At 38.8% G+C, this 71,119-nt stretch overlaps 6 protein-coding genes across 14 annotated transcripts in view; 4 read left to right on the forward strand and 2 right to left on the reverse strand.

The window, feature by feature from the left end:
* Positions 1–2,939: 2,939 nt before the first annotated feature.
* commd10 (COMM domain containing 10) lies at positions 2,940–28,787 on the reverse strand. The gene is made up of 7 exons (XM_030782422.1): positions 28,696–28,787; positions 28,236–28,326; positions 27,090–27,200; positions 26,019–26,174; positions 24,749–24,862; positions 3,588–3,647; positions 2,940–3,486 (listed from the first exon to the last, which is right to left on the reverse strand). Exons 1-7 carry the CDS (start codon positions 28,722–28,724, stop codon positions 3,448–3,450), a joined length of 600 nt encoding a protein of 199 aa, XP_030638282.1. The 5' UTR covers positions 28,725–28,787; the 3' UTR covers positions 2,940–3,447.
* A 1,448-nt stretch (positions 28,788–30,235) lies between these two features.
* On the reverse strand, positions 30,236–42,619 carry ap3s1 (adaptor related protein complex 3 subunit sigma 1). Of its 7 annotated transcripts, none has more exons than XM_030780531.1 (6): positions 42,505–42,619; positions 37,824–37,915; positions 37,357–37,468; positions 37,117–37,188; positions 36,634–36,741; positions 30,236–30,442 (listed from the first exon to the last, which is right to left on the reverse strand). In XM_030780531.1, exons 1-6 carry the CDS (start codon positions 42,571–42,573, stop codon positions 30,314–30,316), a joined length of 582 nt encoding a protein of 193 aa, XP_030636391.1. In that variant the 5' UTR covers positions 42,574–42,619; the 3' UTR covers positions 30,236–30,313. The 7 variants fall into 7 exon arrangements, with proteins under 7 accessions (XP_030636391.1, XP_030636398.1, XP_030636414.1 ...); XM_030780546.1 differs by lacking the exon at positions 30,236–30,442 and adding an exon at positions 34,357–34,392; XM_030780538.1 differs by lacking the exon at positions 37,117–37,188.
* Positions 42,620–45,310: 2,691 nt separating this feature from the next.
* On the forward strand, positions 45,311–50,724 carry cdo1 (cysteine dioxygenase, type I). Of its 2 annotated transcripts, none has more exons than XM_030790433.1 (5): positions 45,311–45,501; positions 46,758–46,835; positions 47,485–47,642; positions 48,217–48,386; positions 49,768–50,724. In XM_030790433.1, the coding sequence occupies exons 1-5, from the start codon at positions 45,332–45,334 to the stop codon at positions 49,795–49,797; spliced, it is 606 nt and encodes a 201-aa protein (XP_030646293.1). In that variant the 5' UTR covers positions 45,311–45,331; the 3' UTR covers positions 49,798–50,724. The 2 variants fall into 2 exon arrangements, with proteins under 2 accessions (XP_030646293.1, XP_030620463.1); XM_030764603.1 differs by having other exon boundaries at positions 47,488–47,642.
* A 5,019-nt stretch (positions 50,725–55,743) lies between these two features.
* On the forward strand, positions 55,744–59,148 carry tmed7 (transmembrane p24 trafficking protein 7). Of its 2 annotated transcripts, none has more exons than XM_030776077.1 (4): positions 55,744–55,778; positions 56,155–56,364; positions 56,534–56,779; positions 57,049–59,148. In XM_030776077.1, exons 2-4 carry the CDS (start codon positions 56,203–56,205, stop codon positions 57,283–57,285), a joined length of 645 nt encoding a protein of 214 aa, XP_030631937.1. In that variant the 5' UTR covers positions 55,744–55,778; positions 56,155–56,202; the 3' UTR covers positions 57,286–59,148. The 2 variants fall into 2 exon arrangements, with proteins under 2 accessions (XP_030631937.1, XP_030631938.1); XM_030776078.1 differs by lacking the exon at positions 55,744–55,778 and adding an exon at positions 55,804–55,881.
* A 1,230-nt stretch (positions 59,149–60,378) lies between these two features.
* fem1c (fem-1 homolog c) lies at positions 60,379–65,041 on the forward strand. Its single transcript, XM_030777049.1, has 2 exons — positions 60,379–62,048; positions 62,548–65,041. The coding sequence occupies exons 1-2, from the start codon at positions 61,505–61,507 to the stop codon at positions 63,855–63,857; spliced, it is 1,854 nt and encodes a 617-aa protein (XP_030632909.1). The 5' UTR covers positions 60,379–61,504; the 3' UTR covers positions 63,858–65,041.
* A 147-nt stretch (positions 65,042–65,188) lies between these two features.
* ccdc112 (coiled-coil domain containing 112) overlaps positions 65,189–71,119 on the forward strand; it is a 9,791-nt gene continuing 3,860 nt past the window's right edge. The window contains 3 exon segments of the mRNA XM_030765060.1: positions 65,189–65,203; positions 70,839–70,954; positions 71,046–71,119. The exon segment at positions 71,046–71,119 is cut by the window's right edge and continues 48 nt beyond it. Of these exon segments, the coding sequence (XP_030620920.1) occupies positions 65,189–65,203; positions 70,839–70,954; positions 71,046–71,119 (205 nt within the window).

Raw genomic sequence — 71,119 nt, forward strand, 5'->3', positions numbered from 1 at the left:
TAGGTATAGTCATTCATGGAAAACATAAGGGTTCACTACGGACAAGGTCATTTCATGTGTAATTTGGAGAAACAATCTTAATCAGTGTCACTGTTCATTTTATATGCAAAGCTCTGAACTTAGTTTTCTGGTGAGGGCTAGTGTTCGCATTCACTGATGTATCCGTGCTTCATATAAAGGATAAATACTGAGTAGCTTCAGGCAGAATGGAGGGACATGATAGGTCGCGTCTTGTTCCAAAGCTGCTCTGCAGTCCTTATGTGGTCCTCCATATGTGTCTCGATCTATCCACACAACCCAAACGAAACAAAACCAGTCTGGTACCATCTTGAGGTCACAAACCCACTAAAAACAACAGAGAAAACACAGATAACGCCCTGGAGCTTGGAGAGAATTTATTTCTTGAACGCTGTCCCAGAACAGACTTGTCTCGCAGGCAACAGCACAGAAGAAAAGAATAAGGAGAAAGGATAAAAAAAAAGAACGAAAGAAAGAAAGAAGAGCCAAGAGAAAGAAAAGAAAAGCTACTCTGTCTTGTCGAGAATAGCGTAATACACCATCATGGTTCCAAGAAACCGGTGACGTCCTCCGTCAGACACTGCCTCGACTTAAGGGTCCTTTTTCGAGATGAGTGGGACATCACAGCCTTGGCGACAAAGGCCGTTATTTTTCACAGACTCTCTGGCTAGTTTGAAATATTCTACAGATTTCAAGCATGAGACTATTTGATAACCCAGGGCACTGTGATATGACAAGGCATTGTTGATATGACTTGGCCAGGCCGGGGGGTTGGGGGGGGGAGGGGGTGGTACAGAGTGTAAATAGGCTGATGCATCTGCTTCTAGTGATGGTTGGAGAAAGAGAAAGAGAGAGAGGCGGGGGGGGGGGGGGGGGGGGGACAGAGTTTGCCTTGCCTTAGGGCCAGAGTTCCTCTTGTCACAGCTGGTTGTACATAGACTCTCTTTCACTGTCCTGCCATCTTTTTCAAAGTTGCATCGCTCCAGTCATCACCACCGAGGCCACAGTGGTGACTCTTTGTGTTAACACAGGCTTCCGTGTTAAGGCAGCCTAAACGGAGGCAGGGAGTGTTTAGTGGGACAATTAAAATGTGGTTAGCTGATATTGATTTGTGTTTCGCATTGTATTGGGGACTTGGAATAGAGCCAGGAATTCACACAAATTTGTAATGCTTAGGATATTGGTTCAAGAGGAAGATGAACTACTCTCAAAATGAGGAGAAACTTTTTCATATTAAAAAAGAAAACATTATTTTTGCAGTAATAGGGCAGGAACACTTCATAGTGCTTGAGTGACTGGTTAGTGCTGGTACTTCAGACGCTCCTTCCCTGTGTCTCCTTTCCTTAATCACAACCAATCTGACAGAACTAAACTGTAAGGTAAACTAGTGGCAAATTCTCCTAAGTGGCTACATTAGGTCTTTATTACAATACCCTGATCACTCCAATCCACAAAGATCTGTAAAAAGTATATAGTTCCGTAAAAATCACCAAATATTACAATATTCATTACTATGGAACAAAACTACACTAAACTATGTGAATAACAAAGCGCTGCGAGGTGCATTTTATATCTTCCTCGAGACTGTTTTATGACCTCTCTGAAAAGTCATCCAATATTTATCCAGAGTTAATTATCTACAGCAAAATGTATTTTACAACTGGTGTCCGCAGAGCACTGTAGTCTCTTTTTGATCATGTGTCATGTTAACTCTCAGTTAACTCTCACCTCTGTTTATCAGAAAACTCATACCGGTCCATGTATTACATGAAGATGGCCTGCTTCATATTCATATTCCTTCATACTGGTTCATGTATTACATCAAGATGGCCTGCTGCTTGCTGTTTGACCGCCGACTGGACTTGAGCCATTTTGTTCCTCTGAGCCTCTCCAGTTTATCCAAAAAAATGTATACCTTTTTTTTTTTTTTTTTTTATGGAGGGAAAGAGCAGGTATATAACCCGCGCCGAAACCCGAACGCTACCTATCAGTGTTTACAGACAGAGCGGCTTTCAGACCGGCCACATTTATAGAACTCTCTGTTCTGTGTTTTCACTCCACTCTCAGCTGGATCCCTTCAGCACAGACCATTTCCCCAGTCACAAGCTCCAAACTGCCATCTGTTCAGCATGCTGGCTAAGACGCATTTCCCTGAGGCATGGACTTTGGTGATTTTTTTCAGCATTGTGGACATGGGGGAGAGGGCGGACTGTAAATTGGTGAGAGCAGCAGCTTTTACTGAGAACTTGAATAGTAGGTGCTCAAGCCTTTTTGACTTCTAAAATTGGAGGTTTGAGTGTGTGTTCGAAAAGGGCTGTGCTTTCAGGATTTGACCGGTACAGGGGAAGAGAGAAGGAGGGGGAAGAGAGAGTGTGTGTGTGTGGTTGGGGTTCCCTTAAGACTCTACCTTTAAGATTCATTCAGTTCAGAAAATCTGACATTACTAATCTGCAACACGGTGGCTAAGGAGCACAGTCTGGAATCTTGTAAAAGTAAGTGGTCCATTTTCAAGCATTTGTCAAAAACCCCACGGCGTGCTTGGTACAAAGTGCATGTTCTGGGTTTACATCAGTAAACAACTGTAAATACACTCACCAGCTCCATTAACGAATCAAAAGACCACTTCTTTGACAAAAAGAAGTCATTTTTCCAAATTCATTTATTAATTTTTCTCTTTTTCTTTTTTTTTGCTTTGAGAGTGACAAAGCGCTCAGTTGGCACCCTGCTGCCTTTTTCCGGCGCTTTTAAAAATGAAATCGAAAAGAGAGGAATCAGAGAGACAAACAGCGTTTTGAAGATGAGAAAATTCCTGCTCGTTTTATAATCTGGCCGAGCTTTGGAAAAACTGTTGGGATCCTGAATCTGAAAAGATAGCTTACAAGGGCAGTGCACTACACAATGACAGAGATTAAGATGTCATACATTGTATAAACAAAGCCAATTTATTGTGATAAATTGAGGAATGGTGTGGACAAGGGTCTTGATCGGTAAGAGACGGCTTATGAATGTTGTGATATTGTGATGTGTCGTCACAAAGGAAAATCAATGATGAAAAACAATGACAAAAAAACATGTTGGCACAAACATGACCTGTCTAGTACAACATTTACTGTACTATGGGATCAAAACTCTGTACTTTTCAGCAATTTGCTAGCAGTGGCTCATAATCAGGGGCCTGGCACTGTTGAAGACTAAACCTGTTCTAGGCCTCCAATGTATACAAAAGTGGTGCCTAAGACATGTTTACTCATGTAAAATATAGGTTAATCAACACTTAAACACTTGAAAAGGCGGGAAGAAAGTCAGAAACTAATGAAGTCCGTGATTTTCCATTTAATCTTCAAGGTTGAGCAGAAACTGGACACACAGGTAACAAAACTCTGAGGGTTTACACCAGCAAAAGAAGACCGGGATGGAATTACTGCTGCCTCAAGTGAGAGAGTCCAACTGTGCTTGAATCATCTCTAGCTGTAAGAGAAGGAATGTTTGACAAGTTGAAGAGAAAGCATTATGTCTCACAGTGTTACTGAGGGGCAGTCATGTGGAAAAGCAAAAGAATCACTTCTGACCTTATTGTAAAACTCAAGCAACTCCTGGTGGTTAAACCCCACGAAAACATGCTGCAGACTCTAGAAGAAGGAAGAAAGAAAGAAAGAAAGAAAGAAAGAGAGAGAGAGAGAGAGAGAGAGAGAGAGAGAGAGAGAGAGAGAAAGGACAACCAAGTGAGCATCACAACCAAGCTCTGTCCGCTTTCCATAAAAGCCTTTCATAAATTATTTGTGCACATCTGTCCAGTAAAAGTCATTTTCCATCAGTGAGGAACAAAGGATGTAGGATGGCTGTCTGGTTTTGAAGAAAAAATTGCTTCACAGAAATATATGAAGTGTCTTGAAAGTAACTGTTGCACAACAACACGTGTCATGTGCGAAAATCAGAACAGGAACTGTTCCTACAGAGTTCATAACAGAAAGTGAGATGCATTTATTTCTCATGCTGTGCATACAAAATTTCCTGAAAAAAAAAGACAAACCCCCCCCCCCCCCCCCCCCCAAACAAACAAACAAAAAAAAAAACACAACACATTTTTTAATCAAAGCATCACACAATACATTTTCGTTGCTCGTCTCTCATGGGTGACAGTTAGTAGCAGAAATGATGTTGAGAAAACAAGTAGCCAAGGCTGTGGGGTTGAAATCTCTCCGGGGGAAGAGAATGTCAGTGCGCATTAACAGCAAGGACACTAATTAGACACAGCATTATCAACCATGATTAAGAGTAAAAGGGGAAATGTTATCTTTAGCAAAACTCACTTCGAGATGTGGGAAAGAAATGTAGGCCACGCTTGGACTCGACTCAAACAGAGAAACAAACATGACGCATTACAGAAATAATGTTTTATTAAGGATGTTTTCTCACTCCGAAAAACACTATTATATAAGCGCCGATAATTAGAATACTCTGCCCGGGAAGACAACAACTCGTTTTACAAGAAGCAAACACCACGACTGCAGTTATTACAGATTAAAATGGACATGAGCAGAAATAAGAGGGTGGGCTCTATTAAAGAAAATAACATTCCTTGAATGTGGTGTATGCGCATCTTTCAAGGCAAGATCGTGATTTACAGTTTGGGACGGTTAGCAGAAAGCCTGGTGTCGCACAGTTCATTTCATCGCGCGGCACACGCCGCACACAACCTGAACGCGGGAGGGGGAAAACGTTAGGCGACGGCCGAACCGGAATTACGTTTCTATCATTCGGTCTGACACAACTCCGGTCCCGGCGGCTGTAAGACAGAGAGAGGGTGTTGTAATCTGGGAGGTTCGGGGTTGAGAAGCGAACGCCGCACCGCGCCGCGATGCGCCTCTGACACGCCGCAGATGAAAGCGAATGTGTGTCAAGAAGCAAGGGTTAAACCCTCCCCACTGTTTAAACACAAAAGACCGTGCGCGACTTGACAGATCTAGGCTAGCGCTAATGGGCCCTTTCTCCCCGCTATGCCCAAAACAACGCGGAGGTAAAATGCAAAGACTCAGGAGAGATGTCCTCGTTGAGTACTGTTCTCTAGACACGTGATGGATAAGAATAACAAACCAAAAAAAAATAAATAAACAAACGCACACGCAACAAAAACACTTGATGTAATCTTTGGCACTGATTGTAGCTTTGCGCGACTGTGCATCTGTCATCAGGACTTTTTAAGACTCAATTTATGAGTATTAAATGAAACATTTCACATTAGGGTTGAGTTATAAGGTGAAGCGGATTTATTCAAGCTTTTCTCACAGCAGCGAGAAAAGGTTTACATAGAAATGCACTTCTCATGCATTTCTGCATTTTATTTCTCATGCAAACTGCATTTGATTTCTTTTTCACAGGTAAAAAAAAAAAAAAAAAATCAAGACCCATCAGTGGAGTATACCACACGTTATTTTGGGGCTACATCCCTTTTCATTAATTAAAGAATAGGATCAAGCCATCCGAAAAATCCCCTTTTTACCCCGTAATGAAAGGAAGAACTGTGACATCAAAAACTCCGGAGTGCTCCAATATACAAGGATGCTAAGAACAAGCCAACCTCTTTCCATTTATTTTTAGCTCTGGATCCTTCTGAAAGGCCTCATCAAGAAGTGATGTAACATATGGTGAATGAGGATGCCAGATGCAAAGACAGGTTGAAAGCCAAATGTGCGGTAAAGAAACAGAAGCCCCCGTTTAAGAAAGTTGTGGCTTTTTTTTTTTTTTTTTTTTTTAAGAAATTTGAAAAGAGAAGAAAAAAAAAAGGAGGGGGGGGGGGTGCGGGTTGATTCATGATTTACCATGTTCTGATGTCTCTTTTTGAGGTAGCCAAGAGCACATCATGAATAAATGGAGTTTGAGAAGTTGAATAAGGCTATTATGTAATGTAACACCTTCCATATTCCCCAAAACCGATATCAAATTGAATGTGAAAGCTGTTGCCTTTAAATCTTTTTTGCTTCAAACAGCAACTGGGTCCACTGTCCTTAAATTAATGTGCCGGAGATACGACAGTTAGCTTTTCATTTGTATGTTGATTTGAGCATTTATCAAAAAACACTTCTGGAATATGAAACTTTTTTTTTTTTTTTTTTAACAATATGGCTTGACTCTTTGAAAGAATCAAGCCGGACCACCTCTGGTATCTAAAGGTTAGAAACATAGGTTAGATCTCAAGAAACAGTCCAATGGAAGAAGGCTGAAGACCACTTCCTCATCCAATTCTTCAGTAATGTTCCTGCCTTGAAAGTTAACCTCGCGAGCATCTGACCATAACAACTTAAACCCTGCACAAAGCTATAACTGCCTCTACCCAGACTGCGCTCATGTAAAAAGGCTACGAACGCGCCATACGAACCCGTGACGGGAATCTTGACAGAAACGTGCGGCGGGGGCTGCTGAGTTTTGGCAGCCCACCCTCGGCTCCCCAAACATTCTTAATTATGAATAAAAATCCCCAATTCCTGGGATAAGCGGTTGCCATGGACACGGAGCTCTTTGAAAACCTTTCCTGCTGTATCAGACTGTCGGTCTCCGCACACAAAAAAATGGCAGGCGCCCCTTTGTGTAATTGCACTGTTGCTCTCAGGGATACATTGTAAAGTTGTTTCCACGTCAATCATTTTTCGAGAAGCTCTCTCAGGGATAATGGCTAAAGTAGGACATTATGCGGTTGAGTGCAACCTGTTTATCATCTATACTTAAGCACAATTTACCAATAGGTAGAACACAGCTTTTTCCTCTGTGAATGGCATATTTTGCCGTAAGTCTTCTTTTTTTTCAACTTTCTTTCTTTTTTTTTTTTTTTTGTTGAAATGGAAATGAGAGACAGAACGTTTGACCAAATTAACTGGGTGGTGCACTTGTCAGTCTTCTCGGGTCAGCTAATGAAATGTGTCAGACATGTCCAATACGTAAAATTGACTCTGGAGAAACATTGGTATTGACGAAAGCAGATGTTTTTTTCACAGCCTGACGGAAAAAAAAAAAAAAAAAAAGACGCCAAAAAAAAAAAAATCACGGATGAATTAACATGCACGCACAGGCGACGCATGTAACAAAAACGCTTTAAATTTAAATAAGGCTATAAGAACACGGACGCTAAAAAAAAAAAAAAAAAAAAAGAACGAACAAAAAATATCAGTCTAACTCGGGGAATCGTACGTTGACTCAGAACCAAAACGCGATAACGAGATGCTAAAACAAACTGTGCCACCATTCATCCTCTGGAGAGAGAGAGAGAGAGAGTGACGACAGTGTGGGGGAGAGATGACATGCCTGACTCTGTCAGTGGTTTAGAGGGAGGGGTGAAGACAATGCTGACAGATTCCCAGACCATCCACAAGGCGCTCAACGAGAGCCAGAGGTGACTGACGGGACAGGGAGGAATGTTTTAATAGACGGTGGGGCTCGTCAAAAACGCCCGAACCCGAGTCTCGGTACGTGCCGTGCTTCAACGAGGATGAAAAGAGTCTGGTTGAAGGTTACCCCTCGCCAGTGCGTAATGACAATCTACAGCAACTGTCTAATTTTACACTGATTAAGCCTGACGACGCAACTCTAGTCGCACGGCGGGAAACAATCGGGTTACCTGATTCAAGTGCTGAAAAAACAAAACACACACGAAAAAAAACTGTTTAAGGGAAAACACGATTTTCCGTATCATATGCTAAATTACTGACAGGTAAAAAAAAACAACAAAAAAATTCTTGCCTCCAGAAAACAAGTCTCAAGTCTCCCAGTCTGCCAAAGTCAGAGTATACAGAGCCCAGATGTGCTATCAAAATATCCAATAAATCCAATGTAGCAGAAGGGGTGTCATCCTCAGTGTTCACACCTTTTGTTTCTGCTCTACTGAGGTCCCATTGGAGGCTCTAAATGTGTTTCTTTTTGCCCCTCAGAAGTAGGGGGTAGAAGCGTAGGGGTAAATATGGATTGACTATCAGGAAACCATCCATCTGTGCCCCTCACCACTGGAGTTAACAGTTACCGAGAGCAGGATGGAGTCAATCCACAACATGAATAACATGATCCAATTAAGAGAGAAGAGAAGAACATGCACACGCTCTCTGTCAAAAACTGCCAAAACATCCCGACAAAAAAAGCAATACACTTAAAAAAAAAAAAAAAAGGAGCACAAGCAGGGCAAAAAAAGTAACGTGAAGTAATTTAAAAGTTTAAATGCATTAAAGGAATCACTCTATCATTATCTAATGAAGATAGGTAAACAGACACATAGTTAACCTGGGTCTTCTTATGCTAAGTGCCCCTGGAGGTTTCGCAGTGATAATTTGTGTTCTTATCATGTTTGTTCGGCAGCTACTACAATATAGATGTTGACTTAGTCTATATTTAACTGCTGGAAATGAAAAACTAAACATCATCTCAGGTGGTCTACTGACAGTAGAAAGGCTGTAAGACTGCATTTGTTTAATAAAGATGAGGTCACCTATGACAGACGAGGACTCCCCGTCGCCCGCCATTATAATAAACCACATCCCCTGTAGTGGTTTGAGAACAAAAAAAAAGAGAGAGAGAGACAAAGAAAAAAAACAGGAAAGAAAACTGGCGCTAGGCTCCAACAAAAACCATGTCTCTCTCACATCCGACTCCTGACCCCGTCGATCTGCATGGCTCAACAACAACAACAGCAACAGCAACAACAACAACAACAAAACAGTGAAAACATCTCAGAAAGCTTTCATAATGGTTCCAAACTGAAGCCTTCAGGCTGTTTGTCTGGACATTTTTGTCCTCAGCAATTGGTTGGGGGGTGGGGGGGGGGGGGGGTATGAGAGAGAGAGAGAGAGAGAGAGAGAGAGAGAGAAAAGATGGTTTATTGTTTCATTGAGGCCTGGTGTCCCCACATGCTTGCCTGAATTCAACGAGGCCTGAGAGGATTTTCACACGCTTTTCACACACCCCATTCAGTACAGTACACAGTCCACTGCAATAACGCCCGGCACAAAGAATGGGATTGTCGACGTGCCCCCCCCCCCCCCCACTCCGGCAGCTCTGCGGGCTCAAAGGGCGTAATGATGGGGTCTCGGCTCCAGAGGTCTCATTCTGTGACTGACTGACTGACTGACTGACTCATCAGTGGGCAGGCTCCACCATACATCCAGGTTTACCCCCACCCCTCCACCCCCCCCCCCACCCCCACCCCCACCCAAGAGGGAGAAAATGACTTCCAGCATTTGGGCCCTGTGGACCCCGAACAGTGGGGGGTGGGGGGTGGGGGGAAGAGACTCTGTCCACATAAAATGCCCAGACAAGAATGGAAAGACAGCAAGTCATCAGGCAAGGATGTGATATGACGCAATTCTGCCACAATACCTCGCATATGTGGACAAAGTTTTCATTATATCTTGGTTATTTTGTGGATTTATTTGAGCAATAATCACTTGTCAGTTGTGAACAAGAAGTAAAGACTAAATGAATAAGTTTTCTGTATTTTAGAGCATGTGCTGATATTTTCTAGGGCCTAAATCCTTCAAAAAAAGAAATGTATTGATCAGAGCTGAGGAACTGATGTTGAGACAGTATCTTTGCTAAACAACAACAGACATGTGAACTTGTTGTTATGGAAACGGTCATTTTATTGTTCACTGTTGCTTTGAAGCAGACTGCCCTGTTTGAGTCAGAGATGTGAGGATTTTTGCTGCAAACTGTTCTCACTTAAGATCTGATCAACTCTTTTGTGGCTATGTTGCACCCCTCATCACATAGAGATGAAAAACTATCTTTCATTTCATTTCAACACAACAGTCTTAGCAGAACTTTTTTGTTGTTGTTTTTTTTTTACGGTTCCTTAATCATCCTGCAAAAAGGCAAAGATTTGCCGAACCCCCGATTTTAATGAAGAACACGAAGAACACGCCCAATCGACCATTCAACATTTTGCTGCGTCTGATGACTCTTGACTTTCCTGAACTTTTATCCTCCCTCATGGGATGGCGCGACCGAACGCGAGTCGACTTATTCGCCAGAGCGTTTACTCACGAGGGAAGTCAGGACTTTACCACATCAGAATGGAGCGAGCCCCTTTGGTGACAGCCTGTGACTGTTTTTCATTTGTCTGTAGAGAGTCAACTGCGGTCGGCCCACGTAACGACCCCTTTGACGGCCCTTCTAGAGGATCCGGAGCTGTGCCACGTTTGAAGGGACGTGGCAGATGCCAAACCAGAGAGCGTGCTAGAGGCCTTCTCTCAATTTACTCGGTAAAGACACACAGAGACGACACAAGCCGTAATTAAATGTGACACGTTGGTTTTAATTTGAGGCGAGGGAATTGGCCTCATATTTCTGCGTTTCTCATGTGGCTGGAGACGGCATAGATGAGTTCAAATGTAGTGGGGCTTTGGATGGGGGGGGGGGGGGGGGGGGGGCGGGGGTCTGATTCAAACTTATTCCAGCTTCATCTGAAGACAGTTTCCCATGCAGAGACTTTTTTTTTTGTTACTCATTTTGTTACTCATATATTATCCACCGCAAACATTTGCGAGCCCGTTCAAATGCGAGAGGTCAATAAACTTCAAACTTAAATCATTTAGTTCTTCTGGATTTGATGATGACTTTTTAAGACAGTATTCACTATTTTTGTTTCTCTGTTTATCAGCTTTCAAAAAATTCCAGAGTGCTTTCATATGACAACATCCAGAAATGAAAACAAGTGCTCCACAATGCTCTATATTCCTCTGAGCAACTCTAAGATATACGATTTTGTCCTACAAATACGCTTCAGTGACTAAATTCATATTTTATGTAACATGACCAAAGTGACTGTTTCTGTACTTACATCACAAATATCCCTAAGTAATAGTACAGTCTTAACTCTGTCTGCCTCTTAGCTCCACCTAAATCATCACAAGTGCTCGGACAGTGATTGGTGATTGACTGAAGTTTTCTGACGGTCCCTAAAAGGTTATCCTACATATTAAAACACTGTTTAAAGTCCAGTCAAATTCAATCTGAAGGCTTCAAATATCGATCAGATTTATTGACTTCACTCAAATGTTTGGTGAATTGTTTTGAAAAACTTACAAAAATGCTAAGACATCCTATGTTCTGATGAGTTCTGATGTTTGTTTTATCCACAGTGGTCTATTACCACAGCGTACTGTTTTCAGTCTTCAGTCCTCACGGAGAGGTTTTCCATGCTAATTCGTCTTTCTTTGTTTAGTTTCTCCCTGCAGTCTCAAAGGACATCAGTCTTGGTTGGAAAAGGCTTCTGAATGGGCAAAAGCATACATTTCCCTCTACCCCACGATGCAACTTATTTCCATAATACTGCGTTCGCTAAGAGCAAGTCGTCCTCATTAAGACACTCGCTAAGGAGGCGATCAGTAGTGCATTAGCATATGGGGGGGGGGGGGGGGGGGTTGTCTTAAAGTAATTATTCAGCATTTCACAGCGTAAAATCAGAATCAATAAAGGGACACAATAGAAAAATGAGATATGAAGACGGCATAAACCTGACCTGATATTTTTACTTAACAGACAGCCGGGGAGCTGTTAACAACATGCTTGCGAAGCCTCATGCGGTCATTAGATTTAGGTTTATATGGGGTCTGCCACAGGGGAAAGAGAGACCAAAATATCTCGAATAAGCAGAAAGTAAAAAGAGAGCTTACACACAAAGAGACAGAGAAAGCCTGTAGAGAAAATTAATTTGGGGTTTTACTTAATGAGTTTGTAATAGAATTGAATGTGCGCCTGACATTACTGACATAGTGAGGATCCATTCTCAGACCTGTTTGAGCCTAAGGAGGAGACACCGTTAAGTCAATGAATTTAGTTACCTGAAGACGACAACTAAGGTTTAACCTGTAAGTGTCTTTTTTAATGTATCTAATTCAAATGGGCTCATACAGGATGTTTATTAGAAATGAACACATATCTGAGAAGCTTTGCCCCAAACTCCTGCCCATCTTAATGTTAATATTCATTATTTCTGTTGCTTTTATATGTGACTGTATAAGCTGGACCACATAGTGACTGTGGTGATAGTATAGACATCTAGCTTTCTGATAGGTCCTCTCCAAAAATCAAAGCCTGACGTGAATTTAAATATTTAGTGTTCTGGTTTACCACTCACTGGCACAAAGCCTCTTTCTTCGAAAGTAGGACACAAGATGCCATCACTTCTACACGAAAACCCCTATAGTTCGGTATGAAGACGATCTAAATTATTTACCAACTGTCGCATGACACACTTTCGACATGTATGAAGTCAGGTGTAAGATATTCAGCTGTTGAATGACTGCACACACATCATTCTTCCATGAATTATACAGTTTACCTCTGGTCCAGTAATTTCACCGTCAACTAATTCAGGGCAGCAAACAGAATGGAATTTATACTTTGCCAGTCTGTTTGGTTACAGAAGGAACTTCTGACGATCATCCGCCCTTCTGTATCAAACAGAATTTCAACTCAATGCTTTGAGAAGAAGTAAACAACCTGAAGAAAGTCAGGTTAAAATTCCCTCCTCTTAAAGAGCTTTTCCAAGCAAAAGTGTGACGAAAAGGATCCAAGGGTGTTATTCATGAACTGGGGGAGAAAAAAAACCCCTCCTGGCTGGGGTTTATTACTGCAAGGAGAGCCCCCCCCCCCAAGTAAATCTCTCTTCTCCTTCTTATCTCTTTACTCTGCTTGACACCAACATGCATTCTTACGGGTTTTAAAGCTTGGCATCTTATCGAGAATTCCCAGGTCTCCGCTATGCCAATTTGACAACCGCCGTCAATACTGTCCCTTCTCTTCCCTGCAATAACACAATGATGGATGCCAACTGCTCACCCGGGTATCATTATTAACACTCAGACTGCTCTGGAGTCAGAACTTAAAAAGAAGTTGACTGCGCCTTAGAAGTCACAAAATCTTTCCAAGATCTGATCGACAAATGAAGTTTTCAACCATTTACTGTTTACAAAGAAATGTTAATGTGATGCAAAAATTGCTAAAAACCTAGGGGACAACATTGACCGGACAGCAGTAGTAACAAATCCATTGCACTTTAGATGGAAATGTATTCCTGCGTTGGTTCCTATTTGTAAGCTTTCAACCACTTTTAAGTTCAAATATTAATATGTAAACATTCATTAAAAAAAAAACAAAAAAAACATTTAGTTGCCAAATCTTAGGTGACAACATTGACTGGGTAGCAGTAATGTCTGTGACTAAACAGCCAGATTCATTGCACATAAGATGGAAATGTGTTCCTGTATTGGTTTATATTTGCAAAACCACAGTCAAATTCATTGTCAGGACTACAGGCTTGGGCAGGAATGGGAGGATACAGGAGATATGGAATAACCTAAACGGCCATACAAATAAATCCGACATAAAATGTGTAGACTTTTTGCTAGGCATTACATTCTTGTTAAACGGACATGTACCCAGAAAATACTCCTTCCAGCATACATTACAATACTGATAACTCAACTGATTTCATGGAATTTATGTTAAGTTTGATTGACTCAATTGAAATATTGGCTTTTTAATGTCATTATGTAATACGTCATATTCATGTCTGCAGGGTATTGGAATGACAAAGTATATTAGTGTGAGGATTTAATTCAACAAACCTGTCACAAAACTACTGCTGTGATAATGTATTTGAGACTTTGCCACTGCACAAAAAACTCTTTGGCGGCATCTTACTGCTATCAGACAAAAGTATCTTAATGAGAGTTTGGAAAGTATATAAGATGTAAAGAGCAGAATGTAACCTGCTATTAACAAGGTGAAAATGTGATGAGTCCTTTAAAAATGAGGCCTAGTTTTAAACAAGTAGAGATGTGATAGAATTACTCTACAGAGTGCAGAGAAAAAGCAAAGTGCCGTATGAATTAGGTTATATAACACAAAAACCTCTCGACTACACAAACAGGTAAACAGCTGTGATGAAAATTTAAAAAAATCAAGTTAAATAATTAAGAAGAATACCACAGGGCACTTTGATGACGATAAGCACATCTGTACTGAAATCATAAAAATTGGATGTGAAATGTGGAGAAACTTTTTAAAAATATCTCTTTAGAACAGCGCTATTGTTCCACTTAGCATTTATGCCCTCACTGATCCTCACCTCACGGTAGTCCCCTGACGTTTGTTACTGACAATAAAGTAGATACTCCATAAATATGCCAAACAGATGTCTTCATTTTTACTTCAGGCAGCATCAGGCTTTACCATCGAACTTACAGGTCAAAAAGTTGAAAAATTCTTTCCAGAATTTCAGCCTTGCAGTGAACTGTTGTTTTACTTTCCTAGATTTCACAACCTTAATTGGTTTTAATTGCATCTATTGCCCCAGAGACAACCGCTTGATCAAGAAATAAAAAAAGGTCACGTTCTAGAGAAGAATACATTTAAAGAATTCTCATTTAAAGCTTTCAGAGACTTGCCAATATGTTTTTTTATATGTTTTTTTTTCAGGATGGCAACACATAGATGAAAAATCTATACATAATTAAAGCTCCATTCAATAAGAATGCTATGCCTGGGAGTCTCGTTTACTGCAAACAAGAGAAGTCCCTCTCTGAATGACCTACAAAATGTTCTCCTTTTTTTTTTCAGGTAAAAATCATCAAAAGCTAACCTGTTTCATCTCGACACAAGTAGGATATAATATTAAAAATCAGCGTGAAGCTTATTAAAATTCTGACCTGTCCCAATGAATGCCCAGGAGAAAACAGTTGACACAGGACCAAAGCTTGATTCTCTCATTTGGTCTACTGAACCCTGCAGCGGCAATCAGCACAATTAATGAACCTCAGCCATTTTGCAGTAAACAACTCTATGTATAATCATTGTAAGGTTACTTAACTGCTATTTTGTCAATAAGAATATTTGGAATTTGTTTTCTGTTTTTAACGTTATTTGCTGGGGTCAGTCTAGGAGCAGAAAACAGTCACTGAAGCGAATAAGAAGTAATTTTAAGGGGCATATCTGGCATATTTTGGATCAGTACTCCTCGTGAACACCCATGCAGTTTTGACCGTGGGTTCTGTTTGTCTTACAAGCGATGCGGGCCATGAGCTTTGTTTACACTGTGCTTTCCAGAACATGCGGGAGTCTTTCATGGCGTTTGTCAGGCCTTATCTTATCTTATCATATCAAACGGTTAGCCTGTCTTTCTATGAAAAATTCACATTAAAAACAGGTACGAGTGACTGACTTAAACACGGAATAAGCTTTATGTGTTTTACATAGGCAATAACTAAGCCACGTAACTGTATGTATATAACGCAAGGACAGAGAAATGTAGAGGCGTAGGATGTACGGCCAAAAGATAAGATGTGGCACAAAAGTGAAATGCTTAGTGGGTCGTTTCTTAATGATTCATTTTTCATAGCCAACGTAAAGTGCTGCGCAAAAAGAAAAAAAAAAATCAGTTAATGCTTTTAGCCTGACCATGCTAAGGTAAGCATCAATACCATTACTGTGCTTTGATTACGGTGAAGTCGATAGAGAGAATCCAAGGGCGAGCGGACTGAGGAGCACACCTCAGTGAATGTCATCATAAAGACAGAACGTCTCAGAGCCAGCTATAGGTAAAATAAATACATAACTAAAGACACAGTCTGTTTTTCAGCATCAGAACACTTGCCGAACAAAGGACTGATTTTTTGCCATCTCATGAATATTTGGAAAGTTAGTTGTTAAGCTGACTCACTAAAGAAAAAAAAGAACTTCATGGGGGGGGGGGGGTCCCTAATCTTTGAGCATAGACATTTGACATATTTGTATACTGGACATTTTCCATTGTTTTCCTTCACAAAATCTCAGGGTTTGGGTGAAAATGATAGTGGATTATTGCTGTATCTTAAAGCATTCATGAACGTCATTTGAGCCAAAAGAGCACAAACTGTCTCTCTCTCTCTCTCTCTCTCTCTCTCTCTCTCTGAAATACTAAATGAAGATGCGCAGTCTGAAGCACATGGAGTCTGGGATTCATTATAGGGGAAAGTTGTTTTCTTGTTTTCCAATTTCACAAGGAAATGGTTATTGTGCAATGAGTTAAAATAAAAACAAAACTATTCTATCAGTCATTCATGTGAATATATACCCACATGGCTGGTTTTACGCTAAACTTCCCTTACTATCCAAACAATGTCAGCCAGCGATGAGGAAACTGTTCTGCCCCAAAAAAAAATCCAAACATTGTGAAATTCTTATTTAGACACATGTACTTTTGTTGCTTGACTAGGATCATCATTTTTGTGAAGCAGAGCCAAAAAAAAAAAAAAAAAAGAACCAAACATAGTCTGAAACACAGTCTTGCACAAGGTGCGCTAAGGGCATCACCGCAGGGCACTCCAGACAACTGTGTCACTCTCTGATTTATTTCCCATGATGCAGTCTTATATGAAAGGCCAAAACATAACAGTGACACACCGATGATGTTTTCTCTATAATTCGTCTTGCAGCAATAAACAAAAGGTCTCAGCTCAGGGTTTGATCAGACACATAAGAAAGAGCCTTCCAGAAAAAAAAAAGAAAGAAAGAAAAAAAAACACCCAGCAGATTCTGTCACTATTCAGGGCTTACACTGTTTGAGGTTTTTTTTTTTTTACCAAAGCAAGACTATTTGTGACCTTCAACAAAGCAGAGGCATGTCCTTAACCATCCGTCAGTGGCTTGCTCCTATGTTGGTATTTTTATCTTTATTTGTGTCAAAAACTAAAATGAAGCACAGCAGAGATTACCTCTCTCTCAAGAAACAAATCTCTGCATCTTTCCATTTGGTGGGTGAATGATTCAATCCTTACAATGATTTATATTTTTTCAAAAAAGATAAAAAAAATTTCCAAAAATACATTAAACTTTACATTTAAGCAACCTTGGGGAGACGCTACCACAGTTCTAGTGACATGATGTTGAAAAGCAAACAATGTCCTGTATACAGAGCTATATGGTGAAACCTCAAGAGGGCACGTTCGTGCCTCTACAATCAGTTAACGCCAATTAAAACCTGCGCAATTCACTCATAAAACGTTTTGTGTGGAATGTTACTTTGCTCCCCTACCCCTATTTTTCTCTCCGATTTGACATGTGCAATTACCCATGATCCTCTCCCTCGCACAACACACGGGAAGCCAGCCACTGCATCTCTTCACACTGGCTTGTGTGCTATCGTTGAGTGATGAAACCTGCTTAGAGATAGAAGCACTACTCATGAAAGAGCCTACAGCTATACATGTACCTGACAGCCGGTCAGCGGATGTTGTCGATTCCTGACCAATACACTTGCCAATGGGAACCGGGCAAATTGCGTTCCCATGGTCCCGAGGCCATAGTGAACAAAAGTGTGGTGCCGCTAGAGTAGGAACTGTGATTCATAGATATAGGACGCACCTCTCCACTGTGTGACAGCACCTATACCTATACACTCATTATTTTATTCTATAGCACTGCAATACCATGATTTTTTTTTTCCCCTCGCCAGTGAGATCTCAACATGCATTGTTTGTTATGCCAACCGACTTCTATGTACTTTTTCAAAGTCACTCTGGAGAAAAGCGTTTCCTACATAAATACATATAAATGCAGTCGTCAATAGCTGGAAAGGGAGTCGCGACATGTGGTCTTATCATTTCTTTCTGATGCTCAACTTGTTTTGAAGTTTCTTTTTCAAAGATGTTAGCTCCTTCAAAGCAAAATACATTGGGGTCATCCTGATTAAAAATGAAGCTTGATATTGATTGATCTAATACACATAACTTTTTTTATTTTATTTTTTTTATTTTGGCATATAAAAATATCAGACTGCCACATTGCCTTGTTTCCCTCAGTTTAAAACTCAATGTGGTTGTCACTTTTGGGATATTGCTCCTCTATAACCTATTGTATGATTATGTAATATGAGTGCCATACAAGCATCTCCTGCAAAGCATGACAACCAATTCTACCCATCCATCAAAATACTATTCACAAATGAACTGAACATATGGACATTTAAGTAATGGGCAAGATCACCTCAACCGACACTAATACAAACAGCACATCTGTTCCCAGTATCAGTGGAGAACAACTGAAAGCAAGTAGGCATATGATAACACCCTCATACACATTGCATGCCGTTCATCGTAGCTATTTATACACACTGACTCATCTTGTGGCAAAAAAAAAAGGGAAAAAAATGCAGGCAGGCAGGCAGGCAAGCATCACAGAGAATAGAAAACCTGTTTCATTCGTTCAATTTCCCCCCCTTTTTTTGCCTGTTTCTTTCCTCTTTTTTTTAAAAAAAATCTGTGAAACTGAGAGATCAGACAGAGACAGTAATTAAAATGCAACACCGCCTTATGAGTATTCAAAGGAATATATAGAGATATAAACAAGTCTAGACGCATTTGGGAATTATTCCGCTTTAGTGCGCTACAAGAAAACATCTGAGGAATTAATACTGTTAATGATGCTTGAAGTAAAAGTAAAACAACACAAATTACGACGCAACCATATACTGAAGGAACCGTATAATTCAGGTCATAGTTTCTAAGTGTTAACATTTTGTTTGAAACTGTAGTTTTAATTGCCAATATAATGTATAATGTTCTGTTATTGACAAATTGCTTTCAGAAATCTCAGATGGTTTATCACATACTGCAAAACAAACTGATAAAAACCCATTATGAATTATTGAGTAATTACACTGAGATACAAGCTGATTTTATTAGATGGTCACAAACTTCAACAAAACAAGGCCTAGATTAGGCCTATGATAAACTGATGCACTAAAAAAGCTTGAAAAAGATAATTCACTAACGTGTTACAGCACGATTAGAATATTGTCCGCTTACAATTCACGCAGGAATATACCAGGTTGACCGCAAATATTCTGCCGGCAGATTTAAAAAAAAAAAACAAAGCATAAGTTAAAACTGACGCGCCCATGCTCTTGTCCTGGTACAAGTTCTAACACACTGAAACTAGCCTTTCAAACAATGCCACTTTGAAGCAACATAGTGAAGAAAACAACCAGCAAGGCATGCCAAATTCCAGCTAGAATGACCACATGCACTCCATGCATTCTGAAACACTATAGTCACAGTCTCAGCATGTTGAGTTTTAAAGCAGTGAAGAGAGAGGCTCGCGGCTGCTATTCATAGCAACAGAAACCTCTCTTGTGTGGCAACTTCAGTGATCGCCTAGGCAGCCCTGTGGATCCCTCTGGTATGTAGACACTGCAGCCTTCAAGAGTTTAGAGAGCCCTGTTTTTTTTTGTTTTTTTTTTCTTTTTACAGTACACTTGTGGGAGAAAAAATAAAAAAACGCAACCAAACTATCAAGCTAGCTATAGAAGGATCTAAATCCAAGACTGTTTCAAGAACATCAAAGAGCAACACCCGAACGTGTCAACCCACTCACGCTGATCCGAATGAACCACTTACATTTGATATTAAAAATATTGTAACATCTGCCCTAGATGTGACCTACCTCATGGGCTGTCACATTTACATATGTATAATGTATACACAGTCATGTCTGTTAAAATATGCTGCTTTGATCACTAGCACATATTATTTCAGAAGTACAGATGGGCCCTTGCCCAATGACTGTACCATTCTTCAATCAAATTAATAACACACTAAATCCATATTGGATAAGAACTGTAATATCATTCCTCTCACTGGATGTAAGCTTAATTTCCTCAAAACGCAGGCAGACTTTTTAGAATATATGAAAATACTTCCATTTAAAACATATTAGACTTTTCTAATACTGAGATTTCCATAAATCCCCAGAGCCTCGGAGCAATCCCATAGAATATTAATGTGGGGAGAAATTACAAAAGAGACCAGACCACGGTCCACATCTGAAACAACAAATAAAGATGTGACATTCTGTTGGGGAGCTTTGTCACCGGACCGTTACAGCCGACAGAAAGATAGGGCGCAGAACAATGGGCTGAATCCATGGGAGCGAGGGAGAGAGAGAAAACAGATCACCAAGGAGAGAGAGAGCCCAGAAACAGTCGCACAGAGGCTCCTCCGAACAAGCAGAGCAAGACAAATAACAAACAGAGGTTCATTGTTTAAAAAAAAAAAAATTATTTAAATAAGTAAATAAATAAATAAATAAATAAATAAATAAATAAAACGCACACACACACACACAGACAGACAATGTTTGGATAGCTTCATCGCCTTTAACGTCGCTACGATTTAGATTTTTTTCTCGTTACCCGATGAAAAGACGTGCGTTTTGTGACGTTAAGGCCGTGATTAGAGGAGGCGGTTTTTAACACGTCCTCTGGTTTTCATTGCGCGCGAGACGATTCTCAAGGCTTTGTGTCTAAAGTTGTTGAATTTGGGTTTTTTTTTTGTTTTTGTTTTCTGAGGCAGCAACACGTGGAAATGTGCAGATGTTCTGAAAGGATATGATCACAGCATCTCCTCACTAGTCAGAATCTGATGGTTAATTACATTCTTTATCTCTAGGTGATAATAAATGAGGTCACAGTCTTGGTGATGAAAATTTCCAACAAAGAGCTTCCGCTCCTCAGTGGCTGAACCCAGAAAAACAAATTAAAAATCAGGAGGCTTTCAAGTCAGACGCTTTGATAAAAAGTCACGCTCAGTATTAACAAGGCAGACACCAGAAAAAGAGAAAGAAACTCAGACAAACAGGACACAAAGATACATTTTTTTTTTTTTTGCCTGTATATACACACACACATTTGGAATTCAGAGGATAAATTGATTTATCAGTGAATGAATGTTGCTTTAATGACTCAGGTGTGATTAAAATGAAGCAAAAGGGAAAGATGTATGTGAGTGAAAAAAAACATATATATGTATATATATATATATATATATATATATATATGTGTGTGTGTGTATATATGTATGTATTGCATAATCAATCCTATTTGATTATATTTTGACAGATAATCAATCCTGACTGAACGCTCAGAGATCTGTGCTAAACTTAAGTCATGTCCACTTATTATTAAGTAAGTATATCCAAGAGTAATACCACAAAAAACATCATTAATGCAAATACATTGACAGTTCACTGGCTCCTGGTCCCTGAACAAGCCAAAGAAGGTCAAATAAATTAGATGCAATGATTACACTCAGACACTGGCCTGAAAAACATTCTAAAAACAGCTAAAACCGAACAGATGTCCACGGGTTCAAAACACGTTCATTCAAATACCTACGAGCAGTGCGTGAGACAAGACAAAGTCCCTCTTCCATAGGCCTCCTGACTTGGGAATGACAGATTTTTATCATGGGGGGAAAGGGAAACGGGAGGGGCTCATAGAAGTTTACAATAACATCAGAGAGTCTGTTTCTTTAAGGGTTACCCATCTATTGGCTGTGCATAACAGGGATATCTGGAGGGGAGGAACTGTTCTTGGACTTACAGGAGAAAAAAAAAAAAAAAGCTTCCAGTCCCCGGGGACTGTGCTGATGAAGCACCTTAGCAATACCCACTGAATCCTCCACAGGGCTGCTTCTATTTCAGATCAATAACGCACAGCTGTCCTCTGCTACCTTTCCAACACTCATTTCATCTTCTCAAAACAACTGCTCCGTGTGTCCGTTAGTATCTTCAGTTCCATGAAAGATGCACAGAGAGAACAGAGAATCGTCTAGATTCTGAAAGCTTATCGTAACACGCAAGAGCTGTCGAAACGCCATTCAATATTAGATCGATGAACTACGGACGTCTCCAGAATTTTGCATGTTAATGTTAAGTCTCAAATGTCATGAAGAATTCTCAATATAAGGATGTCGGAACATCAATAATTCATAGCAACTGGTAATCTTTACTATCAAGGAAATAGTTTTATCTTTCATAGCTTCAGCAAACATCACATAATAGCTTGAAGTCTTCACTTCACTGCACATACTGGTAACTTCCCAAATAAGGGAAACACGGACGTATATAGTCTGATAAAAGGGTGCTGGTAGCCAACCACTGGCCGTCAGAACAACTTTAGAGCAATCTTCTATAGATACAAGAGTTGTAACTCTACTGGAGTGATGCAGCATTCTTCTTCCATGAAAAATTTCAGTTAGTGTTGGTAGTTATGGACAATGCTCTCCAACACACCTCCAGAAATCTCCACATCCAGAAGTGTTCAAATGGGTTGAGATCTGGTGACTATGACAGCCTTCACATATAGTTGACTTTGTTTTCATGCTCATCAGACCATTCAGTGACCACCCGTGCCCTTAGGACCAGATCACTGTCATAGTGGAAGAGACCGCTCCCATCAGAACGCAAACGTCTGACTCACAATGGCTTTGGCTCAGAATTAAATGCCATTTTCCCTACCCTCCGAGGGGCTGAGTGGTCCCAAACCACGCCAGGAAAATGCGCCCCAGAACGTAACGGAGCCGCCAGAACCTTCCACTGTGGGAAACAAGCACTAGGGCCCGACGGTTTGCTCTGGCATGCACCACATATGCATGCGTCTGCTTTTATTGAAAACAGAATGGTGACTCATCTCACCATATGATTTTCCATTGCGGAGTAACCACTACCTGTGTTTACGGAAACCCACCCATAATGTTCCTCTCTATGATGGTTCTGATGAGCTGTTCATGATGAAACTGTCTGTGCACATTCTAGATTGATATTAACAGCCAACTGAACCTGAGATGCTCATCTGTTTTCTTTGCATCTTGAACCTACGCACTGACATCCTGGTCCAGAAATGAGTATGTTTTCGCCACAGTTGACCCTAGCTGATGACGTCTTTCCCTCAGACGTCCATGATAACCTCAGCTTAACCAATCTTTTTTTGTGAAACATCAGGCAGGACTCCAGAGTGTCAAACACTTTCATGGACTGACAAAACCATTTTTAATGGTCATCAAGGGTTTTTCCTCTAACCATACAGAATAACAGATGTGTTTATGCATGACCCTAGCCATGTTGGGACATCGATTACTCACTTAATTAAACTCCGAGACCATACTTGCGTGGAGCCGTCTGCTTTCAAAATTCGTAGCATTTCATTTAGTGAGGCGTTTCCTTTATTTTGGCAGTTTCCTGTTTCTAAGCTGTCTTACATCAAATAACAAAATTCCCCCGTCCAACTCAAAAGAGTATCAACACTTTTGTGCATGAACATTAGCCTCTAAGTTTCCTACGGAAACGCTGCTCCAGAATGACAGAGCCATTTGTTAAAGGCAATTGGGTTTGATGTGCTTAACATAATGAGGAGTAAATCAGTGGCTACTTTATACCCTCATGAACTAACACCTTGGCAAACTGCTCATTTCAAAGATGATTGTTTAAAACTATTCATCATCCAAACAACTGTGACAAAGGATCCAGGAAAAAAAACACATTCTTCTACCAAAGAGGTCAAAACTCTAACATAACAAAGCAAGGAAAAGACTTAAATATACCAAATGATAGAGGATTCAGTACAATTAAATTCATTCTCCTCTATGTAGTGGTAATTTATCATCTAAAACAGGACATGGTCTTCTTGTCTGCAGTCCACTAAATTGCTTAACCTACTTAAAAGACGTCTCCGTTTGATGATTAGAACAACAGAGTAGCTGAGCTAAGATTTAAGCCTATTATTTTGACTGAAACAACCCTTGCGTAACCCCAGCTAACCACTCAGTCTCAAAGCACAACATATTACCATCAACAACAGTGCTACGTCTAGCTTTGGAAAGCATCAGAAAGACAAATAAAACTCAACAGAGGTTTAAATCAGGTCTATCAGGTATTTTGTCCTGAAAACATCTAGAGGCTGTGTTTGCTTTGAAAAGTGGTGGTACGTGTTTGGGTACAACAAAAACCACCATATCTGAGGAATTTTCATTCACAATGTTTTGAGAGAGAAAAAGGTCCAACTTTTCAATTCAATTTTTTTCTTTGTCAGATAGATGTTTAAATTTTGCTTGTTAGAGCAGTGAGAGAAGAGTTCTTCTGCTGAGATCTCAAGCACCTTTTTTAATATGTGCCAACAGCGCCACCATTTGAAAGAAAAGGGTAATGAATGTTTTATACATTTCCCATACTTTGCATTATCTCAGTTTTTCCTCTAGGCTTAAAACTATCAATTCCCAGCTGGGCAAAGTAAGTGGATTTACTGAAAGGGTGGAAAATGTTCTTCCTTTCTTCTGTTTGAAGGGAATAAAAAGGGGGAAAACTGCATTGCTTCTCCTGCCTCTTATATAACCATAGCTAAACAATGTGATAAAAACTATATAGAGATAGAGAGAGAGAGAGATAGAGAGAGAGAGAGAGCGAGAGCGAGAGAGAGAGAGAAGCACAAAACTGTCAATCGTAGGCTAACTAAAAATAACCAAAATATTACAAACACAATCATCCGCTAGAAAACTCCTTGCTCTTTGTGACGGAGGTAGGATAACGACTGTTTTTTTGGGGGTTTTTTTCAGATGCTACATTAATCTGCCATCTCCAGCTGGATTAAACCCGATTCTTCACAGTTCTGATCAGAGAGGATGAATCATTGTTTGCTGATACCACGCTGTAATACCATAAGAGCAGATGTGGAGCCAAACCCTTGGGGCCCAGGTTTAACAAGCTCCCTTTTCGCTCTCCGCTCTCTGTTTTTCACGTCAAGAAGGAAACGAGCAAAATCTGCATTCATTTTCAAAGCCCAAGAACTGATCCTTGGAGATTACACTGAGTAAATATCTCTTCTTGGTTCACAGATTTGGCGGCGTAGGGCAGCGACTGTCATGCGGCGGGTAACATTTACCTCTCCTCCGTCCTCCTCTCGGACTCCCAGGTCCAGAACGGTATGCGGGGCCTTCAGCTTGGCTTGTGTGGATTGACCCATTTGAAGGTTGAGCTGCCAACCAATATGTTCCAACTGTGAGACAGACAAGGAGAGAGAAATCACTTGGGGGGGAGGGGGGGCGAGGTGATTATATTCAACTGTAACTTTTAAGCTCCGAGCCAAGGCCTGGGCTAGTTACAGCAGGCGTTGTCCAGTAATACATCTTGGCTGAAAATGCCAAAGCCAAAGCAAATGAGCACTGTTATCGAGAAAAAAAAAAAAAGTTAAATTGGGTTTATATCCATCACATGCAGTTATGCAATAGGTAAAAGGAGCCTGGCATCACTTTTTATGCAATAGCAAACTATTACATACATTAAACATTCATTCACTATAACAGCTAAATGACTTTAAGAATAGCAGATATACTACTAGGCTACAATCCTAGCTTCCTGCCCTCGCTGAGCTCAGTCACTGGTATCCCAGACTGCAAAAATAAACAGTTTTCCTAACACAAAGAAAGTGATTACAATGAGCTTGATTATTGCAAACTTCTCAACATCCCTTTCCATGGTGCAATCTACAGTACCTTAATCAGGTTTCAATGGATGCTAATAGCATAATCACCTACTCTTCATCTCTGATTTCACATCAAAATATCAAAAGTCATCACACAGAGGGTACATAAAACATTTTTGGAGAAATGAATGAACATTGATTTTTCTCTCACCTTTTACTGATGCTAAATGAGTAACTTCAGCATATGTTTACATCTAACCTGGATCAAGACTGAGCTGTCTGAATTAGCCTATAAAATATTTTCAATGGCAATAGAAAATGTGCAACCATCTCATCCCCAAAACTTTAGGACAGAATATGGATAAACAGTCATTTTTTTTCACATAATGTTTCTTTGAATTGATATGGCAAATGAACTTAACACACAGAAATAGTACAAAATTTAAAGAAAAGATCATTAAACAATTTGGCATGAAGAAATACTTGTGTGAAAGAACAAAGACCTCCAAAATTAGAAAAACAGATTAGGAAAGTACAGTATATTAAAATCCAGTGATAAGTCATTTTAAAATTAAAAATAAACTTTAAAATGAAAGATGCTTTAGAAATCCAAGCGTTTATTTTCATTAGCCTTTTTTTATACCCGCTATTTTTATTTATGATACAGAGTTGCCATTGTCATTTTCCGCTCTTCAGTGTATTGCTTCTTCAGTTCCCGATTCAGCCTTACCTTTTTGGGGGCAAAGATCCCCTGTCTGATCTTCTCTATGACATCTGGGCCAGTTGTTGTCCAAACCTGGCAAAAAGCTTCTGCCTTGTCTGGAGTAAGATGTATGTTCTCCAACTGTTGCTTTAAGGATGCTACTTTAACATTATGGTATACAGCCTGCATTGCAAAAAGAAAATCCAAAAGATTAGGAGGGATTTGTTGCAATTCATTACGAATGTTGTGACTGTGTCTCTCTCTCTCTCTCTCCTTCATTATAGGACTGTTTTACTGGTGAGTGACAAAATCTAGTTCAAATACAAAAAAGGACTGCAACATAGTGTGTGGAGACTTTTTTTTTTTTTTTGCTTAAGACTTTGCCTCAGGTGCATCTGATACAATGTAACATTTTCATTTTATTGCAGTGATGTTGAAAACACTTCAAAGGGAAGTCATTTCAGCCAGCAGAACAATGCAAAATAAATGTAGGAACATTTGATCTCATCGTATTAGTTCTACCAGGATTAAACTGATCTGTCATTTCAGTGAATAAAATTTGAAAGCTCTTGGACAATTCTTTGCAAACCATGCTGAGGAACATTTCCAACTGTGAAACTTTAGAGTCTTGTATATACAGCCGCTGGTCACACGAGTTTCAAGCGGAATAATCCACTGTGAGGAACCCACATAAAAAATCCTACGCACCATTTTGCTGAACAAAATTAAAAGTCAAAAAAAGCCCAAAACACCTCTTAATGAGAGGTTTTGCCTTATTGGTGATGAAAAGCCTACATTTTTCTTGTCGCGAACACTTCAAATGATGTTTCTCTACCACTTGCTGTAATTGCATATGAAATATATATGAACATTTTATGTTCTTTGTATGTTAAGTTATGCTGTAATTTCACAGTACCATGTTGTCAAAGCCAATTGAACATTTTGCACCTAAATAATTTAAATAATACACCACTTTTAGTACAGTGTAGTAGAGACACATGTAAGTAGATCTTAATGTAAAGAGGAACCGAAGAGCAAACTGAAACAAGTACCAGAGCTGAGGCACACTTGTTCTCAATTTGCACTAGTGCTTCATACCTGTTCTAGTATGAAAGAGATGGTTTCAAGCACCAGATGTAAGGCGTGTTTCTCCAAGGAGAGAGCACTCTGCAACTTCTCCTCCTCCTCCTCACTGAAGGAGCGCTCCCCCTGCAGAACACAGTGGGAAATGGACTTTATCTTTTTTTATTTCCTTCATAAAACATATTGTGTATTCAACCTGTTTAATATGTCGATTAGGACACAAGTAATTGTCTTTAAGCCAGTACAAACCAGCAGAGCAACTTTAATGTGCTTTATCACAGATTCTGCAAGTGTCTGAGACAGTGTCGGAGATGCAACACCATCCTTAACTAAGACATTCCATTCTTTGTCATTTATTGACGGTGGTGAACTGTGTGATCTAAGTTGTTGCTTCAAAAATCTCCCATATGTGTTGAAACAGGTCCAGGTCTTCAAGTGCATCATACCATTAAGGGATCATGCGCACTCCATGGGTTAGGGGTACTATCATAACCCATCTCCTATGAGGATAGGAATGTTGCTCCATAAAATGAGAGTGATGACTCAGAACAGGTTTTTGTTGCTTGGCACTGTCCTTACCCTCTGAGGGGTCGAGTGAACCTAAACATGCTAGGAAAACACGTCCCATTCCATGACAGGGCCACAAGATTTTTAAAAAAAAAAAAAAGAAAAAAAAAAGACCTGTGAGGTTTTTTTTAGCATGCACCACACATGCATGCATGTGCTTCTGGAGAACCAGGTGAAGTGTGAGTGAATCTGAATGTACATACTTTTTCCATTATTGAGTAAACCACTACCTGCATTCTCTGCACCATGTTACTGACAATCATGCAATTGTGAGTATGATAAGGGTTTTACATTGAAACTTGACCATGGTGTCCTTCTCTTATAAGCTCCTGAGAGACGGTTCTTAATGAAATGATCTTTTAACGTCGATCTATCAATCCATATTGATAATTGAAATCATCTTCAGTGTTGCTGAAATTTTTTGCCCCAGATTTTAGATCAGTATAGAAACCCCACACTCTTCTTGCTGGAGTCTTATTGCTCACGCGCTGACTCAGATAGATTTGAAGCAACAAATGCCTACTGTTGTGGGTACAGTAACATGCATAACATTGGAATCATGCATAACATTCGAATCGGAGGTTAAGATGGTACCTTGAGATGAAGTTTTTGCAGAATACGTGACAGCAGCCTGGAAAGCTTGTTGACGTCAATTGTGTTGATATAGGTTACTGCTTCTTTGATGCTAAATAAACATGTGAATACATCGGCACGTGAATTAGTTACTGCAAAACATACACATACCTCAGCTGTGCTTACAATCTACTAAACGCGTAAAACAGACGTGAAAAAAGTAACATTATGCAGCTTCGACTTTCTTAATAGTTTGAAATGGATTCATTTGAGAATTATACAATATACGAGAATTTTCTGGAAAAAAATAATTTGGTGGGAAATATGACAATCACCTTCTGTTGTAACTTGGCATTTTTACTGAATTATTGACAGCCAGCTAGTTAGCACTCATCACTATTACCATACCAAAACCACCATGTATAATACTGTGAAAACACTGTATCGGTGACGGTTGTCGTGTCAATTAAAATGTACCCACCTCTGAGTTTCTTTAATAATTGAAGCCATAGCAACATGTAAAAAAATAACTATTAAAGTGTAGACTAGCTTTGCAGACCGCTACCACATTTCACTTCCTATAGGACAATCACATGTTTTCTGACGTCACATCACCACGCCGCTTAAAGTTAGAGTACCCTCGTAAATACAGTGTTGCGTGTTTTTTATTTGCGTATTGTGACGAATTTTGACTGTTGTCTTTGCTCTAATTAAATTTTGTTAGCATAAAAATTCTTATTTGTTCACGTAGAACAGTCATTTAAAAGTATGTCTGATGTCATTGCTGACACCAATGATTCCTCTCGACGTGAGAGTGGAATAGAGGATGTGCAGAGTACAAAAACTGAGTGTTCACCGAATGAATTGATTCCCAGGACTCGCAGGAGCTGCGTGTGCAAGTAACTCTTTGCATACACGCTTTACTTCGATGCAACCAAAAGATGGCATCGTAACTCTTCATTGCCATCAGTCCCACTCTCCCATCTCTCTCACTATTCCTTTTTCAGCTTTCTCTGTCGTAGCTCTGCTTAGATACCTTGATCATGAGCCATGAATACAACATGGCTGTCTATCAGTGAGATTCATACTGTCATTGAAGTAGAACACGAAGTCTCAGAAACAGGAGACAAAGATGACGAGATTCCTGATTATCCCGGATCATCCTCTGATGACGAGTGTGCAGAGGAGGAAACTGATTGTCTCATAACCAAAAGGACAATGAGGAGTTAAATAATCTATCTAATCTCTAATCTAATAATCTAAATAATCTATTTCTACTAACAAGTGTGACAGTGAAGATATTTATGCACAAAATTCGACAGTAACCTCATCCCAGTTTAAATCACATTGCACTCTGAGCAGTCACCATAATCAAAATGGTTACAAATGTGACCATAATCAGAGTCACTGAGAACTGTGACATAAAATCCACTTTTAACCTCTCACATTATGACACAAAGGGGGAACAGAACAGAATGTTCAGAGTACTTTCACTAAAGATATCTCAAGAGATATTCCATATTTTTACCATTTAAAGTTTTTATAAAAACTGAGAAAAAGAGCCAAAAAAAAAAATCAACCAGACTCATAAAATGATTCAAACTTTATTACGTTTCAAAACAAAAAAAAAAAGAAAAGAAAAGAAAAACACAGAATAAAAACAAAAGAAAAGAATTCATGTAAGAAAAGAGAAAAATAAATTATATTTAAAATATTTTTCAATACATAATAGACAAGTTATATCTTTTAAGCATATACAGCATAATTCAGTTTATATATGTATATATATATATATATGGAGTATTTTGTTAAGTTCCTTGTACAAAGCACTACAAAGATATGATTTCCAAATTCTGTAGCAGCCATGTTTGAAGGACACACCTTCAGAGAGGGCAGAGGAATGTAATAAATAATACTTCATTTCCATGGAGAAAAACAAGATACATGAATGACATTTCAAATTCAGGGAGCATAGTAACACCAAACAGAATCACGCAGTACCTTCTGTGATCTTTGATGCAATAAGGTATTTGCTTCGATTTTGGTAAACACGTAATTTCGTTATAAACACCTGTCGACTTATGCCTCAGGCTGTTCCATTATTTAAAAGAGGGCAGGTTTGGCACTTTTATGCTGATGTCTCCGATATTGATGTTGCGGGGCATTTCCGGAAGGTTCATGTTCTTTACGGCAGATACAGCACGCGCAGGAGCTCCTGCAATCCCAGCCTACGCATAAATATAGACATGCAGAGAGTTAAAGTTATCAACATCAAACATCACAGATATGAGTCACACAACAAACAAGCGACGTAGACGCTTCGTCTGCCACATCGTACAAAAATACAGTCAACATCACCACACAAAATGCAAAGCACTGACTAATTACAGATTATGCAAGTATACATCCAAGTTCCCATGGCTGCAATGTGCACATGCATTACTCGTTTCATTCTGATAAGAACGAAACTGAGTGATTAAAAAACAACAACAACAACAACAACAAAACAGCTATGGAAACTGCAAAATACAAATGTGTCCTTTTTAGTAAGTACGGCCTAAAGGCGTAGGCTGGGAAGATTAGAATGAATAGGACAGTATCAAATGGAAACCAATCAAGAGTCTTCAGGTCTGATATGCTAAGAAGGAACTGGATAAAGCAGAAAGATGGAGACTGATGATGAGAAAATGGGAAGCTGAGAGGCTACTGAGGCACATGGAAAGCTGTGGAATCATATTTATGAAAAATGAAAAGGCTAGGACATTACAGTAAAACCAGATTAAGTTTCTTTTTGTAAATTATTTTAATGCAACAGGCGCCTTTCTTAATCACATGGCTCACTCCACTGATTACAGCCCATGCCTGGGTTTCTAAGGTCTGCATCTTGGAATCTTTGAGGTTGACTCTAATAGGATTTATACCATTACAAATAATGGTAAAGAATGGCTACTGATGAACTTTAGACTTAAACCTACCAGAGCCCTAAATATATCAATTAAAATTCAAAAGATATAACCCAGTGGTATTTGGTTCTTTTAATAGGACACGATGCCTGGCAACCAGGCCCTAATAACTGCATTTGAAATTCTACGAGAAATTGACAAACGTTAGAAGGTTTTGAAATATATCATGTGAATACAAGCAATGACTTTGGTGTTCATGAAAGGTGCAAACCTTGCTCAAGAAATAAAAGAACTGGAGCAGATTAACAAGCTTACTTAAGAGTATTAGGAACTTATTCACAGGACAAGTGTGGGGGCGGGAGGCACAATTCTCTTATGGCAGCCAAACTTCAGCAAGTTTCTGCTGTTTTAATCTAACACATTTGAATTAAAAATGATGGCTCCCCAAAACATGATTAGTTAAATTGGGTGTTAGCGTGGTGTAGGAGTAAAAGACTGCATAAAGTCCATCAAGAGGACTGCCAATCCCTGCTTCAGGGTAACTCTGCTAATCCAAAGAGTAGGTCATCTGAGCTACTAATCAGCTAATCACAGTACAGACATAAAAAAAATATTCAAATGTTGGTCGAAACAGAATCCTAGACACTACATACAGTACACTCAGCTTTGAGAACAATAACTGGTATATTTTCTGGAAAATGTACCTGCTTTTTTTTAATTAAAAATTAAATTCACATTGGTATCAAATATTAGTAATTCACATTTTCACACATTGCTTTCAAAGAACTTTAGTCAAGAAACATCTCAGCAGTTGTTTATTCAACTGAGGGCTTGATTTAAGACCATTTAATTTCACCCTCAGAACAAAAGCTGTATGAAAAATATGAAAAGTGTCGGGAGCCTGGTTTGACAAATTCTGCTGGCACTTATACATGTTCACAAAAATTTACTACTGTGCATGAAAACTGTCACTGACATAACTAAGTTATGGACACTAGAGTTTCATATCTAGTGTAGAAGGAGAGCAAAACTGTCGACATAAATATGAGTATTAGTCCTTGTTTAGCACAAAAAAATGCATTTAAAAGGTTAAATTGGATGGGAAATCCAACGTTTCTTGCTATCACCCATCACCTCTCAAAAATCACAGAACAAAAAACAAAACACAAATACTAACTACGACCACATAAAATATTTCACCAAAATAACTACAACTACAACTACAGCTACTTACAGACAAACTACACATCACAAAGACTAGCAACAACTGACTGATTAGCTTTTTGTAAAGAGACCAGTGCTATAATTCAACATTACAGCCCATGCAGATGGCTCTTTTTCCCCCCCAAAATGAATTCTAACCAAGATGTGGAACTTTTTCTTTTTTTTTTTTTAATTTTCTTTTTCTTTTTTGCATTTTTAGGGTCATTTCTGCAACTCAGAGATAACAGCTAAATACTGCAAGGCAGTTGCTTAAGACTGCAGAATGTGCTAAATGGAACTCCTGATAAAAGTATTTCAAATGTCCCCAAGGTACCCTGACTTGAAATAGAGGGCTAGAATTTAGTTTCATAGCGAGTTATATCAAGTCTTTTTTTTTTTTTTTTGTCTGCATCAACATGTATTAACATTTTTGCACATTTATTAGATCCAAATGCACATGGCTGCTATTGGTAACATCTTTTGTCTTTAGTGGAAGTCAGTCAGTCATTACTAGAGATCATTTGACTGTAAAATGCTTCATGATACCCAGTTTCACTGATCATGAGCATTGGAAAGGAACAGATTGAAAGAGGAAATTTCAAAAGATGGAAGAGGTGAGACAACAGAACACTTACCAGATCTGAGATAGCATCTTAATTACAGTGTATTTTTCAAATGATTCCGTTTCAATGTACACTACATAACTCAAGCTTGTAATAAGGCCAATAACTACTAACCACAATAACTACATATCAAGAAATGGATTACTAAACAGCTATGTGGAATCAGACCCTAAGCAATCCTATTTGATTTTCTGAAAATGCTAAATCTTGATTTTTGCTACTTAGCTACTACTACAAGTAGAAACTTCTATCTACTTGGGGCTTAATTTTATCAGAGGTTGGGGGTGTTTAAGGATGTTACATCAAGCTTCAGAAAATACATTGACCAGTAAACATAATTCACTAAGTCCCCAGTAAGTTAGTTAACTACTTGGGGCATATTTTGTAAAGGTTTTTGATCATTCTGGAGAGTCTGGGTCAATTTTAAAATGGTTGAACACTATTTAAAAACGATTTAAAAACTGAAATAAACGCTTTAAAATACTTTAACCAGAATGCAAACAATACAACTAATATGTGCCACATTGTTTTGGTGTATCAGCAATGTACTGATGTCATCTGACAGCTATTAAGTTAAAAATCTCAGCAGATTTCACATTTCAGCAGCTAGTTTTTGGCTTTCCATTGTTTAAATCTGACTGATTGTGTAAAATTGTGTAAATCTGATTGATGCACTAATTGTAAGGCACCTTGGCTTAAATGCATCTGTGAGATACCAAATTGTAAATTGTAAGTTATAGCTTTTATAACATGTTGTCATAGATGATCACATCATTTAAACAGGTGATAAAATTAATACATATTTACCAGCAAAAGGTCAAAATTTCTAAATGTAAGTGGTAAAACATGATTTTTATGGCATACATTTACAAAATTATTTAAGTGACTAGACAATTAATTGACAGTCTAAAAAGAACTTAGACTCTGTTAGGTTTGTTTACATACTAATACCTAATACCACTGCTTGAGAAATTCTGATTAAATACAAATTATCTGTGGAATTTGAAGTCTCCATTATTATAAGATCAAGAATCTTTGCACTCTAAAAAGTTTAATTACAAGAGAGATTTTCCTTTTGTGTACCGAGTCTTTGAAAAAACGGCGTTTCAACATATTTCACCTGTACAGTTTAGAGCACTTTATGAACTATTTTTAGACCAACGAACATTTTGTTCCCTAATAAGTTTGTATTTGTCAATATGTTTTCTTTTTATCAGGGATTTTACATCTTGTTTCTTATTTATCCATGGGCATAGGTTTGGCTGTAACAGATTGTACATTTCACAATGATAAAATTAGGCCCCTAGCCTATAGAAATACATTAAATGAATGACCTCTGAAGCACACTGAATGTTCAACCCTTAGGATTACTGGTGTCAGGGTACTTGGTTTGAAATTCAGCAGTACCTGTGTCTACCTGTCCTGTCTGGGAGACTGAAAGATAAAGGTCTGCAAAGAGAGAAGATGGAAAGAACTAGAAAGTCAGGAAAGAGGAATGAGGAATGATTGTTAAAGCAGATCAAAAAGTAATCACAGTTTATATCATAGAAATAGTGTGATACGACCCATCTTAGACCGCACACAATAGGAATGAACCAGAAATGATAGAAATTGCCTTTGAAAGCATAAAATTTCAGATAAGCTAACAGATTCAAGTATGTTATTTTCAACGAGCAAAAAATGGTGTGTCAAATCAACTGTGCTTTAATTTCAAGTGATTTCAAATATATTATTTTGACAGTTTTGTTAGTAGACTTTGTTTGCTTTTGGCGCTCTTGTGTAAATCAAATTTAAAATATTTTGGCTTCTACATCAGTACTGCAGCCGGTCTAGGGTAGGTCTTAATGTAAACAGGCGACAGAGTTGATTTGATGTTAGAGAAACAAAGACTTTGCTTACACCCATCAAGAATGATTCAGTTATCATTTTAAATCAAAAAACTTCACCTAGCTCTAAACACATGCCGCTGATATTAGTCACATACTGTAAGATGTTAAATTGTCTCTTCAAATATTCCACTTCAAAGGTAAACTCTGCAGGCCAGAATCAAGTGAAAAACCTTTTCGATCATCTAATGAGACAGTATGGTGCATCAAGAAGTCGAAACACTTCAAAACTGAGTAAGTCTGAACATTCCAAGCAGTAAGAAATATGATCTGTACAACTATGTATAACTTGTTCCACAGAAATGCCCCATTTAGTCCAATAGTTTGCTGCAGTGTTTGACAGTACAACAGAACATGGTGGATTTTGGAGTAAATCAGTGTAATATGGCTCTTAAAGTGAAAATACTACAGTTAAAATACAGCATTATTTCTGTGAAAGAGAGAGAGAGAGAGAGAGAGAGAGAGAGAGAGAGAGGGAGAAAGAGACAAATGAAGATAGCTTGGCTTGTTCACTTTTTTCAAATGGAACAGACATTAATATTAGGTCTCATGAAGGTTCTGCTTGCTTGTCTGGCATTTAACACATACATAAGAATCTTACAAACATTAAAAGATACCCAAATAGATCTATCCAAGGTGACATCAATGCTTTACTAAGCAATATGTGTAAAATCCATGTGGCACGAGCTGCTCTTTAGCATGGAGACCTTTATAAGCTTTGCTTGCATCAGACAGAGTGGTGAGCAGTAAATGCACAAGAGAGAGGATATTAAAAATGGAAGCTGTAAATGTATCAGTTCTCTCAAGACATTTCCTAGTGCCATGACAATAATCTATATTAGTTTGTGCTGACTTTCACATACAATGTCAACAAAAAATGCTCCATTACCCAGAAAGCTTTGCGTCCATTATCACACCACAGATTATCGCGTACAAATGCAGACATTTTAAATTAGACATGTAGCTGATGTTTATGCCCAATTTTGCAGGACAAAAATACTCTTTTCTTTGTTAATAAGCTGTTCATAACAGCTGATAGAATCAATGTTTTTTTGTATTTGTTTGTTGAAATAGAGACACTCCATATTTCCTGCTAACTGATGTTGTCTCTCTTGTTCAGATCAAACTAATTTACAGGGATCTAATGGATTTCTACAGCACACTGTGTTACTGAAATAAACAAGTAATGGTAGAAAGAAGAAAAAAAAATGATTTTTGATTTTTGAAAAGGGAACGACTTAAATGAAAGCTGAATCATTCGAGCAGATGTTTGATATTTTTGATTTGAAAAATCTCATCAACTCTATTCACAACCCACTCGACGTCCAAAACAAGAGTCGCTTTTGAATTTGCTCTGAAAATATCTACGAACCATAATTCATATGGATGGAATGATAATGATGTAATGTCAATTAGTCTTCTTCCAAATTTCTGTGAGAACCTACAATATCAATGCACATGTGGGGGGCTAAGAAATTCCAAAAATTCCAAAAGGGAACTAAAGCACAGTTCAATTTTAAAGTGAAGGCAATTGGTATCTATAACGGTTATATTTCGGTACCGGGACGAGACAAGCTTTCAGTGCGCCGCGACACAGAGGCAGTGAGGCACAGCGCATACACACACACACACACACACACACGCACGCACACATACACACACGCACACACACACACACGCACACACACTCAGAACAAAAGGAGCAATCAGGAAGGCATCCTTATAGCATGCAGGCTAAAAATGCACATACACATGCCTGCTCATACCATGACAACAATCATCACATGACAGTGATGCCTCTTACCTCAGACTTCTCCATTTTGTTTTGGGCGTCGATTTGTGTGATTATCTCATTCATATTTGTCTCCAGGACCATTCCCCCCATCACCATCTCTGCCAGGATATTGTGGACCTGTGAAATCAACACGTGATTTATGCTGTGTATAAAAGTGTGACCATTCTTAACATCCTGAAGGTAAATATTTGTTTTGATAAACTATGTTTGTTAAATAACCATATCAAACTTGCATCACGTTCAGCATAAGTTTAACAATATTGAATTTTTTAATTTCTTTAACATATTTATACACACACACACACACACAAAATTATCTGTAACCATGTAACTATTTATGGTGGTGTCCTAGTGCCTATGCTACAGTCAAACCTCCTCTCAGGGGAGAAAAGATTAACACTGAGGTGCACTAGCTACAGTGATTTTCACGAACACTGGCTTCAGTCTCGTTGGGATCTACAAAGTCTGGTTGTTGTTAATGATTTGCTTTACCTTGTCCACATGGAAAATTAAGTCCAGTTCGCAAACGTTCTCAAAGCATTTGTCCAGTGTTTCCACAAATACCTGAGGAAAGAGTGACCATAGACTAGAAATAATTAAACATAGACTCAATTTAAAGGCATACATTGTCTAGGTAGAGGAAGGGTCATAAATAAAGAGGCAAAAAACTGGTGGAAGGCCACTGAGGGGTCAAGATCAATTGTATCAAGTTAGTAATGTGTGTGGGAATACCTGGATTAAGTCAAGAATTCCAAGTTCACTTTCTGAGGAGTCGACACAAAACACAAAATACAGCGTGGCATAGTGTCTGTAGATAAGCTTATTGTCAGATCCTCCTATTAACCTTATCATACACAGAAAAACAAAAAAGTGTTTAGCTTTAAGAAGTGAGATCAAGCCTGTATCACCTCTTTAAACAAAATATATTCATGATGACATATTCAGTTAATAATAGCAGTTAATAACTTTAGGGGAAATTATGAGTGGGAAGTTACAAGATTTTACGAAACAATATCAGTGACTAATTTTCACCAAAATGTAAGCAGAATAATCACTTGCACTAATAGCTAATAACAATGTTATTACATTATATACTAATTATAATTATTATGTAGTGCAATAATTATTCAATTAAGCAGTGATCAGAATCGCCAGACAAAGCTACACAATGTTAAAAAAAACAAAAGAAAACAACTTACAGTCCACCTTCAAGAAAATTGCAGACATTCTCATCTCGTTTTGACACCAAGTGAAATGTTTCTCTGATGATCTGCTGCTCTGTGTCTTCACTCTTTTTTGTTTTGGAAGGAAAAGGAGCGACATGTTCAGAAAACCTAGAGCATTCATAGCAAATAACTCTCATAACCTCATTTATAATAGACCTGGAGCAGCCACTAAGTGACTAACATTGTAGAGAATACGTTATGTTAAATTAAAGCTTAATAATGACTCAAATTTCTTCTTTTTTGGGGGGGGGGTTGCTGTCAAATAGAACATTACAGATGAATCAACACACTTTTCTTTAAATACAAAATAATAATAATAATAATAATAATAATAATAATAATAAATCAGCACTGTTTCTTTAAGAAATGTTCACACATCCAAGTAAAACTGACAACTCAATCTCAGGTGACCATGAATGCAACTTCCTCATATTCTGACTGCTTTGTGCTAACTGCCACATCATCAGAAACAGTGGTAGTAATACCACAATCCAGCCTGCAGATGGTGATATTTGGGGAAATTCTCAAGTGGCCATGCTGGTGCTTCCAAATATCCATGATGACACACTTCCTTGCTGCCAGAAGATTTTGCTGTCTCCATACAAAACAAGGTGTGTAATATGTTGGGTTTTTTTTTTACAAGTCTGTCTAACATAGAGGTAATGCACCAATATTTTCCTGTCCACTCTATCCTGGAGCATAGAGGAAAACTCACACAGCATCATTAAAAAGCACACAGACAAACCATTCTGTCTGTTTTTCACACTGAACTGTCATCTGTTCAGGGTATGTCAAAATTTACATTGCTTAGGAAATTCTATCCAAGACAGCATGTACTTCTTTACTGACCCACTTACACAAGAGACTACCATGAAGATGTGACAACCTCAACAGTGCACAACATAACACATTCCAGTCACGTCAGCTGACAGAACTGTACTGTTTACATTTCAGACTGCATGTAAAACACAGGGAAATTGTGGGGAAAAATCTTTTTTTGCTGAATTCTGTGATTTTTGATTGCGATGATCAATTACCTAGATACTAATATTATGTTAACAAAAATGTATAAGCAATATGCATGTCAAAAATCTTTTTGTTTTTGTTTTGTTTTGTTTTTTTACGGGATTGCTCTCTTACTCAACGTTTCATGTAGGTTAAATTCAGTTTCACTGATTTTTCTAAACCCTTTTTTTATTTTTAAATGATCTTTGTTTCAAAAAAATTCCCACATCTGGAATTCCGCAATATTGCACATACTGAGATTTCTGAGAACAACAGACATACTTGAAAAGGAACAAGATGAACCAGGACAGGATCAATTTCATGAAATGCATGAAATGTGTATCTGGCCAACATCTGGTTTAAGATTTTACTGTGCCGGTTTAAAAAGGTTCCCAATCTTCTCCATACGACCTACCCATGCACTCTTCACGGTCTTTCAGGGTCTGCTCTGCTATATTCAGAGGACCTGTATAGAGGGCATGGGTTGCCCATCATAAGTTTATGGACTGACAATAATGGATCCTGATTCTCACAAGCACCATATTTGGCTAGATCAGTGTTACTTGAGTCCTTCATTGTCCATACAATGTAGATTTTTTTTACTGACTCTCCCATTTTGAAATTCACACTCTCCTGGCTTTAGTTCTAATGTTCACTAGCTAAAATGCATGCATATATTTTCTTTTGTTGCATCATTTTGTCACAGAATGAGCCAATGTACTGCAAGTAGAATCCCTACTCAGCTACGGCTGTTCTGAAACACCCCGTGCAGAACAAAGTCCATTCTAAGGACCTTATATAAATGACACATTCAAATATAATTAGTCATGGAGTGCAACACTTCTCAGGTTAATCACCAATGCAGTGTGTCAATCAAAAATGAATAAATGAAGACAAATAAAGACTTCAAATGGCCGAGTGATATTTTCACATACTTTGAGGACCTTAAATTTACTCCTGAAAGTGAAGCCTTTTCTAGGAATATGGGGGCCCCTGGGTACCTCTTTTTAAAGTGTGTGTGTGTGTGAGTGTGTGTGAGTGTGTATATGAGACCGCCGAGGTAAGCCAAGTGATTTATGGCATGGGAACAGTGTCAGGGCGGCACAGGTGTCTAAAACGGGAGGAGGACAAGAGCCTTATCTCAGAGCTGAAGGCCCAGCAGTAGAAAAGAGAAAAAGTTGATCATTCACTTCATGGTCACGAGGCTCTCACTCTCTCTTTTTTTTTTTAAACATGCACTACATTCTTCAGTTTGAGCCACAGTCTCGGTAGGGTCACTTAGCAGAGCTAGCTTGGGCAATTCTACATAAAGAATCCACAGAATAGCAAGGCCATTCTTTCGTCACGTGACATACTTCAGCAACGAGAAAGAGAAAAAAGAAAGAAAGAAAGAAAGAAAGAAAGAAAGAAAGAAAGAAAGAAAGAAAGAAAGAAAAACAGTATTGAAACGCATAGCCCCTATAGTCAGAAAAAAAAAGCTTTATAGGGAGAATCTCTAGGGACACCTTTCAAAACTTAAATTATGTTGGTGAGATGGTTATATATTCCACAGGCATGTGAGAGATGAATATGACTCTTTGAGGTCCAGAGTATGACAAAACAAAAAAACCCTACAATAGTCAGAGCCCTATAGAGAGTCTAAAATCCACTGGATCAGCACCCAGACGCTGTTCCTGAACTCTGGGGTCACAGCTATCGGTCATGTGATAAAAGCCGTCTGATCTTCACACACCACACAGTTTGGTCTGGCAGTACTAAAAAGTGACAAAGAAAACCTGATGGAGAAACTTTAACTATTTGTGGACAACTGCATAAGGTAACAACTTAATTGGAAACTAAACTAAAAAACTAAACAGTTAAGGCAACTTCATTCATTTGTTGACTGCACTTCAATATTCAAATAAACAATACAAGCATGTGTCAGCAAGCATCAAACAAGACGGTGTTTTTGCATTCAAATACCGCAAGAATGAAACATGTTGTCATAAACTGTGCATAATCTGACACAGTTCCTTATGACACCTTTTATGACCGTCTTATGGAATAGTTAAGTCAGCGCTACAACAAAGGATTTAAGTGGCTAATCTCTCAGTGTGTTGCCCAATGTAAACAACACTCCCTAGAGACCCTGAACACTGAGCATGGGCACTGTAAAATGTGGTTAGAGTCACATTAAATAGAGCCTACTAAAGCCACAGTGCCTGTCCACGTCCCCTCAGTTCACTTTGCCCATGGACAGATCTGCAGCAGCTTCTTATACATGCCCCACTAAGCAAAGTGACAGGATTTAGGAACCATGATCTTGACTGACATCCAAGGAGACTGCGATGATTACATGTCATTCCGCAGGTAATCAAGGCATTCGGGTACAAAGGCTACAGAAGGCAAGCCGACAGTGGTCAGTGTATCTACCGCTAAATGGCTGTAGTTCTGTGTGAGAGTAGGCTAAACTACAAAGCCAATTAGTCGCAGAGGCTGACCTTATCTTGAGCTTCCTGGATTGTAATGATGACATAACAATGTAGAAATGGAACCATTGCATTACACGTTACTTTATGTCTTTCCTGTCCTCCAAAGAGAGCAAACCAAATGAACTCCATGATGTCTCACATAGGTGACACAAATCTGGATATCTGCATGTAATTCCAAAATCCAAAAGTGAGAGCACACTCTCCAAACCTTAATAACTGCCAAACCTCTAAAATACTACAGCTGGATAATTTAAGTACAAAAATGTGTCATACTGCATCAATTGGGTCAGGCCACACAAACATAGGCACGAGTCAATCACAAGGTTAAGTCACGCTGAAAACTAAACCCGTTGCTATGTAATCCTGTCTCTAGTAACAAGCATCGAACGAAGACCACATTGCATCGTCCATTCGTAAGCCGATACCCTTAGGCTCGTGAATATTTAATGTTGTTAATTCAGGGAAGAGAAACCGAATTCTCTATGATCCAACATACGACCCTGTCTATTGTTACTGAAAGGTTTAGAATACTAGGCATCTCAGTTAATTTAGCTAACCTAGCTTTTTTAAATATAGCTAGATTTGCTGCACGAATCGTCAAACGCCTTTAGCATTAGTCTGAAAAAGGTGGCTGACTTCCAGGAAATGCAATTCATATACGTATTCAAGCAGCAATTTGATTTTAATAAACGTACGTTTTTGAGCTGATGTGGTCAGTCTGCACTCACTGATCATTGGCGGACTGTTCTTTGGTGAAGCGCGACAAAAATAACACATTTTCACTGGCTACTGTAAGCAGATGGAAGTACATGCTAACTGACTGCCCGATTAGCTTTCTAAACTGGTAATCAAATTGAAAAAAAAAACCTGCTGAAAAGTGGCATGTCAGACATTTCTCAAATCAAAGCGGCGTTTTCCCAGTTTAATATTTTCGTTGTTCGTAATTAAGTGGCTAAATACATAATTTGATTTGTTAGAGTACTGATTGTACCTTGCAGCAATAATACGATGATACAGTAAATGCACTAGCGCTAGATAACGAACAGTTTAGGAACTTATCAAGGCATCTGCCAAGGTGCCCTTATTGCTTAGATCGTCGATGGTTGACATTAACAGTATATTTGTTTATTTGTTTTTATAGCTATCTACCTTCAGATAATATTAGAGTTAATACTCACATAGTGTTCGTAGAATTTAGAAAGCCGAGGCTTGCCATGGTTGTTAAATATAAGTATGGCTTTTATCATTTTCAGGAGTGTGACAAAGTGTCGATGAACTGGCGGAAAGCAATTGGTTTGTGAGATTAATATTTCAGTTAACCCTCCAGTGCGCAGTCTACCTGACGAAAACTCCGTTGCAAATCTCTCAATCGCATCGCAAGGCGGAAATCAAGACCACGGAGAAGCAAGCATCTCCATGCTGAAATATGTGGTCTGTCAAAAGATACGTATACGCCTACCGAGACCGACAAGGTCCAAAATTAACGAACAGACCCACCTGAATTAACATTTTAGGAAAAATGAGTCGGTGTTTGTTTTTGTGACCATGGTAATGTAGTTGTGTTATTTCTGTATTTTTGCTTGTATTTAAATTTAATACAAATTAAATGTTGTGTCCGATCTCTTTATGGCTTTAAGGAGTGTTCTGGCGGAAAATGCAGCATTTTTTTCAGTATTGCAGTAGAAATATTTTGCATTACGTAAACAATCTTCAGTATTTTACACTTAATGCACAGACACTTTTGCAAGTAGTCTTATCAGAAGGACCAGTTTATAACATTGCTATTTTTTATGTAGGCCTACCCATTCATCAGTCTGCCTCTGTTCTGTGCTTTTCTCAGTGATATCAGTGTATTTCTTAGGCAAATTGTGCTACTTATATAGTACATACAAGAGTGTTGAACTGAATTTGGAAATTTATTTTGAAAATGAATTGATTTGGATAGTTTAGCTTTCTTCCTTTCTTTCTTTCTTTCTTTCTTTCTTTCTTTCTTTCTTTCTTTCTTTCTTTCTTTCTTTCTTTTTCTTCTAGCTCTCATCCTCCTATTTTTTCCTCCTTTAGGTGGCGTAAGAGCACAACTAAATTAGAACATCAGTGCCATTTAATATGCTTTGCACAGTTTCTAAATTCCAACCTGTAGTCATCATTCTCTGTGTGCGCTGATAGAATTTTTAATTCACCTCAAGAAGGGAATAATGTTTGACTGCAATCCTTTACTAAATGTCACTGGGAGGAAACAGTATACACACACTCCATTCTGAAGTTGTGCCCACTATAGCCCCGAAACAAACAATTCTTTGCCATGTTTACAGCCATTTCAATCATCTCATGAACAATTCAAATAATTTCTTGCATAATCTGTTCTTCCAGTTGTTAGACTGGATCTGTCTTGATTAAAAAGATATCATAAAGTGATAAAGATGGTCTCCTCCATTAAACCTCCTATATGAATAATTATAGTTCATATTCTGAGCACCTTTTAAATACTATTGATAAAGAATAATCAGCAATATATTTTTTTCTTTAATTTGTACTTTAAGGTATTTATTAGGGGAGGGAGAAGATTTCAGGTAGCTGAAGGCTTGGGCAGATGGAACTAGAAATAATCAAGATAGTTGAATGAATGACTAAGTTGCCTTTATAGTATAGTGTATGGTAAAATCAATCTTATATCTTATATCTCATATTTAAATGCTTGTGACCTTTTGCTCACACATATAGTACATGATCCAAGGAAGAGACATGGGAATCTTTCAACCAGTGAAATCCAACCATAGAGATAGCTTACTCTGCACAACATCATTTACCCTGTTAGCAGAACATAGTAGTGATTTTAAACCAACGTGTTAAATTTTGTGTTTTCCTGCAAACTTCAGTGCCAGGAAGTGGCTACACCAGGGGAGACATACCTCTTTTTGCTGTCAGTAGAAAATGGATATCATATTTGAGGTTATTCCTGTTGTTCTCATTTTAATTAATAATTCAGTACTTGACTGACCTGAGTCTATGATAATGATCCTTCATTCTCTTGAATATGCTTCATACCCATGCTTTATTTAAGAGCAATATCTGTTCAGCAGTCAGTAAACACCTAGTCTGACTGCTGAACTCATGAAGTCCAGGTCAGAAGTTCTGCTGGTTCTCAGCCTTGTCTTGTGGCAGAGGACTGAGAACCGAACGTGTTCTTTTCCCAGTATATCAGCAGAATTTGGCAATGCTTACAATAAAAAAAAAAAAAACAGCGTGTTTCAGGGGTTGGAGTGACACAGTTGAATAGCCCTAAGTAATGTAATTATGTAATTTTTTCTAAATATCTCACAAAGATATAAATGAGGTTTAATAGAGGTATAAGAAAAGGTAAGACATGAAATAATAATTTCAGTGTGCGCCAGGCATCAGCTCTTCAATCAGTCTAATGTAACAATGCGACAGCAACTTGTCTCGAATTAACGTGGGTTGTTTTCAATTTTCAGTACAGACACACAGAAAGCATATCTGGAAGATCTTTTAAACATAGGGCTGACAGGCTATATAATTCATTTGTGTATACCAAGCACTGAATCTGATTTACAAACAAGTGTAAGCATCGCTCAAAAAGTTTTTAAATTTTTTAAAGTATTTACACAAAGAGACATATTGCATAGTGTTCTTTGGTTGGGATTTTATGAGAGACTGCTTCTTGTGAAAACTGGAACGAGATGGGACAGGACTAAACCAAGTGGTTTTAGTGGGTACAAGTAGTTTACAAAAACAGAGGGAAAAGAAAATTTCATTACAGTGGGGTGTGCTATCCTTCTATATTTGACTACAATAAATGAAACACACGATCAAATATTTGATGGGTTAAAAGTATAATTTGTCTCAGGAAAGCCTATAATCTGTGACTGTCGTTTCAGATTCACCTTACTACGCAGTGGTGCGGTCCAAAAATGTTCTCCCCCAAAATGAATAAAGAGCGAACGGAGCGCTCAGAATTTTCAGTGAAACTTCTCACAGCTAGTCAAGATGGAGCAAACTGAAGTAATGAAACCAGAAACGCTTAACGACTTGATTAACATTTTGCACAAACTTTTCGAGGCTGATGAGATCAATGTGGAAGAGGTGCAAGATATTATGGAATCTTATGAGAGCAAACCTGAAGAGTGGATGAAATATGCAAAATTTGACCAGTTCAGGTAATTATTAGCACTAACTTATTTTTAACATTATTATTATCAGGAGAAATTGTAGTAACGGTGGTCATCTGTTACTATTCTTATTAGATTATAAAGGTCTAACTTGTAGTTTAGCAACGGATAAAGTAAAACTGATCCTGTTGTTTAATTCAGTAGCCATCTAGTCGCCTGATTAAGAAATCCCGTTAATCCAAATATACAGAGCGTGCAGAGACAGGGTGGCAGAAGTTTAGGAGGTGTATAAATAACAAGGTTTTAAAAATTTAATCCACTTGCTCCACTGATTTATTCACATCCAAGTTTGGCAGTATTCTGAGGGGACAAACTTCATTTGTGTAGCAATTGGTAAACTACAGGTCCATTTTTAGACCACTTTCCAGAATATCGTTTCGTTTTTGTTTTTCTGTGAGTTCTAAATTTTGGAGAAATTTGAGAAAGTTTGGTGAAAGTGTTTAACTTTGTGATAGTCTTGGGAGAGAACGTGGCTCGACGTTGTTTTTCATCGATCAGAGTTTCGGGGGGAATTTTAAAGAGAGGTTTGTGAAGGGTGGGGACTGACGCGCCAATCAGAGTTTAGCCACAAGCTCACACCCGCTAGTTTTGTGAACGGGATGTGCTTTAACTGCATGCTCTGGAGGCTGAGGTTGCTAAGTAAACAACTAGCCAATAAAAGCGCCGACTCCAAAAATTTTTACCGTTCCTTTTCCACAGTTTGTAGAACGTCCCGTCCTGAGCAATAACTTCAGCAGGGGTGTAATTTTAAGACATCAGCTGGTCCAAGGGATGTTTTTTTGTGCGTTGTGCTTTCGCGAGGATAGAATAAAAAAAAAATTCTATTTGTGAAGCCATTTCAGGAAATTTGCAAAAATGACATGCCATTTTTTTTAATATCCATACACAATATCAGTCTTATCTCTTGACTGCAGAGCAATGAACTCACAGTTTTGTTTGGCCTGTACTGGTGATGTAGGAGGCGCTGGACCATGAAAGGAGTGTTATACAGATGCAGAAAGAACTTGTCATTTTTGGCTGATGCTGAGGCATTAAAGGCATTCTGAAGCATTTATTCTGACAGCGTCAGTTTAGTTATTGCCAGCTCCACCCCCACCATTTCCACCTATTATGATAGGGACACGGGTGTGTGTCAGGTCACACTGGTTAATTATGTTATTTTGTTTACTTTTTCTTTTTCTTTTATATCGTATGCTGTAATGGCACTTTTGTCAACAGATGCACCTGTAATATGTCATTTTCAGGTACACCAGGAATCTGGTTGATGAGGGCAATGGGAAATTCAACCTTATGTTACTGTGCTGGGGAGAAGGACACGGCAGGTAAAAAACTGCTCACAGTACAATGACTATGCTACAACTCATATGCTATGCTAGAATTATTTTGTGTGTGTGTGTGTGTGTGTGTGTGTGTGTATTTCTATATTTCTATATAGTTATATGGAGTTATATATATGACCTTAATGTGTATAGGACCTCAAATAAGTTCCTTAGGTCTTAAAGTTTCACAGTTCCATAGGGTGCATTAGAAACCTTTTAAATTGTTTTTAGAAGTTCAGAATGCAAAAGGACTCCATCAGAACATCCGTACTGATAATGGGGTCCAATGGTCTCTGGTATTTGGAGGTCGGAAAACTATAAAGTTATATAAAGCATTGATAACTATATATTAACCAGTGTCCTAATGACCCTGCCACGTCCTAGATAAAGCAAGCGGAGTCACCCTAACTGACATCTGGCCCATTTAGTGGATTAAAGCATTGAAAAAAAAATGATTTTTTAAGAGTGTGTACTATTTTTTCCTTCAGTACTGATTAAATATTGTCCGTGGTGTTGTTCTGTAATCTGAAGTCTCTCTCACCCTTCGGAGAAAAAAAGCAAGTAGGCTAGCTTTGTCACATGTGCTTTACTTACGATGTTCGGGATGCCTCTAGAATATTCTGAGTTTGCTTGTGCTTTGCAACATTTGTAGCAGTATCCATGATCACACGGACTCCCACTGTTTCATGAAGCTGCTTCAAGGCCAGCTGAAGGAGACGCTCTTTGAGTGGCCCGACCACAAATCGCATGGGGCCATGGTCCAGAAGTCGCAGCGCATCTTGCAAGAAAACCAGTGCGCTTACATAAACGGTAAGACTTTCCTCTCATTTTCCTCATACAGCTGTTCCTGTTTTCCAAGTGCTGTGCCATTCTCTTTCCACAGTGGTCAGAGACTGACAGGAATAGGATGCTAAACTTCTGACAGATGTTTTAAGATAGACACTCTCTCAGACATGTTAACAAATATACATTTGAACTTTGTTAAATCCCCTTTTGAGCATTGTTTGAGTGTTGTTTTGAGTATGGAGCAAATAATCAGTCAAATAACATCTGTGTCAATAATTTGTTGAATCAAACAAGACATCTGGTGCATTTACTCCTTTGACTAGTTAAAGGAATAAAGTTACTCCTTTATCACATAAATGGCTATACTCTAGAAATATTTTTCATTAAAAGAGATATAGCTGTTCCTTTTGCTGTTCACAGTTCACATCTAACAAAGAAAACAATAAAGTCGTTGCTACTGCTTCCTACTGTAACGGTTCACTGCTTTCTAATGATAATTCCTCGTATGTTGTCATCAGAAAAAGAAATCTGCACAGCAGTGTTTGACGGTTCAAAGGGTTCTGTGGGAAGATCTCGTGACTGCGTTGGTCTCTTTCAGATTCCATCGGCCTGCACAGAGTGGAGAACGTGAGTCACACTGAGTGCGCAGTCAGTCTGCATCTGTACAGTCCCCCATTCCAGCAGTGTCAGACCTTTGACCAGAGAACAGGACACAAGAACACAGTGAAAATGACCTTCTGGAGTAAATTTGGGGCGAGGACTCCATTTGTAAGTATAGCTTATAAAATCTAACAATAGTATGAAGTTATAATAACAGTGTAATAACCCAAAGACCTAATGGTAATAGTGAAAGGTTTCGGTGATGGCTCTGAGATTTCTTAAATGGAGACATACATTTCTTACATTATTTATTACCACCTGCATCAACACCTGCATTACTGATGTTATGAAGAATGGTTGACAAAAAGGTTACTTTTTTTTTCAGCCAACGACAACACACATGCAATTGTCCACTTTTAAAGTGATGCTGAGACTAGTCATATTGTCAAAATCTGAATTTCACACTGATTCAGTATAATGAATGAGAGTATAATGGTTTTATAGTTCATTCAACACTGGAGAGTATGCTATGCACCAGAAAGTCTCTCTCAGTGGAGAACAGTCTGGAACATCTGGCTTCATCTGAAGTTCAGAGACTTAAGGTGACACAGCCTTCCAAGTCAATGGCTTCTCATGGTTTAGGGTTAAAAGTTCATTTTACATCACGAAAAGAGAACGGGCTGACATTCATATCAGCGTTACCAGTCTAAAGAGGAATTATGTCACATACATGTGTCACGTATTGAAGCCAGTCAAAAGAATCACACACTACAGCAAGAGGCTCAATTTTTTTTTCGGTTAAACTGCAAGCTGACGTAACGCTAAACCTACCAGTGGAAAGAAGAAAAAAAAAAAAAAAGAAAGGAAAAAAATATGCCAAGTAAGGAGTACACCATGTACTAAAGCTGTTCTCACCACTAAACCTGCAATTATAGGAGTTCCTGCCAATTTAAGTCTGTAATTTTATATGGCCCTGACTCTCCATTCTCTATGCTAAAATGGAATCCCAGGAATGAGTTTAAAGGCTTCCAGATGTTTGGGAGGAAAAAAAGGGACTGCTTTTGCCATGGCGTAATGGCATAATTTCTTTAACACATAAGAGCTTGATCCTGGTTGCAGTAATATCGAGAACACTGCACATTAAAGGAGATCCAAGCCAGGTCTGGCAAATAAAGTGAACTTAACTGCAGAGAGGGCAGGTTGTGTAAGTTTATCTTGACCAAACTGCTGTCTGTCCACATTAGGCCTGTGAGCATTACAACATCAGGTTTATGATAAGATTAGATACCCTGAGTACACACCTCACTCTGCTCACCTCACCATGCCAAGGTTTTTTTTTTTGTTTTTTTTTTTTTGCTTGTTTTTTTTTATTTGGTCATGCCCACATCAGGTAAATTTTAGAACATTAAACTAAAAGTAAGTTTGTCACTGTTCCACCATTATTAAATAAGCCTACTCTCATATTTTTGATCGCTGCCTCTGACTCTGTTTTTTGTCCTTTACTGTGTTAATATTTCTATTACTGACTGATGTTTCTTAACTTTTACAGGAAGCAACAGTCTCACAAGAAAACAACTGAGAAACCGAGGACTAAAAACGCACATGGGTGTACAAAGTCAAAGAAGATTTGGAATTGTGAAATGCAAACAAACGTATCAACAAATATCTTTTTTTTTTTTTTTTTGGCGAAGGACAGTTTGGAGAGGACATGATGATAATTAAAGGGGCTTAGCCATGGCACCCAGTGTTAGCTTGGCAAATGCTGCTGAATGCAGGCATACTGTCTGAATAGCGGTATTAGGTTTGGCCACGGGATGAATCTGGTCTTTGTTCACTAGTTTTGGAGGAGAGAAACCCCTTCCTAACAGCATTCCTATGCGCCTGTGACCTGTGTAATTACACTTTTGTACTGTTGTTAGACTGAAAATGTTTTTGTTGAAGTGTGTACTTTATGGAATGAAACTACATTTCACACTACCCCCCCCCCCCCCCCCCCCCCCCAACGCCCCTCTGGCCACTTAAAAAAAACTCTTTATGATCAGTGTATTTGGCTTCTTACCATGGAGCACTTTTTTAAGCTTAAACTATAAGCGTTTCAAAATGGCTTTGTCATTAAATTTAGCAATGCAATTGATATGCATGGCGACAGTAGAATCTTTATAGGTGTAATGTTGTCTTGCTAGATTAGAAAACGAGACACTTTTTTCTTGTCTTTGTTCAGGGACTTAATAAGGGTTTTTGATTGCTGTTTTTAGTTTTACAAATAACATTTATTTAAAACCTGAATATGTGTATCTGAGAGTTTAGTTTTTAGGAGGAAAATGATAATAATGTAGTCCATCAGCATCTTCTCAGGATTTTGCCTGTTGTTGTAGCTAAAGAGTTATTTGTAGTTTATGATGGAATGATTTGAGAAGCTTATTGAATATTGTTGCATAGTCTTAAAGAATCTGTGATCATGGTACCTTGCTATGTCATTGCACCATTAAACATTATTTCTGTACAATGCTGTTGTCTTTTTTGTTGTATGCGTTGCATATGCCTGTCAGTCGGATGCTACATTTGTTTTAAATTTTTTAATTAATGCAACTGAGTTTATTGGAGTCATTTGTTTTAACTAAAAGATTTTACTGGTGTTGTTTGCCAAAGATATTTCATCCAGGGACTTTTTTGGGCATGTCAACACTTTATTCAGAGTCAGCAGAGACAAAATGTCCCAACAAGTTTTGGCATGATTCAAGCACATGTTCTAGTCCACATATGGATTCCAGGCTATCCTGGAACTCTAAGATGAACCCTGATCTGCGTAGTCAAAGTACAGTTCTCTAGATACTTCTAGAAACAATGCAGTAATGAAAGATTACTTCAGGGTTATGGTTCCGGCAGTAATGAAAGATATCTTCAGAGTTATGATTCCGGCATCATCACTATGAAATCGATGTAGCCTACGTGCAAAATAAAATGGTCCAAACTCAATGAACTTTGTCTGTGCAGGGCAGAGTGGTTGACCTGTTAAACCAACCAACATAAAAACATGGGCCTTGAGTCAAGCAGACTTAGAGATAAGCTTAAATGGCTGAGTTACATTTCAGTTGTAGATGGAGGGAAAAGGTTCAAAGTTTGATAAAACTCTATTTTCCCTGAAAAAATCTAAATAAAGACTAACATGTGACCTCCACGGGACTGAATACGGTCAATTAATGTTTAATTGTGGCGGAATGGAAAAAAAAATGTCTTTCCTCCATATTTTGAGCCAAGGGCTGTGAATCCTTCTGGAAAATTCTACAAAACTTTAGAATTTTTTGGGACTCAGCACAAAGTGCATTTCATCAATATAAATGTACCAAGTGATGTAAAGAAATATATGTGCTGTACTTCTGAATTCAGCAGTAGGTTCAGTCATTTTAAAGAACCAAGTTGTTTCATCAGCCACAAGCTGAGGCTTGTTTTAGCATATGTCTCTCATTACATTGTTTGGGATTCCATTTCACTAACCCTTCAGAACAGCATTTCTCTATGAAAAGCCTCATTAGCAACAGTCATGACTGTTTTAAGACCAGTTAAGATTAGGTAAGATTAAGATGTCTGGATAGGTTGAAACCAAGGTGACCAACCATAGTTTGAGATCAGATAAGAACCCATTGTCTGACAGCTTGTTTTTTCTACCTTGTAGAGTTTTAGAAAGTAACAAAAAAAAAAAAAAAAAACCCATCCTAGACAATATGTCATAATGTTTGTTTGCTGGACAATGTTGTTTGCACTTGAATCTTATGTACCCTGTTCATTTTATCAATCTATATCATATCTAAAGGCTCATTGTGAAAATACTCATAAAATCTAATTGCAATGTTTATCTGCCAAACAGTTTCATTGTCTCGCTTTCAACACACAAGTGACAAAGTGACAAAAGGGTAACTTATTGACGGACTCCCATCAAAGATTAGGGTTAGTCTCACCGATCATCAACCTCCGTTAGAACACCTGGCTGACAGCCGTGTTTTCCACAAGACACATTAAACAGTAAAAGTTGACTATCACAGAAGATGAAATCTAGATTAAAATGTCCATTGGCAACAGTCTATTGGGGTTGATAATTACAAGAAGAGTAAAATATTCACACAGTAAATGTCCTAAACTATAAATCTGGTACTATTTTTGAAACCATGTGATTCAAATGGTACAGATGTTTAAAAAATTCAATGGAAAATATTCAGCACATATTTGTAAATACTTGAAAAAAACATCTTAAGTTTTGTTTTGCTCTTATGTTTTGTTGATGCCTTTAAAATGTAGGTAAATAGGAATAAATCAGGCATCACATGTATCAAAATCAACTTTCGCATAATGTTTGGAGCCTACCACTCTTGTTGGTATAATACTGTAACCCAAGCCAGTGGACATATTCTATATCATATCCTGTGGTCCTTATGTAACGCAATCTCGTTCCCCTGTACGTATGAGTCATGCATATGCGGAAATGACAATAAAAGCAGTCTAAGTCTGAGTCTAAGTCTAATGGGACATCACAATTTTCCCTTTGTAAGATCTCTTTCTTTTTAATTTGCCTGCTGTCAGGTGCAACTGTGTGCCACTCATGTAGAAGTCAACACAGCTGTTAAATGGAGCGTAAATGGATGTTTTATTGTTGTTGATATTGTTGATGATGTTGTTGTTGTTGTTGTTGTTGCTTTTCATCCATTTTATTGTCTCCATTATATCTATTTTTCCAGTCTGAAATATTTCTACTACTTAAAAGTGGGATGCTTGAAAAATAACATTGATTCTGTCCATAAACAGAGAGGAACAAAGTGGTCACATTTTAGTTGGTTTGCTTATGTTTAGCCAGGATATGCGTGTCCCAAGGAAACACAAAGTTTCTGACATGGAAAAGTACTTAATGACTTCAGTCTGGTTTCTTTTTATTGCTTAGGTTACCCTGTAACAAGAACTAGAATAAAACAGAAATGTGTTTTTGAGGATTGTGTTACATCACACACACAAAGAAGAGGACAGAGAGAAAGTAAATAAAGAACCAGAAAGACAGAGAGAGAAAGAGAAAGAAAAGAAAGAACCAGAAAGACAGAGATAGAGAGAGAGAGAGAGAGAGAGAGAGAGAGAGAGAGAGAGCACATGAGAGCGTGATAAACTGAACCAACATCTGAACACCAGCCGACATGGAAAACAGTTCTTATCTTGTATTCAGCAGTGTTCTAGTGCAACCAGAAACCTGCAAGCAAACAGTTCTCTACCATTGCAATAACTCCTATCAGGTGGATTACAGGTACAAATAACTCATCAATAAAGAGATTATATTCATTTTCTTATCTTCTTATCTTTTCTTATGTTCCTCTTAAGTCCAAATTCATTGGACGTTGATGAATTCTATTCCTAGGGTATGAATCACAGCTGTGTTTTTATATTTTGTAAGAATTCATATGCCCAAACCCAAGAAACGCCCAAGCTCAACAGTTCCGCTTTCAATATTCAATTTATACACTTTTTCACTAAATCAGTGAAAATGTCTGTCAGAGATTCACTTTTGTGGTGAAATCAGTGGGAAAAAACTGTCACAGTGCATTACTGCTATGTTGAAATGTGTGCTGACATATAGGTGATATACACTCCTACAGCGGACAGTATGGAAAGATGCAGACAAGTTACCATGCTGAATATCTCATGCAGAGCACTGAAAGCATATCCTTTTCTCGATGCTCCTTGTTCCTTTTGTATCCATTGTACATTCCTTTTGCAGGCCTTGATTGCAAGTACATCTACCAATCCTTGGCTGTACACAGCTTCAGACTGCTGGGTTGACTGTGTTTGGTGGTTCCATCATACAACGCATGCCTGCAGGTGATTTAATTAACTAAATAAATACATAAATAAAAGCACATTTTAATAGCAGTTCTGTAGCTCATAAAGCACTGCAGTAGGCACGGTACACACAGTGGTAAACATTGATGGAAGGGCATGCAATGTCCAATTGGGCAGGTCTAAAAAAGGAACACAGCAGATGCAGTGCAAAATTAGTTTACACGTATGTCTGAAAAGGCCTGCTAAATTGTTGGGTTTTTTTTTTAACTCATTATTTAACCAAATACTACTTATGTGTCATGGCTTGTTATTTTTTTGCTCTCAAGGTAATCGCAAAAAAAATAACAATGTTCAGGTACTATGCCACCACAATCGAACAAACTGTCAGTTCTAAACTTGTAAGACAACTTTCTTGCCTGGAAGGTGTTCTGAGGAGCTCCTTTAGAAATGCATGTAATTTCATTCCTCTTGAAGGATGACTTCAGAACGACAAAACTAGTTTAAATGCGAATTCCGTGGCGAGCACCCAGGAATACAGAGAGACCAAGAGATGAATATTATTTTATTACCAAATTAATTACAATAAGCAACAATTGCTTCAGGTAACCACCGCAGTAAAGACAGGAACTTTGTAGACCTTTAAGAATAATAGACATTCTAAATTAAAATCTCCCTTTGGCTCAGTTAATTAGTATTGGAACTATTATAAATTTTGTCCTTTCTTGTTGAACTAAACAGTATTTCTCATAGATAGAATTTGTACAAATGCCTCCTTATGTGTCAGCTCTGTAGTTGTAAAATGCTGCATCCTGGTGGTGGTTCATGAGAACATCAACCTGCCCTTACAGCCCCAGACATCAGACCCTCTAGACGGTTTACTGCAGGTATAGAACTTTATGGGAATTTTTTTCCCATGTCATTTTTTCATTTTCACTGTTTGCCAGAATATTCCAACTATTGGTTTTCAATTGAATGCCATTTAACTCTGCAGTTCATAATATGAATGAAATTATATCATGTTTATTGATACATTTGGTGTTATAATCATTGTTTGATTATTATTTGTCATCAAGACTTCTCTTCTTTGACACTCAAAATGTGTCAACTTATTTGCAGTTGTACATTTGTTTTGTTTCTCTTTTTTACTAAAGAATTAAAGAAGGATCTCTTACTAAGCAAAACATAATAAAAATTAAATGAATATAAAAAACTAATCAATCAGTTCGACAGTCTTTATCATCACCAAGATATCTGTTGCTCATATGCAATAACAAACTGGTAATCCAGGCAACAATTATTACTGCTTTAGCCACACACACACGCACACGCACACACGCACACGCACGCGCACCCACCCACACACACACACTCCCCTGTGCGACAGATTCACCTAGTGTCAAAATATATGCTTTACCCAGTTTGCAACCTTGACTTGCATGCTTTGAGTTATAGTAGTTTGATTTGGACCCTTAATAACCTTTAAAACATCAACTTAACCACAGCAATTACAATAGCCTGGGGGCTTGGATAAAATATTTAGGCAATGTTTAATGGAGGTGTGCTGACCCATTGCCTCTGAATAATTAGACAATCAAGTGTAGATTCTCTGAACAATAGTGAGGTGTCCACGTCATTTTAAAGCAAATATGTGGACTCTTATCTTGACGTGTAACTCTTGCATACGTCACTACGTACTACGTTGCAAGGCAATTCTCTTCCTTCATCCTGGTTGGGGATCTGTCGGAGGTGAGTGAGGCCAACATTTCATTGTTGACCATCCGCGACAAATTCAAATGTCATTAAACTAGTATTTACACGATATTAACAAGTTTCAAATCAGTTTTATCGAGTAAGTGTGGTGAATTTGAGCGCAAATGGTTTTGGTAATGCTTAATCCAGTAGCTAATCAACTGGAACGTTAGGTTTGCTAGCATGCATCGTCATTGGATTAGCTTACTAGCTACCTCTGACTTCGCCAATGTCCGGGTTGGTTTTTTAGGGACTATTTACCGTCTCATCTAGTTTGTTTGCTGATGTTTGCTGTTTTGTGCTGTGCCTTAAACGGTGATGACATCGATTTCCCAGTTGGTTAGTCCTCTTTCTGGATGATGTTCAATTACAGGTCCATTCATTCTCCTGAGACTTTTGTACTCGGCCACTGCTCACAAAGATGTGCAACGGGTACATCAGGGTGTTGGTGCAGGTGCTATGTGCCCATCTCCTTTGTGGATGGGTGCATGGCTCCGAGCTTACCTTCGAGTTACCAGACAACGCTAAACAGTGTTTCTACGAGGATATCATAATCGGCACAAAGTGTACCCTTGAGTTTCAGGTTAGCCCATATGATTCATGACACTTGTTTGAAAGAGCTTGTCATCGGTATTGTGTCAGAATAATTGCTGATCATTAACAATATGCTGTCGCCTTTTTTAAATGCTGTTTTTATCGAGTGAGCTTCCTGTTGGTATAAAATTAAAATAAATGATTGTTCGGTGTGGTAGGTAGTAACTGGGGGGCACTACGATGTTGACTGTCGCCTGGAGGATCCAGACGGGGCGGTACTCTACAAAGAAATGAAAAAGCAGTATGACAGCTTTACATTCAACGCTCCCAAAAACGGCACTTACAAGTTCTGCTTCAGCAATGAGTTCTCCACCTTTACACACAAGACGGTTTATTTTGACTTTCAAGTTGGTGATGACCCTCCTTTATTTCCCAATGAAAACAGAGTGACTGCTTTGACTCAGGTAACAAACAAACGCACAACGAAACAAACAAATGGATAATTAGTTAATATGGATCTTTTCCCAGCTCCAAAAGTAGCACTTACATATTGCTCGGTATTGACAACTCCACACAAGTAATATTGATAGGTGCTTGATGACAATATGACGCTTTGTGTTTCAATGGTCTGTATTAGTTTTTGTTAACTTAAAAGTTAATATGCTCAGGAGAGACACTGTAATCTTGCCCAAAGTTATAGAGCGCTGAGTCGAGTGTCCTTTCTTTGTTCCAGATGGAGTCTGCTTGTGTCTCCATCCACGAAGCCTTGAAGTCAGTGATTGACTATCAAACACACTTCCGCCTGCGGGAAGCACAGGGTCGCAGCCGGGCAGAGGACCTCAACACCAGAGTGGCTTTCTGGTCTATCGGAGAGGCCGTTATCTTGTTGGTGGTCAGTATTAGCCAGGTCGTGTTGCTGAGGAGCTTCTTCTCCGATAAGAAGACAACAACAACTCGCGTTGGATCGTAACATCCTGGAGAGATCATCCTATTTCATTCTGAGTCACTTGCATAAAGGACTTCACAAAGGTCCACCCCAAGAGTAGTTCATTTTCCCTTTGTTGGACTCCATTCACAGAAATTCTGTTATGTTAATACAAAAAAAAAAACACCATTACGATATGATTTTGCTTATCTTAGCCCTGTGGATAAATTTAGGTTCCATATCCAGTTAAGAGTATTTTCAGTGCTCATGTGTGAACTACTTAATTTATTATGTGGGTTTGTGATGTATTTTTACACTGTTTACCTGAATGTAAGAAAATATCGCTAGGGTTTATTGAAGGTGTAATTGCAGATGTGCTTAGGACACAAGTGCCCAGTCTTCCTCCTGGAGATCTACCCTCCTACAAAATGCTTTCTGCTGCCTGAATCCATCACACCCAATCTGGATAATCAAGTCCCTCAAGAGAATATGAATATTAGAGCCTGGTGTAGGTAAATAAGAGTGCTGTTAAATTTTGCAGGATGGTAGATCTCCAGGAGGTGGATTCGGAACTCCTGACCAAGGGACTATAGTCATTCAAGTTATGACAGAGTTTGCAGACTGTAGCTATACCTCTTCTTCACAGAGTGATCACAGAACACAAACTTGGGCTTTTTTTTTTTTTTTTCTTCTTTTAAGATTCAAATATCAAATGAACCAAAATAAACACCACTATTCATTACATATATAAGTTAACCAAGAGGGAGCATATTCCCACTGTTAGTCTTATTGAGAGCAGAGACTATTGGCAGGATCTTTGCTTCTATGTGTTATATTTTAATTTGGATTCATTATGCAAGTTCTTTTTCTTTGTACATATGACAAATTAAGCCCGTAGTATGACTTTTGCAAAGGCACTGTCTTAATGTCTTTTATACTAGAAATTGTTTTAATAGAATGAGGTTTTGGTTTATGTATCAAAATGAATTAGTTCTGCTCAGTCATTAGCTTGTTGGCACCACTAAGGAATATTTTTCCTTATTTGTGTGACTGAATAAATGCTTTGGTGAATCTTTTGGTTTTGTTACCTCTGTATGCATTAGGGTAATTGGGGGCTCTATAATAATTTGATTTGATTGAAAATTAGATCAGTGTAATTCCACGCCTTCTCCGCTAGTTTTGCTTCAGGTGGCTTAAACTTGGGTCCGATTGGCCTGCGTTGGTTGAGCTAAAATATAGTACCATCTCTTAAATACGCAATCTTTCACGAAGCCTGTACTGTATTGATAAGCTGAATTACATGGCTCTGATATTAATATACCATAATTCCTTAAACATGTATATTCTTGGAAATATCCCAATCTCCTTTGTAACTATACATGCAGAGTGTATCAGGTTTTTGATATTTAGCAAATCAGCTACTGTTACGGATTTAGATTCCTCACTTGGTGCTGACAAGCCACACAGTTTAGCCCAAGAAGGCAGCAATGTGTAAATGTTTGTTAATGAATATGTAGAGGATAGCGAGCCGACTGCTTTGAGTAATTGTATGTTTTCTGTTACAGGTGTGGCTCGTGGTTTTGTTCTGACAGTCTGTTAATACTTTTCTATTTTTGTTGATAGTACCAATGCCTTTGTTGTAGGCCTGTTCAGTATTTATCAACAGTGTAGAGGTACAGGATGGGCTATAGAAAACAGAAGACATTCTTTATTCTTCTTTATTCTTTTTTCTGTAATTTGAACAGATTTCACTGAAGGTTCTGATTGTTTACAGCACACAACTGCTATGTATGTGAGTTGGTGGTAAACAGTAACTACTAAAACATTTTCATGATGAATTATTCATGATTTGGAATGAATACACTGAATTTCGGTTATTTCGCTGAGATTAAACACAATCTACAGGTTGTCTGGCCTCAGTAATTATGTGCTGGCATGTTGTTCATTGAGTCTCTGGCACTTTAATTCTTGTTTGTGCAGAATCTTAATTGTGTTCAAAATCAAAAAAAAAAAAAAAAAAATTCATGACCAGATCTGCTAAATCCCTTCTTTTGCTTCATCTGTTTAGTTATGTACAGCAATATCCAAACATTTGCAAATCACAGGGATCCAGCATACTAAATTACAACTCCTAAGCAATGCAGGATGCATTTTATACACTGCAGATTATGATAAAGTCTGCTTTTGTTTATCAGCAAACAACGGAACTATTTAAACTTTACTGCTGCAAAAAAGGTAGAAATATATTTTAGAAAATGACTTTGCGATAATATATTAGCTATTGTAACTGGCTTTCACACTATAATTATTATGGGTTTTTTTAGTAATGCACTTTTTTGTGATTACTAGAGATAAACCAACAATACAGAAAATTTCAACTTCATGCACTCTGATAATAGGAGCCTGGTGCTGCTTTTTTCTCCCTCACCACTAAGAGGCAATCTAGCAACATCATAGTGAACATTGCTGAAATGTGCCTAATCCTTTCGCAACTGTTAAAAAATATTTTGTAAGGCTCCATTTATATTATATCAGTGTCAAAACAAAGTTGACTGACATGTGATTTGGCCATTTAAATATTCTCTTACTAAGACTATTACATTTTACTATTGCAAAATTAAAAGGAAATCAAGGTGGCCATGTAATGTGCTGGAACCCTCACTAAAGACTAATAGCATTGGGTGTGCTCACTGAAGCATTGTTGTTTATCATGTGAATGTAACTTGTGTGCTATTTGCTGGAAAAAAAAGTTGCCTCTTTCATAACCATCTCCCCAAATAACAGTTTTCTTTGTTAAAATGAAGAACATGAAAGGAGGAGTGGTTTGTGCCCATTTAGGAGACTTGCAGTTGTAATTGCTGTGTCGTGACCATCCTTGGTTCAAGTATTTACCCTCTTTGGATCTATATTCATAAACTGCGTCACAATTATATCTGATTGGACTGTGTGTATGCCAGTAAAGGGCAGTGGGTGGAACTTCAGCAGGGCTGAACACTGGGTAATGAGTTGCTAGCTCTGTCGTGAGCTACTTGGTAAATCCGCTTGGAGGTAATGTTTAGCTCATACGATGACAGCGGTACTGTGTCATAATTTAGCCCAGCGTTTCGAAAGAATATAGTTGGGAAGAGAACATGTAGGAATATTATGCGCTTGTCTCTAGCACTAAAAGGACTACGTCACAGCAGTTTTTCCGTATTACAAATAGTCTGTCACAATTTTATGTTATCAATTGACATGGCTGTTTTATAACTCGCTAGCTACTTTGGCTAGCAAAGGAATACAATACAGGAAGCAAGACAAGCGGGGGTGGGAAGTCTCAGTCGTGCCCCTTGTCCATTTATTATTTTTTTCCGTTTAGTAAACGCGGTGCTGCAGATATTGTTTTTGGACGACATTTTCACAGTACAGACGTGATTTTCAACGAATTGGAGACCACTTGTCTTGAAAATAATTTTTAGCTCACCTTGGTTGGATGTCTTCTTAAGGAAGCTGTCTGCTTGCTTGTGGAATTTCAAACGTCGTCGTGGATACAGCGACAAAGGGTAGTTATCCTAACCAACCAGGTAGCCAAATTAGCTCTAACCTTCTAGCTCTAAGACGTAACGACATATTTAGATTGCTGTTAAACTAATAGTAGCAGGATACAGTTTTCACACACGGCTGGACGACTGTATATTACGGCCAGTGACACATTTTACAATTCTATAAGCTAACATCAGCTGATTATCCAGGTTAGCCAATATAAGAGGCTAGCTAGCTCGCTTAGCTTAATTTAACGAGTTCGTAGTTTTACATCTATTGAAATTAGGTTAGCAACTTAGTGATACGAAAGCTTGTCAGAAGAGGCGTAAATGTAACTCATTATTTGGCTGTCGCAACACTAAATTACTGTGAGTTAATCTGAGTTCAGTTTAGGGACAGACGCTTCTGATTGCCTACGATACTTGAGAGATTACCCGATAAATAGCATTTAGCTTTGTTAGCCAACTGTCGCACAGCTTTTGCCAACATCTGATGGCTTTGAGCTTCACTGATCTAGCTAACCAAAGGAAATATCTCATTTAGAGCTATCTGAGGACACCAGCTGAGTAAATTAATTGTTAAGTCATATAGATGCTATTTTAGGCTATCTTTGTTGTAATAATCAGTACACAACTAGCCGACAACATCCGTTTGGTCCCACAGAAACATCGTTCTATGTCAGCCTCCGAGTCTTCCTTTACACCTGTCTTCTGAAGAAGAAGTCAGAACTTGAATAAATGCAATGGATTTAAAAACTGCTGTTTTCAATGCGGCCCGGGACGGGAAGCTTAGATTGCTTCAAAAATTATTAGAGAACAAGACTGACCATGAGGTAACGAAGCTTGTGGCCGAGAAGACTAACGGGGCTACACCGTTACTAATGGCAGCGCGATATGGGCACCTTGACTTAGTGGAGTACCTTCTGGAATGCTGCTGCGCCCCAGTTGAGATTGGAGGCTCCGTGAACTTTGACGGCGAAACTATTGAGGGGGCCCCGCCACTATGGGCTGCCTCAGCTGCCGGGCATTTGAAAGTAGTACAGTCTTTACTTGGCCACGGTGCGTCTGTAAACAATACAACTCTAACCAATTCAACACCCCTGAGAGCCGCTTGCTTTGATGGTCACCTGGAAATCGTTAAATACCTGGTGGAGCACAAGGCTGATCTCGAGGTTGCCAATAGACATGGTCACACTTGCCTCATGATTTCTTGTTATAAGGGCCACAAGGAGATCGCACAGTATCTGCTGGAGAAAGGCGCCGATGTAAATAGAAAAAGTGTCAAGGGTAAGGATTATTTATTTTATTTTTTACTTAGCAACTCCTCCTGTATACTTTGTGTTGTTAGAATAAAAATCATACTTGGATTTCAGTTTTTGCATTTCACTGTTGCCATAAGGTCGTGCAGGGAGGATCCCATTCCAATCCTTGGGAATCCTCTGCTATTGCATGTATCCATGACATAGAGATACAGATACCTCCAGTACAGATCAGCATTTAATTGAACTTTATATAGTGGTTTGCTGTAGATGAAGTAATTTGACAGCCTCTTAATGTGAATCACCTTGTCCTCCCCCTATTAATTTTTTTTTTTTTGCTCATTTCATTTCTCCACATCAGAATCCTCTATAAAACATAATGGTGAAAGATTATAGTTTTCTGTTGGTATATGATGGCTCTTTACAGATTTTTTTTGTTTAATCTTATTGAGTCCTGTCTGCTGGTATTGTATGCCAATATGCTCATGTACGATTTTACCTTCCCTTCTTGTCTGTGTGATCTACAGGTAACACAGCTTTGCATGATTGTGCAGAATCTGGCAGTTTGGAGATAATGAAAATGTTGCTGAAGTATGGCGCCACAATGGAGAAAGATGGTTATGGGATGACCCCGTTACTCTCTGCCAGTGTCACTGGACACACGAATATTGTTGATTTCCTCACGCAGCTCCACCAGACCAATAAAATGGAAAGGATTAACGCCTTAGAACTCTTGGGGGCCACTTTTGTCGACAAAAAAAGGGATCTTCTGGGGGCTTTGAAATACTGGAAACGAGCAATGGACATGAGGTATAGTGACGGCAACAACATTCTTCTGAAGGAAGAGCCAAAACAACTGATAATGGCATACGACTATGCTAGAGAGGTGAACAGCGCAGAGGAACTGGACAGCTTAATCGCTGACCCCGACGAGATGAGAATGCAGGCCCTGCTAATCAGAGAACGGATCCTTGGTCCGTCACACCCAGACACCTCCTACTACATCCGCTATCGAGGTGCTGTGTACGCGGACTCTGGGAATTTTGAGAGATGCATCAACTTGTGGAAGTACGCCCTAGACATGCAGCAGAGGAACTTAGACCCTCTTAGCCCCATGACCGCCAGCAGCCTGCTCTCCTTTGCTGAGCTGTTCTCTTTCATGCTGCAGGACCGTGCCAAGGGGCTGCTGGGAACCTCCGTCTCCTTCGATGACCTCATGGGCATCCTCAGCAAAAGCGTTCTGGAGATCGAGAGAGCCGTGAAACAACCCCAGCCCGGCCCGGACCCAGCCCAGCTCAGCAAGGTGCTCTCGATCATCCTGCACCTTATCTGCCTGCTGGAGAAAGTTCCCTGCACCGTAGAGCAGGACCACTTCAAAAAGGAGACCATCTACAAGTTCCTGAAACTCCACCCTTGCGGCAAAAATGGCTACAGCCCACTACACCTCGCCGTAGACAGGAACACCACCTGCGTGGGACGCTACCCGGTTTGTAAGTTCCCGTCTTTGCAGGTGACTTCCATCTTGTTGGAGTGTGGCGCTGACGTGAACTGCAGAGACGAAGACAACAACAGCCCACTGCATGTTGCCGCTTCCAACAACCACCCTGACATAATGAACCTGCTGATCGCCTGTGGCACACACTTCGACAGCACCAACTCCTTCAGACAGACAGCTTGCGACTTGCTGGATGAAAAGGAGATGGCCAAGAACCTCATTCAACCCATCAACCACACCACACTACAGTGTTTGGCAGCCCGGGCGATTATCAAACACAACCTCACGTACAGAGGAAACATCCCAGAAAAGTTGGAAGCTTTTGTGCTTCTACACAGATAGTGACTGTTCAGTACCCTTTCATTGGCCAGAAAGGATCTCAACTCTTAAGATTACCAATCTAAGACCTCCATCTTCCAATTTGTCTCTCCCCACAAAGCCAAGAATCACAGCTTGGAAACTGATGATGAATAGAATCTGTTACATGGGCATGCACAATATGTTGAACAGATTATTTTCCTCTCCCTTTCTGAAATTACAATTAAATCGCTATTAATTATGCCTATTTCTTGCTGTTTAACAACATATTTGACATCTTTCCATGTCCCATCTACTTTGTATCTCTACCTCTATGCAAAGATGGTGGGATAAGTCTTTGATCATGTCTCAGTTTGTTGCAGTTTATGGGTAGTATATGACTACAGTTGTAAGTTTACTGTGCTCCTAGTCAGTGATTACTCCTTCCATTGCTAGTTTTGTTGAGTGGAATTGAATGCACCCCCCCCCCCCCGACAAGCATAAAGAAGCTTTATGATGTGATTAATGTTTGCAAATACCATAAGTGCTTTACTTCTCCTATGCACAGGCTACAATATACGACTGTTCTGTGTTACTGGACTGTGCCCCTCGTTTTGTGACAGCCTTCTACTCAACGTTCATCATTTTCCACCCAGTGTTCATTCTGTTTTTATTTAAAGCTGAGAGGGCTACAGTTATGGACAACAGGAGAAGTTTTAGAGTTATTATGATGACAAATGGGCGTTGTTCTTAGCTCATCATGGTGATCTTTGAGCCTGTTTTTTTTTTTTGTTGTTGTTTTTTTAAGATGGGCGGTATAACAGGAGACAGAGGTTTGTTTATTTTTCTTATTGCACAGCATGTACTTTAGTTCAACTGTTTCATCATTAAGCTTGATCTAGTTTACCTATCTGTACTGAAATACTCAGAACGCTGAACTCAGACTGAAAGTGTTCGTGTCGTTTAGAGCTGTATGAATTTGGGAAATGGGGGAGAAGCCTTATATAGATATTAACTATGTACATTAGCCGCAGTTGTGCAATTTGAGAACAAGGGCTTTTCATATTTTTTGGAGCACGTTTCGTTAGTTAATGAAACATAACAAATGTACAGTACCGCTGAGGGACTTGCACTTTATTACAATGGGGTTTGATATTTCATATTACAACGACATGACGCTTGTTAATGTCTTCATGGCATATTTGACAATAAACCTCTGTTGCACTTGTTTTGTGAGTTGTTACGTTCTTGTTCAGTTCTGAATGTGGAAACCATTGATCTACTCAGGCCGCTCTTCTGCTTTGTTCACTTTGTGCGGGGGAATTCCTTTCTCGAACCGCTCAGAAGAATCCCACAGATTGAGAATGTTCGTGACGATGACTCACGGTGAGGTATGAGCAACATGTGGAGAGAAGGGTGTAGACTGTTTTACAGCGGTGTAACGACCCAGCACGAGGCTCTGATTATTTGATTTGCTCGTCGTTTTTCTTTTTCCTTCGGTTAATTTCCTATCTAAATATATCCCAACAAGGGAGTGCTCTGTTGTCTTTGTGTAGCGAGTCAGTCAATCGGAGGAGTTTGTCGAAGTTGTTTTTGTTTGGAATGTCTTGCGTTAACATACCACGCCCAAACTTTTTGATCAAGTACAGAACAAAATATTTTCCATTAAGATTAGTTCGCATTGCGACAAATGAGACTTTTTTTCTCTTAGAATACACATTTCATTCATTTTAAGTCAAGGAACAAAGCTGACGTCCATTACAATATGACAGCCATCCTCATTATGATATGCTAAGACGTCAAGGTTTTAGCTTGCTCTTCTTTGAAATGGTCACACCCTCAAGTGAATCCTTGTCAGTCGGAAAATATTTCCCACACTTAATATCTAAGCTGTTCATTTTTTCTCTTGTCAGCATGTGACGCATAGCCTACTTCTGTTGCGCCTTTAAATAACCTTGAATAATGCCCCACTGAAAATGTGTCCTACATACAGACCTGAGTTTGGTGCGTTTTCAGGTGGTGAAGAACATATAGTTTATAAAGCAGGCCAGGATGAAGTCGACATTCTGTGAGAGAGTTGGACAAAGCAGAGATTAGCGTAGCCTGATAATTTTATATCTGACCATATATCTATTATACCGTGTTTTGTTGTTGTGGTTGTTTTAACACCTTACTTTATACGCTTATTAGTGTTCTGAAGATCGGTTTAATTTGTGCTGTTCATGTTTGTTTTTGCCCATTATCGAGGCTGTAAAACGCTCTGATAAATGACTACTTACCCGAACGATGAGCTAAGCCGGCCTCGCTCTTTGTTCTGACTGTTTGAAGTTTTCGCTCTATGCTGTTTAGCCATCATAGAAACATTGAGATATTTATATGAATATTTTATGAAGTCTTCAAGTAAACATTTACACTGGTGGATTTCAGCAATTTGGAAGCCCAGCACAGAGACTAGACTATTGTGTAACAGTTCTTGTGTAACGTTCGTAAATAGATGAAGGAAACAATGTGAGCACTTATACGAACTTTATCCTTGGGGATGATTCTATTGCATGGAGGTGGCATTTGAGTTAGCAGATTGCAGTCTCCCTAGAGGGCTGAGCATCACTAAGCCCGACACGCTAAGTCAACTGTGAAAACAGCTGATATTTATAGGGTGAGGGTCCAGACTGAAAAGGACACCACAGCGTGTTTGTTGTAGCTCTAACGGTAGATCCTGTCTATAGGAGGGTTGCTTTTGCAACGTGCAGGTCCCTTTTTTGTGTGTATCACGTGTTTGCGGAAATCTCTCGAGCAACACATTTGTCCCCGAGGACCCCCAAATACCGTCTGTAGTTAGAGTTGGGAGTCAAACAGTTTAGACTCTTTGACTATTTAACCGGTTAGGGCCAACAACAATTCTGCAAATATCGAAACTGGATTGCAAAAGGATTTTTATGATACGAAAAAATGCCAATATCTGTACATGCATCTTTGCCTTTTGTTGTATACCTCCAAATGAAGAGATTATATAATGATAATGACAGCATAAATGATAATTTTCTCAATTTCTCTAAACAACGGCGTTTTCGGTTATAGACCTCGTACATCTATAAACAAGAGTAAATCGGTCTAATTAACGTTTTCATTAGTTCAGCACGGCAATTCTGTTCGATTCTTTTTCTTTCTTTCTTTTTTGCTGTTTTCTTAGGCTTTATAGATAGACCCGCACACACACGAACAGTATTGGTTAAGTTTTGATGGGTTCAGTCATAAGCTGAAGATTTCATCAGTCCCTGAAGCTCTTCAGCCAGCAGAGAGATGAAATGCACTTACAGTGGGAGTGACGTGGAGGAGCAGCTGTTTGAGTGGGTTATGGAAGCTGTTTGTTGTCTCCAGAGAGGTCCTGTTCCTCTGACTGGCAAGGACTCCAAGCTCTGGATTTATTTAGGGGTTAAAATTTCTCTTTGTAATAGCTGCAGATACATTGGTTGCCAGAGCCATGTCAGATAGGTTTATACATCATGACATGTCCCTTGATTTAAAGTAATGTCTGTATCATTCAACCAAGTTTAATCCAAATGTAATTTAATATAACAAAGATTAAGGCATAAGTGGGCATTTAAAGTAATGTGTGACAATATAATATCTGTATTAAGCCATGTCTCAGCAACAGTTTATGCAAAAACAGAATGACAGACAGCAAAAACAAGACAGTTTGCCGGCTATAATGTCAGGGCAGTGTCACTTAGCGCTATCTATAGCAGGTGTTGCAATTAGAACTATGTCCAGGGGGAATATAGCAATCATGGTCCAGTCTCTAGCAGACTAATATTGTGTGCATTAGATGTAAGTCGTATCAACAGTTGTGTGAAGGAGCTGTGTATTTCTGACAAATGAATCCATTTGTCTTTTTTTTTTTAAATTATTTATTTATTTGCTTTGATGGTGGCTCTGCATTTTCTGATTTCCTGTTAAAATGTCTGTTGTAATAGAATTCTGCAGTAGGCGCATTGCTTGGCCTCATGGTCCTTAATATCACCTTATGACATGTCTCTAGCCATGATACTTTTGAATGACATTAAACAAAGCCTCAGGCCCATAATACTCTTTCTTGACAGTCACCAAAACCAATAGCATTACCCACGACTAGCACAAGACAAATATCTGTCACTGTATCCTTGTTATTCAACAAACAGAACAGTTTGCTTGTGGCAAAGACATTAGTAAATCAGGTCCATTGGTCTCCTTGCTGTTCTATTTAGCCTTCCCCTCAAATACAGAGGGTTCACTAATGCTGTTTAGGTTTAACATCTAATCCAAGCCCAGGCCGCTGCTGTTTGGAATATGGCCTGTAAGAAGCATTCTCGGATGCCGTTTTCCCAGTAAGGAGGGTTGTTGGAAGGTTCCTGGTATGTGGGGAAATGGCTCACGGAATAGCGTGGTGACCAAAATGTATGCACTTAGCAAAAGCTTGAATTTCACTGACACATCAAAGGACAGGATACACATGGCCAAACATATAGAATTTATTACCATGTGACCAAAATATAGGCCTATATATTTTTTTCGTAGGGTTAGCCCAGATACAGAGCCTAACTAATTTAGAATGATGGGTTTGATGCTGTAGAAGAATACAGACGTTCACAAATTGAGAATGTGATATTAATCCAGATGACGTTCATATTGTTTGACACTACACAGATATTAATATAAGGCATGCGTGTTTATTACATGTGAATTAGCATGCCAAATTAATCAACAGAGTTAAGGTGATATTTGGGAGACTGTTTTGTCAGGGCCTTTCTCTGAAGATAATATTGTCCGTGCCGCTTGAACATGTGGCAACTCTCGGCTGTTATCTCAGCCTGTACATTGAACATTGCAGACAGAAAAGAGACATAGTGCTAGATTCTTTAAGCTGTAATGGGGAACTTTGCTCTTGCTATTCAAGGTCATAATGTTGCGGAGAAATGCTTTCATGGAATCACACAGATGCTGTTCTAAGAAGCGTTGCTCATATGACAGTGATCTGGCCCATTGAGTCTTGTTGCGCTCTTGAAATGTAGCAATACATTTCCACCTGTTTAGGTCTCACTGTTCAAAACACCTCTGTGATTCATTTGTCATAATGTTTACCTCTACCATAAACACTGCTGAGGGTTTATTGCATTTCACATTGCCTTAAAATACAGTGAACCACGTTGGGAGGAAATAACCTCAACCTAAGTTCAGCCAATGTTTTGTTATAACAAATACCTGCTAAGAACATGGCGCTGATTTGATTGATTGGTGGTGTTGACTGATTGCGCAAGTGCATCCTAATATGTTTACATTATGACCACTGATGAAAGCACACATTATGGAATACTTTAAGCCTAAAAGTACATAGAGAGTGTCTTTATAACGAAAAAAAAAAACCATTCCTGCACATCCCAATACAATTACAGGCATAAATAAATGGTTGCTGCTATCGTACTGAATTGACCTTTAAATAGAGAGTAATTGAAAATGGATTGTGATCTGCCGCAGCTTGTTCTGTGAGGCATCCCACCACATACTCCCTGACCCTAACTGACTTTTCCGAACGGTGTCCTGAAACACGGGTTGAGATGGCACACATACTGAAATGTAGTTAACAAGATCACTTTCCCGCTTGCCCCAGTTTCACCGCGAGCTCAAACATTCGTGACTTCTCCGAGACCCCCGACGCTGGTCTGCCGTTCTGCATATAAGTGCGTTACGGTGAAAGATGTAATGTGCTCGAATTTCACACGTGTAGCAGCAGATTGGGTGTCAGGAAAACTTACTATGACTCGGTGGGTATGGCCTTGTCTGTTGCCAGTGTAAATGAAAACAGAGTATGTTGTGATATAAGCATCTGACATAAGCAAGAAACAGGTAATACATGAATATTTTGGATTTTTCTTTCTGCAGGTGTATTCATTTCTGCAGGAATGAATGGCATTCTTTAAGCAGCTGCCATTATATAAAATGAGGGCCTTAACAGCAGATACAGTGTGAAGACAGAGCTTAGAGAAATATATCAAACTCCACAGTTATTCCAGTTCTCGGACTCTGTTACTGGTTAGAAAGCAACTTTCACTTCAACCTCCACCAGTGAAACTCTGCTCTGTCCTCTCATTCTTGCTTGCTGAGTTGTAGGTTAAATTAGGAAATTGCAATTCCATCTGTATCCCCTGGGCTAGTTGCTATTTATATTGAAAAGATAATTACACCCCCACACACAGGAGGATGGACTACCCCCAACATGGTGTCTCAGTAATGGATTTGTCTCTATTCATGGTAGCTGAGAAAGTAAATTTAGAATCCTTGTGTATATGTTTTTAACCTTTAAAATCACTTATTTCTGCATGACGATTATCTTTGAATGCAGTTGGAATAGGTCATGTAAAATAATTATGGATACAGGTGTTAAACTCTGTTGAAATGTATGTGTCATATGTATTGCGTTTAGAACACAAGACACAAGACTCGAAGAAAACCTGCAAAATCACAAAGGTTGTTCAAATTCACTGAGGTTGTGTGTAACGGGGGAAAAAAGAAGGAAAGAACGGGAAAAAAGAAAAAAAAAACCTGACCTTGGAAAATAGCGGTTGCTGGTGTTGTCTATTGGAACTGCACGCTGCGGATTTGTTATCCACAGGTGTTCCCTAAATAAAGTTTTGCAATTTTAAAGTAAGATGGCCGCCTTGACAACCGCAATGTTACCAAACAAACAAACAGAGGTGGTTGGTTTCCTTCATTCTTCACTTGGAATTTTTTTTTTCGCTATTTCGCAAAATGCTAAGATACCATGATGACTAATGTTTGTGCTTTGAGAATATTCACATACCACCGCTATTGTTATAAGATAATGCAACAAGTGACTATTCATCTGAACTAACCTAGATGCCACAGATAGCAAACAAATGAAAAACTGGATTTTATGATCGCAAAGTTAAGGCTATTTCATTATTTCTCAGTGATTTAATTCTGCTTGACCTTAATATTTATTTGTATCTCTCATCTCCAAAAATGTTTTAGAGTGCCTTTACAGATAACTTCAGCACTGTGCCCAGTACTTCGCAGACATCAAATGACAGAATGGCTCTTGCAAAGAAGACCGAATTTCTTCGGAAAGCTGAGCATCTAAGAAAACTGTCAGTTTGGCGAAACCGTCGGTCTTATAAATAGAAAACACCGTTGATCGTTTAAGTTGTCATAATGTATGTACTTTTTTTCTCGCCACAGGTTTGAAAAACTCGAGAAAGAAAGGTCTCTGAATATTCGCGACAGAAGGAATAATTTCAGAGATTGTTTTTCTG

This window comes from Chanos chanos, chromosome 1 (assembly GCF_902362185.1).
Source record: "Chanos chanos chromosome 1, fChaCha1.1, whole genome shotgun sequence".
In the NCBI taxonomy this organism is placed as follows: Eukaryota; Metazoa; Chordata; class Actinopteri; order Gonorynchiformes; family Chanidae; genus Chanos; species Chanos chanos.

Bases quoted from the DNA above. Each gene is read 5' to 3' on its own strand.
- commd10 (XM_030782422.1), bottom strand. From the start codon at position 28,724: ATGGCTTCAATTATTAAAGAAACTCAGAG. The intron at 28,327-28,695 runs GTGGGTACATTT...ATGTTTATTTAG, and splicing joins ATTATTAAAGAAACTCAGAG to CATCAAAGAAGCAGTAACCT. The intron at 27,201-28,235 runs GTACCATCTTAA...TGTGTTCTGCAG, and splicing joins TGCAAAAACTTCATCTCAAG to GGGGAGCGCTCCTTCAGTGA.
- ap3s1 (XM_030780531.1), bottom strand. From the start codon at position 42,573: ATGATAAAAGCCATACTTATATTTAACAACCATGGCAAGCCTCGGCTT. The intron at 36,742-37,116 runs GTAAAGCAAATC...TTGATTTCACAG, and splicing joins TAATTTTCCATGTGGACAAG to GTCCACAATATCCTGGCAGA. The intron at 30,443-36,633 runs GTAAGAGGCATC...ATTTATGCGTAG, and splicing joins ACAAAATGGAGAAGTCTGAG to GCTGGGATTGCAGGAGCTCC.
- cdo1 (XM_030790433.1), top strand. From the start codon at position 45,332: ATGGAGCAAACTGAAGTAATGAAACCAGAAACGCTTAACGACTTGATT. The intron at 46,836-47,484 runs GTAAAAAACTGC...CAACATTTGTAG, and splicing joins TGGGGAGAAGGACACGGCAG to CAGTATCCATGATCACACGG. The intron at 48,387-49,767 runs GTAAGTATAGCT...TAACTTTTACAG, and splicing joins TTGGGGCGAGGACTCCATTT to GAAGCAACAGTCTCACAAGA.
- tmed7 (XM_030776077.1), top strand. From the start codon at position 56,203: ATGTGCAACGGGTACATCAGGGTGTTGGTGCAGGTGCTATGTGCCCAT. The intron at 56,365-56,533 runs GTTAGCCCATAT...TCGGTGTGGTAG, and splicing joins AGTGTACCCTTGAGTTTCAG to GTAGTAACTGGGGGGCACTA. The intron at 56,780-57,048 runs GTAACAAACAAA...TCTTTGTTCCAG, and splicing joins GAGTGACTGCTTTGACTCAG to ATGGAGTCTGCTTGTGTCTC.
- fem1c (XM_030777049.1), top strand. From the start codon at position 61,505: ATGGATTTAAAAACTGCTGTTTTCAATGCGGCCCGGGACGGGAAGCTT. The intron at 62,049-62,547 runs GTAAGGATTATT...TGTGATCTACAG, and splicing joins AAATAGAAAAAGTGTCAAGG to GTAACACAGCTTTGCATGAT.